Source organism: Schistocerca americana, chromosome 3 (assembly GCF_021461395.2).
Source record: "Schistocerca americana isolate TAMUIC-IGC-003095 chromosome 3, iqSchAmer2.1, whole genome shotgun sequence".
NCBI lineage: Eukaryota > Metazoa > Arthropoda > Insecta > Orthoptera > Acrididae > Schistocerca > Schistocerca americana.
In genome coordinates, this window is record NC_060121.1 from 312,065,121 (window position 1) to 312,137,209 (window position 72,089).

Below are 72,089 nucleotides of genomic sequence, written 5' to 3' on the forward strand. Positions count from 1 at the left end.
TTCGAAAATCGTCAGGAAACTTAATATTCCGAGATCCACAATGTCAAGAGCGTGCCAAGATCTTAGGCATTACCTCTCACCACGGACAACGCAATTGCCGACGGACTTCACTTAGTCCGCAGCTCGTGGTCGTGCGGTAGCGTTCTCGCTTCCCGCGCCCGGGTTCCCGGGTTCGATTCCCGGCGGGGCCAGAGATTTTCTCTGCCTCGTGATGACTGGGTGTTGTGTGATGTCCTTAGGTTAGTTAGGTTTAACTAGTTCTAAGTTCTAGGGGACTGATGACCATAGATGTTAAGTCCCATAGTGCTCACAAGGGAATCTCCCCATCGCACCCCCCTCAGATTTAGTTATAAGCTGGCACAGTGGATAGGCCTTGAAAAACTGAACACAGATCAATCGAGAAAACAGGAAGAAGTTGCGTGGAACTATGAAAAAACTTAGTAAAATGTGCAAACTGAGTAGTCCATGCTAAGATATGCAACATCAAGGACAATGAGAGTCAAGTAGCGCCGTGGTCCCGTGGTTAGCGAGAGCAGCTACGGAACGAGAGGTCAAGTCTTCCCTCGAGTGAAAAGTTTAATTTTTTATTTTCAGTTTATGTGACAAACTCTTATGTTTTCATTACTTTTTTGGGAGTGATTATCACATCCACAAGAAAACCTAAATCGGGCAAGGTAGAAGAATCTTTTTACCCATTCGCTAAGTGTACAAGTTAGGTGGGCCGACAACATATTCCTGTCATGTGACGCACATGCCGTCACCAGTGTCGTATAGAATGTATCAGACGTGTTTTCGTGTGGAGGAATCGGTTGACCTATGACCTTGTCATCAAATGTTTTCGGTTCCCATTGGAGAGGCACGTCCTTTCGTCTACTAATCACACGGTTTTGCGGTGCGGTCGCAAAACACAGACACTAAACTTATTACAGTGAACAGAAACGTCAATGAACGAACGGACAGATCATAACTTTGCGAAAATAAAGAAAGTAAAATTTTAAGTCGAGTGAAGACTTGAACCAAGGACCTCTCGTTCCACAGCTACTCACGCTAACCACGGGATCACGGCGTTCCTGTGCTCACATGCTCCTTGATATTGCCTATGTTGCACATGGACTACTTAGTTTGTATATTTTACTAATTTTTTCATAGTTCCACACAACTTCTCCCTGTTTTCTCGATTGATATGTGTTCAGTTTTTCAAGGTCTATCCACTGTGCCAACTTATAACTAAATCTGAGGGGGGTGCGATGGGGAGGTTCCCTTGTCAGAGCCATTTTGGATTTCACCTAACGACTGAGAGCAGCGGCATTTGCGTAGGGTTGCCAGTCTTCACAGACAAGAAACGCTGCTTGAAACAACTGCAGAAATCAATGTGGGACGTACGACGAACGTTGCTCGTTAGGAGCGTGCGGTGAAATTAGAACTTAACGGGCGATAGCAGCAGATAAACGATGCGAGTGCCTTTGCTAGCAACACGACGTCGCCTGCAGCGCCTCTTCTGGGCTCGTGACCACATCAGTTGGACACTAACCGACTGGAAAACCCTGGCCTGGTCAGATGAGTCCCGATTTCAGTTGATAACAGCTGATGATTGGGTTCGAGTGTGGTGCAGATTCCACGAAGCCATGAACCCATGTTGTCAACAAGGCGTTGTGAAAGTTGTTGATGACTCCATAATCGTGTAGACATTTACACGGAATGGACTGGCTCATCTGGATGTTCGACTACTTGGAGACGATTTGCAGCCATTCATGGACGTCATGTTCCCAAAAAACGATGGGATTTTTATGGATGACAATCCCCCTTGTCATCGGCCACAACTATTCGCAACTGATTTGAAAAACATTCTGGACCGTTCGAGCGAATGGTTTGTCCGCCCAGACCGCCGAAAATGAGTCCCATCGAACATTTATAAGAGATAATCGAAAGTCAGTTCGTCCACAAAATTCTGCACGGGCAACACTTCCGCTATTACGGACGGCTGTAGAGGCAGCATGGCTCAGAAAATCTGCAGGTGACTTCCAACGACTTTTTGAGTCCATACCACTTCAAGTTGCTGCACTATGCCGGATGAAAGGAAGTCCGGCACGATATTAGGAGGTATTCCATGATTTTTGTCACCTCAGTACCTTTGGGCTACACGACTGGAAGGTCTTGTTAATTTCTACATCTACATCTACATCTGCATCCATACTCCGCAAGCCATCCGACGGTGTGTGGCGGAGGGTAGTTTGAGTACCTCTATCTGTTCTCCCTTCTGTTCCAGTCCCGTATTGTTCGTGGAAAGAAAGATTGTCAGTACGCCTCTGTGTGGGCTCAAATCACTCTGATTTTCTCCTCATGGTCTCTTCGCGAGATACACGAAGGAGGGAGCAATATACTGCTTGACTCCTCAGTGAAGGTATGTTCGCCGGCCGGTGTGGCCGAGCGGTTCTAGGCGCTACAGTCTGGAACCGCGCGACCGCTACGGTCGCAGGTTCGAATCCTGCCACGGGCATGGATGTGTATGATGTCCTTAGGTTAGTTAGGTTTAAGTATTTCTAAGTTCTAAGGGACTGATGGCCTCAGGACTTAAGTCCCATAGTGCTCACAGCCATTTGAACCAGTTTTTTTGAAGGTACGTTCTCGAAACTTCAACAAAAGCCCGTACCGAGTTACTGAGCGTCTCTCCTGCAGAGTCTTCCACTGAAGTTTATCTATCATCTCCGTAACGCTTTCGCGATTACTAAATGATCCTGGAACGAAGCGCGCTGCTCTCCGTTGGATCTTTTCTATCTCCTCTATCAACCTTATCTGGTACGGATCGCACACTGGTGAGCAGTATTCAAGCAGTGGGCGAACAAGTGTACTGTAACCTACTTCCTTAGTTTTCGGATTGCATTTCCTTAGGATTCTTCCAACCAATCTCAGTCTGGCATCTGCTTTGCCGACGATCAACTTTATATGATCACTCCATTTTAAGTCACTCCTAATGCCTACTCCCAAATAATTTATGGAATTAACTGCTTTCAGTTGCTGACCTGCTATATTGTAGCTAAATGATAAACGATCTTTCTTTCTATGTATTTCCAGCACATTAGACTTGTCTACATTGAGATTCAATTGCCATTCCCTGCACCATGCAGATCCTCCTGCATTTCAGTACAATTTTCCATTGTTACAACCTCTCGATACACCACAGCATCATCTGCAAAAAGCCTCAGTGAACTTCCGATGTCATCCACAAGGTCATTTATGTATATTGTGAATAGCAACGGTCCTACGACACTCCCCTGCGCCACACCTGAAATACCTCATACTTCGGAAGACTTCTCTCCATTGAGAATGACATGCTGCGTTCAGATATCTAGGAACTCTTCAATCCAATGATAGTCCACATGCTCTTACTTTGTTCATTAAACGTCTGTGGGGAACTGTATCGAACGCCTTGCGGAAGTCAAGAAACACGGCATCTACCTGTGAACTCGTGTCTATGGCCCTCTGAGTCTCGTGGACGAATGGCGCAAGCTGGGTTTCACGCGATCGTCTTTTTCGAAACCCATGCTGATTCCTACGGAGTAGATTTCTAGTCTCCAGAAAATTTATTATACTCGAACATAATACGTGTTCCAAAATTCTACAACTGATCGGCGTTAGAGATATAGGTCTATAGTTCTGCACATCTGTTCGACGACTCTTCTTGAAAACGGGGATGACCTGTGCTCTTTTCCAATCCTTTGGAACTCTACGCTCTTCTAGAGACCTACGATAGACAGCTGCAAGAAGGGAAGCAAGTTGCTTCGCGTACTCTGTGTAAAATCGAACTGGTATCCCATCAGGTCCAGCGGCCTTTCCTCTTTTGAGCGATTGTAATTGTTTCTTTATCCCTGTGTTGTCTATTTCTATATCTACCATTTTGTTATCTGTGCGACAATCTAGAGAAGGAACTACAGTGCAGTCTTCCTCTGTGCAACAGCTTTGGAAAAAGCGTTGTGAAAACTGTTGATGACTTCATAATGGTGTGGACTGTATTTTTCCTCAGGAGAAAGATGCTAGTCTAGTTTCGTATCTCATTTGCATTTAGCACTGATGTATTTCGACTCTAAGATCATGTCCATAATTGTTTCAATGATTAAAAAAAGCGATGCTGCACAACCTATTGTTCACAGCCATTATTGTGCCAAACCCCTATGGGTCCTATTCTTGTGGATCGTTAAGCATTGCAGAAAGCCCAGTTTAAATGGTGACGCAACTTATCACGTCATAAGAAGACGTAGGTGTCCGCTACTTCTGGGAAATTCCACACTTTTCGGGACGAGAATAACGTTCGCTCAGCAGCACGCGGAGGTCAGAAATAGCGCGCAGCTAGCGTGTCTGCAGTTGTTGGCCGTTGGAGAAAGTGCGGCGGCCAAGGCGTGGGCGGGAGGCAGCGCGCGACGCAGACGGAGACACGCCAGACGGCGGCCGCCCCGCAAGTGCCGGCTCCAGCCCAAGGGCGCGGCAGCCCGCCGGCCGAGAACCCTGCGGAAAACTTCAGACACTGCTGCACAACTACTGTCACCTCTGCTTATGGGAGCGGTGGCAACGAGCAGAACCTAACTACACCGGCACGCAATTGTTTAGGAAGCTACGCTACAAACTGTAATACTAGCATCACTACGAAGGATCTTCCTCCCCCCCCCCCCCTTGCCCTACAACTAACACCTCATCTTTACCACAAACCACTCACCTAGCCCACCGGGATATATGAGACATTCACAATTCAATAACAATGTAATATCGCGACACCAAAGAAGGCAGATGCTGATATGCGTATTACTGAGAGATCAGTTTACCAACTGATGGTTGAAAAATACACTGTATCACGAAAAACTCTAGCAGACAGAAGGGGAGGAGGAAATCAAATGATACTTCACGGGTTGAAATCGGATGTGATGCTATTTAAGAGATTACAAAGTCGAGTCCTATTCACCACTTGGCAGTATGAAAGACTTACCGGTATGGCCGGCCGCTGTGGCCGAACGCTTCTAGACGCTTCAGTCTGGAACCGCGCGACCCCTACTGTCGCAGGTTCGAATCCTGAATCGAGCGTGGATGTGTGTGATGTCTTTAGGTTAGATATGTTCTAGGCGACTGATGACCTCAGATGTTAAGTCCCATAGTGCTCAGAGCCATTTGAACCATTTTGAACTTACCGGGACGGCCGGTGTGCCCGAGCGATTCTAGGCCCTTCAGTCTGCAACCGCAAGGCAGCTACGGTCGCAGGTTCGAATCCTGCCTCGGGCATGGATCTGTGTGATGTCCTTAGGTTAGTTAGGTTTAAGTACTTCTAAGTTCTAGGGCACTGATGACCTCAGATGTAAAGTCCCATAGTGCTCAGAGCCATTTGAATTTTGAACTTAACGGTATGACGCTGCACATAATCTTATCGGGATGAATCCAATGATTGTGTTGGGAAAGGAGTCACAAAGTCATTCCATACTTTCCTGGGGCAAGTTGACCTACAACTCTTGTAGCTGGTCCATCATATTCTGAACGCTTGACACTGTCACAGTGTTAACATCTGAGCTGGCCGCACGCATGTTGTATGAGGAACAGATCTGCAGATCTTGGTCCGCAGCTCGTGGTCGTGCGGGAGCGTTCTCGCATCCCACGCCCGGGTTCGATTCTCGGCGGGGTCAGGGATTTTCTCTGCCTCGTGGTGACTGGGTGTTGTGTGCTGTCCTTAGGTTAGTTAGGTTTAAGTAGTTCTAAGTTCTAGGGGACTGATGACCATAGATGTTAAGTCCCATAGTGCTCAGAGCCATTTGACCCATTTGCAGATCTTGCTGGCCATGTCTGTACCTGGACATCGTACAGAAAGCTCATAGAAACACGTGCGATGTAGGAACATGAGCATTGTTCCTGTTGAAACTGCCTTCAGAGTATCCTCAATTACTACCACGCGTAACCTGAAGTTATACCTCATGGCTCTCCACATCATGATGCCAGGCAAAGACTGTCGTGCCTCTCCAAAACATTGGAGGAATGGGACCTCCCCCCATTTCGCCCCCACATTCGCCGACGATGGTCATACGGGATAGTGCAGAATCGCTATTTTGGAAATTTGTGGTAAGGTCTTATGGTACCAAACTGCTGAGGTCATCGGTCCCTAAGCTTACACACTATTTAATCTAACTTAAACTAACTTACGGTAAGGACGACACACACACACACCCATGCCCGAGGGAGGACTCGAGCCTCCGACGGGGGAATCGCTATTTATCACTAGACATAGTGCGACGCTATTCATCAGCAGTCCACTATTCCTGGTCACTGTACGACTCCAAACGCAGCCATTGTTGTTGTGATGTTAACTGCAGCCTATGCTTGGAACAATAATTCACTAGTCCTGTTGTTGCTAGTCTCCAATCTACGGTACTGGATGGCACAGTAACAGGGAGTTCATTTCTTGTTCTCGGATCGTAGTACCGGAACTGAAGGGACTACGATGTGCTTCGTGTACAGTGCGGTGGTGATCCCTAATCGTTGTCAGACGTGGTCGGTTGGAAGCTTGACGACGAGTATGCCTGCCGTCCCTTTCCTGTGGGGTTCATCATCGGGCCACTGTCAGATCAGAATGTCATACAAATCAGGATATTACATGATCCGATCAGCCAGACAAATGGATTCAACTAATGAGACCCCTTTCAAACTCTGTCGGGTGCTGAAATTGTTGTCTCACATGAGTACGCGACATCTCCGTGTCAGTCACAGTGATCACTCAACATCTGATGCTGCTCACGGTCCTTGTACAACTCTCCAGGCCTTGTAAAAGCACTAAACGCGACAACGCTAATGCGTTCTGGTAGCCGTCACTACTTGTCACATGGATATGCTACTGTGATCCCCTACAAACCCGCCTATTGAGTGTTTCACTTTTTTTGTCAGGCAATGTACTAGCACGGAATGTCTTCAGAACGATGGAATGACTGGTATAGTATAAGCCCGATTTGGGGAATGATCGATTTAGATTCTAAAGAAATTTATCAGCACCTGAAGTGCAGGGTGTTTCAAAAAGGACTTTACAACTTTGAAAATTCATATAAATTGATTCATAGCACCTACAGAGGTGATTGTAGCGTCAATTTGTAGGGAAATACATCAAGTTTTGTTTCGCATAGTTCGCTAGTGCCGAATCACACCGTAAGCAGCGCTAGCAGCAGTTGCTTTCACTGGATCGGAGCATGATAGATGTGTGTTTTGGCTTCAAGAATCGAAGCCGGCGATAAAAGATCAGCCTAATTTCCATACCAATTACGTTAAATATCCTCCTAGTAGGCCTACAATTTATGAGAGGCATAAATGTTTTGTAGGAACAGGGTGCTCGGTATGTTGTTGTTGTTGTGGTCTTCAGTCCTGAGACTGGTTTGATGCAGCTCTCCATGCTACTCTATCCTGTGCAAGCTTCTTCATCTCCCAGTACTCATTGCAACCTACATCCTTCTGAATCTGCTAAGCGTATTCATCTCTTGGTCTACCTCTACGATTTTTACCCTCCACGCTGCCCTCCAATGCTAAATTTGTGATCCCTTGATGCCTCAGAACATGTCCTACCAACCGTTCCCTTCTTCTGGTCAAGTTGTGCCACAAACTTCTCTTCTCCCCAATTCTATTCAATACCTCCTCATTAGTTACGTGATCTACCCAGCTAATCTTCAGCATTCTTCTGTAGCACCACATTTCAAAAGCTTCTATTCTCTTCTTGTCCAAACTATTTATCGTCCACGTTTCATTTCCATACATGGCTACACTTCATACAAATACTTTCAGAAACGACTTCCTGACACTTAAATCTATACTCGAAGTTAACAAATTTCTCTTCTTCAGAAACGCTTTCCTTGTCATTGCCAGTCTACATTTTATATCCTCTCTACTTCGACTATCATCAGTTATTTTGCTCCCCAAATAGCAAAACTCCTTTACTACTTTAAGAGTCTCGTTTCCTATTATAATTCCCTCAGCATCACCCCACTTAATTCGACTACATTCCATTATCCTCGTTTTGCTTTTGTTGATGTTCATCGTATTCCATCCTTTCAAGACACTGTCCATTCCATTCACCTGCTCTTCCAAGTCCTTTGCTGTTTCTGACAGAATTTCAATGTCATCGGCGAACCTCAAAGTTTTTATTTCTTCTCCATGGATTTTAATACCTACTCCGAACTATTCTTTTGTTTCCTTTACTGCTAGCTCAATATACAGATTGAATAGCATCGGTGATAAGCTACAACCCTGTCTCACTCCCTTCCCAACCACTGCTTCCCTTTCATGTCCCTCGACTCTTATAATTGCCATCTGCTTTCTGTACAACTTGTAAACAGCCTTTCGCTCCCTGTATTTTACCCCTGCCACCTTCAGAATTTGAAAGAGAGTATTCCAGTCAACATTGTCAAAAGCTTTCTCTAAGTCTACAAATGCTAGAAACGTAGGTTTGCCTTTCCTTAATCTTTCTTCTAAGATAAGTCGTAAGGTCAGTATTGCCTCACGTATTCCAGCATTTCTACGGAATCCTAACTGATCTTCCCCGAGGTTGGCTTCTACCAGTTTTTCCATTCGTCTGTTAGTATTTTGCACCTGTGACTTATTAAACTAATAGTTCGGTAATTTTCACATCTGTCAACACCTGCTTTCTTTGGGATTGGAATTACTATATTGTTCTTGAAGTCTGATGGAATTTCGCCTGTCTCATACATCTTGCTCACCAGATGGTAGAGTTTTGACAGGACTGGCTCTCCCACGGCTGTCAGTAGCTCTAATGGAATGTTGTCTACTCCCGGCCTTGTTTCGACTTAGGTCTTTCAGTGCTCTGTCAAACACTACACGCAGTATCATATCTCCCATTTCATCTTCATCTACATACTCTTCCATTTCCATAATATTGTCCTCAAGAACATCACCCTTGTATAGACCCCCTATATACTGCTTCCACCTTTCTGCTTCCCCTTCTTTGCTTAGAACTGGGATTCCATCTTAGCTCTTGATATTCATGCAAGTGGTTCTCTTTTCTCCAAAGGTCTCTTTCATTTTCGTGTAGGCAGTATCTATCTAACCCCTCGTGAGATAAGCCTCTACATCCTTAAATTTGTCCTCTAGCCATCCCTGCTTAGCCGTTTTGCACTTCCTCTCGATCTCATTTTTGAGACCATTGTATTCCTTTTTGCCTGCTTCACTTACTGCATTTTTGTATTTTCTTCTTTCATCAATTAAATTCAGTATCTCTTCTGTTACCCTAGGATTTCTACCAGCCCTCGTCTTTTTACCTACTTGATCCTCTGCTGCCTTCACTATTTCATTCCTCAAAGCTACCCATTCTTCTTATACTGTATTTCTTTCCCCCACTCCTGTCAATTGTTCCCTTAGTCTCTCCCTGGAACTCTGTACAACCTCTGTTTCTTTCAGTTTATCCAAGTCCCATCTCCTTAAATTCCCACCTTCTTGCAGTTTCTTCAGTTTTAATCTAATGTTCATAACCAATAGATTGTGGCAGAGTCCACATCTGCCCCTGGAATTTAAAACCTGGTTCCTTAATCTCTGTCTTACCATTATATAATTTATCTGAAACTTTCTAGTATCTCCAGGGTTCTTCCATGTATACAACCTTCTTTCATGATTCTTGAACCAAGTGTTAGCTATTATTAAGTTATGGTCTGTGCAAAATTCTACCACGCGGCTCCCTCTTTCATTTCTTAGCTCCAATCCATATTCACCTACTATGTTTCCTTCCTTTTCCTACTCTCGAATTCCAGTCACCCATGACTATTAAATTTTCGTCTCCCTTCACTACCTGAATAATTTCTTTTATCTCATCATACATTTCTTCAATTTCTTCGTCATCTGCAGAGCTAGTTGGCACATAAACTTGTACTACTGTAGAAGGCGTGGGCTTCGTGTCTATCTTGGCCACAATAATGCGTTCACTATGCTGTTTGTAGTAGCTTACCCGCACTCCTATTTTTTCCTTTTTAAATTTTCTAACCTACCTGCCCGATTAAGGGATCTGACTTTCCACACTCCGATCCGTAGAACGCCAGTTTTCTTTCTCCTGATAACGACGTCCTCCTGAGTAGTCCCCTCCCGGAGATCCGAATGGGGGACTATTTTACCTCCGGAATATTTTACTCAAGAGGACGCCATCATCATTTAATCATACCGTAAAGCTGCATGTCCTCAGGAAAAAGTACGGCTGTAGTTTCCCCTTACTTTCAGCCGTTCGCAGTACCACAACAGCAAGGCCGTTTTGGTTAGTGTTACAGGGCCGGATCAGTCAATCATCCAGACTGTTGCCCCTGCAACTACTGAAAAGGCTGCTGCCCCTCTTCAGGAACCACATGTTTATCTTGCCTCTCAACAGATACCCGTCCGTTGTGGTTAAGACGAGGGAAATTATCAGGTCGTCCAAGAACCTCTCACCACGTGGTTGGGCGAGTGACACAACGGTTTGTCAGCAGCCCTATGATATCGACCCTGAGTGCATCTCGCGAATTGCAAATCGCACATACGACTGTTTGGTGTGTGTTGAGAAACCGTTTGCATTTGAAACCGTACAGACTGATGATCGTGCAAGCAATAAAAGGCACTGATAAAATCGCTAACAAGATCTTCTGTGCGGATATGTTAAATCGATTATATGAGGATGATAATTTATTGGACAAAATCATATTTTCTGGCGAGTTGACTTTTCACTTAAGTGGCAAGCTTAAAACACATAACTGTAGGATTTGTGGCAGTGAAAATCCACATCAAACATTGCAGCATCCTCGTTATAGTCCTAAACTGAACGCATTTCGTGCATTGAGCAAGAACAAAGTGTACGGCCCCTTTTCTGTGAGAAAACTATCAGCGGGATAGAGTACCTGGATGCGTTACAAATATTTTTGATACCAGAGATCTATGAGGGTGACCAAGAACGAAAAGTTTACTTCATGCAAAATGATGCACCACCCCACTACGAGGCTGACATCTGGGATTTTCTCAGTGACAATTTACCAGGTCAATGGATTGGCCGTGACGCGCCATTTGCATGGCCCCCCACTTTCACAGACCTGACACCACTCGATTTTTTTATGGGGATTCATCAAGAACATCGTGTTTGTACCTCCTGTGCCGGCTTCTCTACCTGAACTTAGAGCAAGAGTTTACGCCGCCACTGAGCAAGCTACACCTGCAGTGCTACAGCGAGTTTAGGAAGAAATTGACTTCCGATGGGATGTGTGCAGGATAACCAACGGAATCCACATACAACATCTTTAGTTTAAGGTAAAAAATCCTGATGGGCTTACCTACAAAATAACACTAAACTTAGCTCTATATCTTCGTTCAATAAATTTATATGAGTTTTTAAAGTTGTAAATTTCTCTTCAAAACACCCTGTATATTACCTACCTCCAAATTGGGGAAAAAATTATAGCATTCATAGATTGTAATATATATTTTTGACAGTGCCTGTGGCTCGTTCACTTAGCTATTGTGGGCACAACAGCTGGTGTCCAGAAGGGGCTTCCTCCAATCTGCAGATTACGGATCAGCATATCAGTTATCGTTCTAAACAGGTTGTTTTCATGTGATAACTGTGCTGAGTCAAGGGTTATCTAGTGACTTACTCGTGACGGCAGTGTTTTCCAGCACCTGTCAAATGTGAACATTTAATGAGCAGTTTACGCTATAGTGTTATTAGTGATAGGAGAGAATGGTCACTGAAAATGCTGGAATTCCACCGCTAACATTAAACTGAGTACAGGCGCTCACATAGAGCAGCTGGAAGACTGTGCCGAGACGAGTCGGCTGGCAGGCCTCGTGGATGTGAAAAGTGAGTTGTGCGTCGTGATGGGCAGTGGCGTTGTGCCTTAAGAGTGTCGAAAGTGCGTGATTACCAGTGATCGATTAAGTTATTCTGCTGGTGCGACAAGCGTAATAAAATGTGCATTTTTGAGCCGATGTTCTGGTGTAGAATGCTGCTTAGTCATCTCCAACTTTTTTATGTGCGCGTTATGTGCTGCTGCTGCCGCTGTGTGTGTGTGTGGGGGGGGGGGGGGGGGGGGTCTGTGTGTATGTGATCGGTTGGGAACGGTTTCCACCAGGTACTGGAGCGTTTAGTTAGCTGAACGTATTATTGAATAAAGGAGATAGTCTTGACAAGGTCTAATTGAAGCCAGTGAAGTACATTTGTTTCTACGGAACTTCTATAGAATCTTGAAGTGTGGTGTTTTTGTGTGTCTTCTGACCTAATGACATCGACCTTTATAAGTATTTTGCTTTTTGGAGGAGATTATCAGCGGGAATAAATACAAACTAGCTCGAGACACTGTGGTGACTGCTTGTGACGTATGTTGTGCGGTCTAGAGGACATATGTGGGAGTTATTCTACAAGTGGCTGGATCACTACAAGGCATTTATTAATGGAATATGTGTAGTGACAATTTTAACCCTATCTCACGAGTCAAAGCGAAGATGGCGATCTTTATTAAACTGATTTAACAGTGTAGAAGTGCTGAGAATTTATCCGCGCCTACCACTAAAAGTTTCTGAGTAATTTTGTGTAGCATATTGCAAAGACTACAGTGATTTTGGCCGCAGCCGTGAGTGGGACTTTGTACGACACAATGGAATTCCGACTAAGAGACGTAAGGAATGTCCGAGTATTTAGGAACAGCGTTCGACACCATTAACTGGAATAAACTCTTTAGAGTTCTGAAGCTGTCAGGAATAAATAACTGGATGTGAGAAATGATCTACAACATATATAGAAAGCAGACCGTGTAGTAGTAAAGCAGATTCATTTCCTGGAGGCTAAGTCTTCCCATCAGTTGAAGTCACATTGCAACCATTGACGTCGGCGAGGGTTACTGGGATTACTGGCAATTACTTTCATATTTCCACATTGTCTTCCCAACGCGAGAAAAATTTCTGGACAGAAAATGACAATCAAACTAGAGCTAAAATTATACAAAGCAGTGACTATGACATGTTTCGATGTATCAGAGGGATGATTCTTATGTGCCATTTAAATTCATCTAGTCTGAGCCAAATTGATGAGTCACATCCCAAGCCCTACCACTGTTAGATTTCAAATTGGAGTAGGCCTACCTGACTCTTTAACTCTCACTTTCTCCACTAAATATCTGCTGGGAAAAGGCCTTTTTAGCAGATCGTCTACAGAATTCGCCTTGTTGCTTGCACAATATTCTACACGAACTTCCGAAGAAAAATACTAACCCGTTGGTGTAATAAATGTAGCACCCATAGTGCGAGCAGGGATGGCGTCACGCAAGAGTATGCACAGTCGAAAACAGGTAGCTGCGTCCCTTCTCTAATTGTAATGTAGCTACCTATCATTTTAGTTCACTACGCTGAGTTCTAGTTACCCGAAAGAGAGTACTACAAAACACCTTTTCACACATTTATTTGCATATCTGTACGCATTCGATAGGAAATGGAATAATTTTAGTCCGATCTGCGGCTTAAATTGGAAGAGAAATGTCATAATTTAAAAGAAATATATACAATGCACTGTAGCACATTAGCATATGAGCACCAGCCACCATTGGTAAACTCTTCTGATATCCATTTTCTGTTGCTACTTCTCTACTGACAACACAGCCTGTTCTTATATTGGCAGGTCAACCTCTCGTGACGTCTAGCAGTAAACCCTGCATTAAATACGGGTCCTGAATATTATTGATCAGATAGTGTAATGACATTGATTAACAATATTTTATGTCAGAGTAGTGAGCACTTAGTGTCAGGGGCACAACCGAAACGAATGCCGTATATTTAAAATAGGGTATGGTTGGTACTGCAAATTATTCTGCTGGAATATCGTATTACGAGACGCCTGGAGCAAGGATTAAAGAAAAACCATGAATGTAACAGTTGCTGTCCATATTGGAAAGCAATACAACAGCGATTCTGAATGGCATGGATTAGTTTTCAGATGTATGTGGAGTAACATGTCTATGCTCCGGATTGAGACCAGGTGAATTTCGTGGCCAAGATAGCGTGAGTCCACCATCACCCTTCTCAAACCATTGTAGAACAATTCTGGTATTGTTGAATGTCCTCCACAGAATAATACTGCCCCCACGGTCTGATGTCCACGGCACAGTGCATATTTTGGACAGCCTTTCGACTGGATGATGGAGCATCTGGAGACGACTCTCGATCTGGTGTAATAAGAGACGTGATTCATCCGACCAAATGACGCATTTCCATCTATCCAAGTTCCAGTACAGATGACACCGTGACTACAGAAATAATCATAATTGACAATATTGTAGGATCGACATGCAGATGACGCATTTCCATCTATCCAAGTTCCAGTACAGATGACACCGTGACCACAGCAATAATCATAATTGATGATATTGTAGGAACAATATGGGCACACGTAGGAGTCGTCTGCTGAGATGTTTAACAGTGAGTGCTGAACGGTGTGCGCCGAAACACTTATGCTGGCACCAGCGCTGTGCTCTTCATCAGGTATGCCACAAAACGTAGCTTATCCTGCTTTACTGGGAGAGGAAGGCTCCGACCTTCATGTTCTATGATGAGGCGTGGACGTCAAGACTCCATCCCCTATTCGTGTTTTTACTGTCCTTCAACCACTTTTCGTAAATCGTCACGACAATGGCACGCAAACAGCCCACCAGCTACGCCGTTCTCAAGATGTTCGTTCCCAGACGGCGGGCAACAACACTGCTCTTTTTGCAAATGGCTTATGTCAGTGGATCTCCTTATTTGCGGCCTGTATTGTCTCTACAGTTATTCCCAGTTTGTCTCCTTTCCGTCTATATATTTTTCTTTCTTTTCATCTGCCCACAATGCAACCAGGCGCCTTTTAAAGTGGTCGACAGTGATCAGTTTTGGGCATATGAGAAAGGAAGGTCACTTTCAGATACAATAAAATTGCTACCTATTAGACCATATAAATAAATGGTCCACAGTTCGAACAAATTCACAAAAACGGAATGGAATTTCAGCAACAGATGACTGAATATACTACATCGGTGCTTAACCAGATCCTTGAGGGGCTCATAAATGGTGAATACTCTAACAGAACCTACACTGCCGTCTGGAGAGAGGCACCCAAGATCATGTTACCTTTATAATTTTGCCGCAAAGTATTAATGGATGGAGAGGGGAGATGAAATAAGAGCCTTTCATGACGGTGAGACAATAATTTGAATGGACATTCTACATCTACATTTATGTGATTGCTCTGCTATTCATAATGAAGTGCCTAGCAGAGGGTTCAATGAACCACCTTTGAGCTGTCTCTCTACCGTTCCACTCTCGAACGGCACGCGGGAAGAACGAGCACTTAAATTTTTTTGTGCGAGCCCTGGGTTCTCTTATTTTATCGTGATGATCATTTCTCCCTATATAGGTGAGTGCCGACAGAATGTTTTCGCAATCGGAGGAGAAAACTGGTGATAGAAATTTCATGAGAAGATCCCGTCGCAACGAAAAACGCCTTTGTTTTAATGATTAGTGACGGAGTGAGACTTTTCTACTTTCCGTTGATGTTTGCCGATTTCATTGATGGGTGGCAACAACAGGCAGCAAACAGTACACGACTGACTGTGTACTGTCAAGTAGTCGACCTGGAGATCGAAGACGGAAGAGCTGCGAAAATAAGGTGGGACAGAGTGCATATGAGAGCTCGGAAATGTTTTAAATTACGTATATGGAGTAATGTTCTTCATATTTATCAAGGTTAAACAGCAGTATACATCGATAAGCTGTGACTACTCGTATTACTTCATAGTGCCATTGAATCAGCCTCCCACCTTTTGTGTTATAATTATAATAAAACGAAAGCGTAGTGTTGACTGACTTAACGGAAAATAAGTCTACTTTTTCAGACCTCTATTTCCTGAATATTGCTGATGAGAAGGAGTGTAGTAATCAATTATTTCGAGGCGATTTCAGCATCTTTTTGTAAGTACTAAATCAAATTATTATTTCATCAGCCTTCCAAGGAAGAATATACGACGGTGTACAATGCAACACATTTGTTTTCTGAAAGCAGGTTTGTTTCATTCAGAATTCTAACATACCATATTTTCCCTCACTCTCTTGGCTAAAAATTCCTCTTTTTGTATATAATCTCTGTTCAATGCGACGCCCTTACGCCGCTTTACTGGGAGCGCCCGAATGCCCGCATGGTACCACTCTATGGGTCAACGTCGAAGCCAACGTCTTGGTGTATCAATAACCTGATCATCATCCACGTACTGCTTCCCGTTGAGTGGATCCTTCATTGGGCCAAACAGCTGGAATTAGGAACTTGAGAGATCCGTGCTGTTCCAACATTGCATGAATCACAACTGTGTGCGGATGCCGGTACGGGGGAGATGGGACAGGTTTCCGCGACCTTCCGCTGATGGCAGATGCCTCGTCCAACCACTCTTCGTGCTTTTGATCACTAAAAGGTCACCGTAGGCTTTCCGAAAGCATCTATGAATATCTGCGACGGTCTGGTTCTCCGCCATAGGAAACTCAATGACAATTCTCTGCTCGGAATGCATCTTCGTTGTAGACGCCACTTTCAAGCCTACGTACAGCACTGCCACCTGTCGGAACTTAGTGAAACTATAGAGGCTCAAGCGATAATATTCCACGATGTCCCGCAACGAATACCTCATTTTTTTCAACCGAAATTGGGTGGGAAAAAATGTGTTACACTACTTATTGGACGCCCATCGCAATAAAAAAAAAAAGTGCTTACGAACTCAGTGATTTGCTTCCAGTCGATGATGTATATCGCGTAACGAAGCTTTCTAATGTTGTACAGTGACGTAGCTAAATATTTTTCGGGGAGTTTAGTACATAGTTTTGATTATATTAAATACGCTGCCGTATTTCATTATCTGTTTACTGTTGAATCGTGTAACATTTTTGTTCTTTTTTTTGCCATGCTAATTTTTGTGCTTGACCGCTTTTCGTAATGTATGAAGAATATTGTGACAAACGGAATTTTCGTATGAGGTTGCGTCGTTATCAGTTGGCAAAACCGGTATTGGCTAACTTCGAAGCGACGTAATTTTTTTTTCTGTTTGGTGTATCATGCAAGTCCATTGAACCCTGTTATCGGAATCACGTGATCGCCAAGGATTCCATAACGCAGTATTTATTTTATATGATAATTTATTTTGACAAAATTTCAAGTGCTGTGCAAGAAGTTTGTCTGAAACACGTTACGATAAAAATACTCTGCTTTCGCCTAAAGCCAAGGAAAGATTCCTGGAAAATAAAATTAATTGTATGCCAGTCGTATATCTGAAGCAGATCATCTAACTTTATATATCTGATTGTAGATGCTACAATTGTGATAGCTACTCCGCTGTTATACGGTAAAAAAGCGTTGTTACATGTCTGAATGTGATTGAAATTGAAGTATAAACTAAATCTAACACTTGCTAATAAAGTATTTGTCGTTTCGCTTCAGCGAACTGGCGGCGGCTGTTTGCTGGTTGTCATTAGATGTTGTGTGCTCCTAATCGGGTCACTGTCTTTGGATGATGTACCGTGTGATCAAAAAGTCAGTATAAATTTGAAAACTTTATAAACCACGGAATAATGTAGACAGAGAGTTAAAAATTGACACACATGCTTGGAATGACAGAGGGTTTTATTAGAACCACCCCATATTGCTAGACGCGTGAAAGATCTCTTGCGCGCGTCGTTTGGTGATGATTGTGTGCTCAGCCGCCACTTTCGTCATGCTTGGCCTCCCAGGTCCCCAGACCTCAGTCCGTGCGATTATTGGTTTTGGGGTTGCCTGAAGTCGCAAGTGTATCGTGATCAACCGACATCTCCAGGGAAGTTGAAAGACAACATCCGACGCCAATGGCTCACCATAACTCCGGACATGCTTTACAGTGCTGTTCAAGAAATTATTCCTCGACTACAGCTATTGTTGAGGAATGATGGTGGACATATTGAGCGTTTCCTGTAAAGAACATCATCTTTGCTTTGACTTACTTTGTTATGCTAATTATTGCTGTTTTGATCAGATGAAGCGCCATCTCTAAATGGTTCAAATGGCTCTGAGCACTATGGGACTCAATATCTTAGGTCATAAGTCCCCTAGAACTTAGAACTACTTAAACCTAACTAACCTAAGGACATCACGCACACCCACGCCCGAGGCAGGATTCCAACCTGCGACCATAGCAGTCCCGCCGTTCCGGACTGCAGCGACTTTTACTTTCACGTATTATATATATAACCAAAGAAGCTGTTTCTTGTAATGGTTATTCGGAATCTAATGATTGTCCTTCGCTAAAATATCTGCCGGAATGTTTTGGGGCACTGAACTAAAAGAACGGCGTTGATAAGATTTCAGTTAACAGAGCTATTCTTGAGCGAGTGCTTGTTAACAGTCGGTCCACTTTTTATGCTACTACTGCCAGCATCTTTGTATCTGATATTTAAAACACAGAAAATTTAAAACATTGCTATTTCCCTCAAATTCAAAACACAGTGGCTCTTCTTGAGGTTCAGTCTGTAAAATATGCGTACACGCAGAAATAATGTACACTTTTGTTGAGAGACCGTTCAACTGTAGTTTCAATAATCTTATATCTTTTAGCAATCAAAAGGCAAAACATTGACGAAGTATCCATTTAAAAATCAAGGAAGTAACTAAACTTGAATATAGATCTGATAATACTTCTTTAACAACTAAAGAACAATGTGCAACGATATTGCAGCCGACTAAAGACGATCTTATTGCGACTGCAGACTCACCCAGCACTTTCGTCTGACGCCCAGTTCCTTATATCGTCTGTGATCTGCATCGCATGGGCTTCGATCGGTCGCGTCGTTTGGTGAATCATGAAACACAGAAAAATACAAAACGACAAGTCCACTCTTTTAAATTTATCCGCCTATGTCAAAACTGTGACACTGAAGCGGTAGAAAAGCGAGTGCCGGATTTTATTTACTTTTGTAGCACTAGAGCCAATGGATGTTGCCACTTCGCCGTAGTTACTGGCGGTGCTGCTGTTCTTGTTGTTGTTACTGCTGGTGGAGTTGTGACAGTCAGTGGCAGGATCTGCTGCTGTGCTTTCAGCAGTGTAGAAACCAAGTAACAGTTCAATACATGTCGTAAAAGAGCAACAAGACACGCGGCTCTTTTGCAGCCTCGTCACCGATTAACTCTGTTGTATCATTAGTCGCGATACCGAGAATAACACAAGGTTAGCTCCACTTCTTTCTTTACCCACTGGCCGTGAGGCAGATAAAGCATCAGGCGCGGGCCGCTACTAGGCAGACGGCTCGATATCGCTCTGGCGTGGGCTGCCTCGTGTATAATCATCCTCTCATCAACGAGTTGATTTTGTGATTCATGTAAGATGTGTCTCGAGCAATGATTTAGCTATCGCTGGAGAGTACAAATACAGACTGTTTACTGGGCTGTGTGTTAGCATTACTGACGACTGCTGATTTTTGAGGCCACCGCGTCCTCCAATCCTAGTAAAGTGTGAGCACCTTCGCGGTTGTATGGGTGCTGTTCTGTGTTGCCAAAACCCGGATATGATGCATTACGAATTAAATCTTGTCTAGAATGATTACACATTCGTTAATGCCTCACAGTAGCAGTTTATATCAGTTATTCACCATTCCGATATTTTCAGGTTGTATTTACTGTTTGCACTGCAACAGGTACTAGCCCAAAGTGCTAACAACACCGGTAGTATTAAATGGCGTACCACAAACTCAGAAATACAATTCTATTCAGTCTCTGAATCGAACATGCAGTGAAGGAAACCAAAGAAAAAAATTTGGAAAGAGATTTAACTTTCAGGAAGAAAAAATATAGGCTTTTTGGTTTGTTAGTTACAATGCAATACTATTAAAGACGGAAATGGACCTGAAAAAACAGTTGAACATACTGAGTAGTTCTGGAAAAGAGATTATCACATTAACATTAACAAAGGTGAGGCCGGCCGAAGTGGCCGTGCGGTTAAAGGCGCTGCAGTCTGGAACCGCAAGACCGCTACGGTCGCAGGTTCGAATCCTGCCTCGGGCATGGATGTTTGTGATGTCCTTAGGTTAGTTAGGTTTAACTAGTTCTAAGTTCTAGGGGACTAATGACCTCAGCAGTTGAGTCCCATAGTGCTCAGAGCCATTTGAGCCAACAAAGGTGAAACAAGGAGAATCTAAGGGAAATAGATGAGGAAATAAGATACTAAAAGTGGTAGGTGAGTATCTCAATTTGGGCGGCAAAATAACATACGATGTTTGAAGTAGAGAGGATATAAGATGCAGACTTATAACAGTAAAAAGATTTGTTCTAAAAAAAAAAAAAAAACAGAAATGTGCCAACAGCCAGGTGCTACGGATATTCTTCCGAAATTATTTGTCTGGAGCGTAGCCTTCTACGGGAAAGAGGACCATAAACAGTTCAGATAGGAAAAGAAGAGAAGCTCATGAAATGTGGTGTTACAGAGTAACGTTGAAGATTAGACTGGAAGATCGGATTACTAATGTGGAAGTATTGGTTCTGATTGGTGGATTACGAAGTTTATGGCACAACTTAATTAAAATAAGGCATAGCTAACCTAACGTATAACTGCTAGTTTACTGCATTATTAAATAATTGTACACACATCAAAAAAAGTTTTGCATCACCTCGGTTCCGAGAGTTCCGGAACCTATACAGAAAATTGGAATAGAGATCAACACAAACATCATTTCCGCCATTTTTATTGCTCATGAAAACCACACATTGCATGTTGCACCACCATACAGCGAGATCTTCGGAGTTGGTGGTCCAGACTGCTGTACACACCGGTACCTCTGACACCCAATAGCACGTCCTCTTGCATTGATGCATGCCGGTATTCGTCGTGGCATACTATCCACAAGTTCATCAATGCACTGTTGGTCCAGATTGTCCCACTCCTCAACGGGGATTCGGCGTAGATACCTCAGAGTAGTTGATGGGTCACGTCGTCCATAAACAGCCCTTTTTAATCTATCTCAGGCATGTTCGATAGGGTTCATGCCTAGAGAACATGCTCGCCACTCTAGTTATACTGAAGGAAGTCATTCACAAGATGTGCTCGATGGGGACGCGAATTGTCGCCCATGAAGAAGAACGAGCCGTCAATACGCTGCCGATAAGATTATACTATCGGTCGGAGGGTGGCATTCACGTATCGTACAGCCGTTACGGCGCCTTCCATGACCACCAAGGCGTACGTCGGCCACACATAATGCCACCCAAAACAGCAGGGAACCTCGACCTTGGTTCAAATGGCTCTGAGCAATATGCGACTTAACTTCTGAGGTCATCAGTCGACTAGAACTTAGAACTAATTAAACCTAACTAACCTAAGGACGTCACACTCATCCATGCCCGAGGCAGGATTCGAACCTGCGACCGTAGCGGTCATGCGGTTCCAGACTGAAGCGCCTAGAACCGCACGGCCACTCCGGCCGGCGCCTCGACCTTGCTGCACTCGCTGGACAGTGTGTCTAAGACGTTCAGCCTGACCGGGTTGCCTCCAAACATGCTCTGACGATTGTCTGGTTGAAGGCGTATGCGACACTCATCGGTGAAGAGAACCTGATTCCAATCATGAGCAGTCCATTCGGCATGTTGTTGGGCCTATCTGTACCGTGCTGCATGGTGTCGTGGTTGAAAAGATGGACCTACGCCATGGACGTTGGGAGTGAAGTTTCACATCATTCATTGTATTGCGCACAGTTTGAGTCGTAACGCTACGTCCTGTGGCTGCACGAAAAGCATAATACAACACGGTGGCGGTGCTGTCAGGGTTCCTCCGAGCCATAATCCGTAGGTAGCGGTCATCCACTGCAGTAGCAGCCCTTGGGTGGCCTGAGCGAGGCATGTCATCGACAGTTCCTGTCTCTCTGTATCCCCTCCGTGTCCGAAAAACATCGCTTTGGTTCACTCAGAGACGCCTGGACACTTCCCTTGTTGAGAGCCCTTCCTGGAACAGCGGTATTCGCCGTCTAGGCATGGTTGAACCGCAGAGAACACGAGCCGTGTAGCTCCTTCCTGGTGGAATGACTAGAACTGATCGGGTGATGCACCCTCTCCGTCTAACAGGAGCTGCTCATGCATGGTTGTTTACATCTTTGGGAGGGTTTAGTGACATCTCTGAAGAGTCATAGGGACTGTGTCTATAATACAATATCCACAATCAACGTTTATCTTCTGGGAACCGGGGTGATGCAAAACTTTTTTTTGATCTGCGTATTTCAGCATGTTATAAAAACAAGCCTTACTTACCTCATCTAGGAGATGATTTTGGATCATTAAATCTTGGTGCATGAGCATATTTGCAAATAAAAACATTTATGCTTCATTTCCTTGATTAAGTGACCAAGAACGTCTTGAGCGCGAGGTCGCAAAGATCCAATGATGTTTGTCTACTATGCAATCACAATATTGGTTGCTAATGGCAACAGTGGGCTGGACTGAAGGTATCCAATGATGAGTTCAGCATGAGGCTAGGAGTGTAGTTGTACTGTTTAGTCGGCGCGTAACCCACAACAGTGCTACAGTGCTAGTGGTGTTGATACAAAGGAGAGCAATGGCAACGATAAAAAAGCAAACATTGCACGATATCTAAGCAAAAGTTACCGAAGTTGACATTTCGTCGGAAAGGAACCCAAGGAATTTCGGAGAGTGATAAGGAAGTGACATGTGAAATAATAGCGTTTCTGCACGATGGATCAGTGGAGTGTGTGGTGTCGTATACGGTAGACAGTGCGGGCAATGAACATGAGGGATTCGATGATGACGAGACGTGTTTAACAAGTGAAAGTGCTATTGAAACACGTGTCCAGCCATGCTGTTCGTCATCCTTGTCGGACAGGGTGCTACAAGCCCCGTCTCCAGTGGAATGTAGAAAGGAAAATCGTTTTCCAAGGAGTGGGTACTAAACATAATTACTTACATGTAAGAGCATCAGCTGCATAGTAAAAAAAGCGATTGTGAATAATATTTCGAATAAGTGCGTAGCAATGTGACCATGCAGTGAACAAGAAAAACCACGTATATTCAACGGAGGACAAGGCGAACTCCTGTCAAACCTAGTGTTTGTGCGTTTCTAAGATCCTCGATAGCCGGCCTGCTGTGACCGAGCGGTTCTAGGCGCTTCAGTCCGGAACCGTGCTGCTGCTGCGGTCGTAGGTTCGAATCCTGTCTCGGGCATGGATGTGTGTGATGTCCTTAGGTTAGTCACGTTTAAGTAGTTCTAAATTCTAGGAGACTGATGACCACAGATGTTAAGTCCCGTAGTGCTCAGAGCCCTTTGAACCATTGATCCTCGATACAGTTTACAGGATGCGCATAATACTGTCCAACGACGTTATGTACATCAAATTGCGCGCTGCATGGATTACAGTTGATTTCAAGAGAAGCAGTGGATGGTTGCATAGCTTCAGACTGTGCTACACAACTGGAAGACGTAAGATAATGAAATTTCGACCAAAGCCATCAGCCTGACGATTCAGAGCAAATTGCAGAACCGACCCGAAAATTTGTTCATGAGATAGACTTATCCCATTGTTCAGTAAGGAATTTGTTCTCAACTCCGACCAATCGAAATTCATATGAAAGGAACCTTGGAAATTAGAAGTCCCAGGAGAGATGTCAAGATCAGCAAACATCAATGCCTTGACGCATTCTTATACAATTATGCCGACTGTCAATTTGGATCGTAAATTTGCCGGTAAGTTATGTACTGTGCTGCGAGAAGTTGGAGGTGCTGTCCTACTGCGATTCTTTCTCATGTGCGTGATCTTGCAAGAGCAGTAGGGAATATTTACGTCACAGTAAGCAACAGTGGGGGAATGGGCATAAGAGAACTGCAACGTATGAGGACTGACTTCGGCTAATAGCTGGTCAAAATGACTTGCTTTCGCTTGATTCCCCGTCTGCGTATGAAAATCCTACACCTGTAGATCGAAGTATCCCTTCTGAAAAAAGTGTAACACTACAATTCATACCACTTGAAATCAGTGGACAAATTCAGCCTCTGTATGTTTGTTTTTTCCGTGCCTATGAAACGTATTATCGCACTACCTGCAACTACACCTCACAGAACAGCCAGGTTCATGATAAGCTCCACCACAGACCGTTTCGTATTCGGTTGCATGCCATCACATTATATCAGTTTTCATTACCCCGTTACACCAGCATGAACCTAAATGCATTGTTTAAGTGTGATCACTTAGCTGAACGTCTTGCATGGTATATAGCTCCCAAGGATTTCGCCTTGGACCTTGATGATGCGACCCGTTGTATTCACTGTGGCGCGCCATTTTTCATTCGGTGTTCATGCGCAAGTTAATGGTTTGTTTTGAACATTTCTTGAATGTCGACGATGTCCATTTTGTGAATTGTAATACATCCCATACATTCCCATACATTCCATTTTCTGCTGCCCTCCTGACACACATAGTGAGTCATTAGCAGCAAATACTTTTCCTATCATGAATGTTAACAAAACACTTTCAAATTAGCATTACTCAAGATTAATCTTCGACCTCGCACTCAAGGGATTCCTTGTGAGAATGTGACATTGTCGTCCATGACGCAAACTAAGACAGTAGCAAGGTAGAGAATTACCATCGATGCAGAAAGTAAGCCTAAGAGAAAACCAAGCAGAGCCTCAGGCAACGATAATAATGAATTACACGGTCGTATACAGTTACACGAACAATGTAACAACGCAGAGTCTCCTGCTGTTACATAGACCAAAATGTTCTCGGACTTCCGGCCACGTCAAGCGGTTATAATGTCACGAGCTTTCGATTAAGCGCTACTTCACCATTGTCAAGTGTAACGGCTATCGATGGGCTGTTAGTACGCCCTTGCATACTCTAGCTGCCGGCTGTGAAGTCACTGATGTTCACAGTATCCCCAGATATCGACATACACTGATTCCGCGTTAGATGCGCCCGCATCTACCTCGCGATCGTCGTACCCCACATTGTACTGAGCTGCAGGTAGCCGTCTCTATTAAGGTAATTGGTGAGATTTACTGCGATGATGAGCAAAGAAAGACCATTCACTGCCTCTCTTCGATGACCTCGTCCACCGCAAACAAAACGGATATCTTGGCCACATCGTCCACGCCTTCATCCGTCGTCACCCGACCCAGAAGTGCAAGAACGTTATCAGACGTCGATAACCTACCCCAAGAGCTCAGCCACTTACACAAGGTCTTCAGGAACAACGGCTACGACGTTCACCAAATAAATGAGGAGATCTCGAGCAAGAATTACAGTAAGACCACCGACCAAGAGCAGGAAAAGAAACATCCTTTTTTGCCTTTCTGTGCTCTCGTGTCGGAAAGATAAGCCGCTGCTGAAAAGAGACAAAACGAAATCGATCTTCAGGCCCCCGATAAAAATTCAACAATTAATGAGACAAGTTGAAGATGCGGCAGGTCTTAGAACACCTGGTGTCTACAACATACCTTATGAGTACGGCCAATCTTACGTTGAACAAACAGTGCGCACGGCAGTACAGCGAAGAAAGGAACATGGGAGATTTTATCGCCTATTCCACCCAGAAAAATCTACTTTGCTGAGTACTCTCTAGGAAACGGTAACAGACTAAAGACGGAACCTCTGCTGTGGCTCACACTAATGGCTTCGGGAATGAATAATCAAAAAAGCTACCGAAATAAAAATCCCCGATAATATCCTTAACAGAGACGGCAGGCTGCAGTTCAGCGCGACGTGGGATTTACTGACAGCGAGAATGAGGTGGGCGTATCAAACAGAGAGCCATATATGGCGAGACGGTGAGCACCAGTGACGTCACAGCCGGCAGTTACAGTACGTGAGGGCAAACTAGCAGCCCATCAGCAGTCAATCCACTTGACCATGGCCAAGGCATTTTAACCACTTGACGCAGCTAGGAGTCCGAGAACATTTTATTCAATTCCATAAACCATTTTTCGGCAGGTAATATTTGACAAATGAGTCCACAACGTTTGTTAAATTAATCGATAATAAATTCTTTTGCACAGTACGTTTTTCTAGTGTAGATATTTAAGATTTTACTGATGTATTACTATTTATTTATTATGAAATTTCTTAATTATTTTACAATTCGATGAATACCTACATATATTCAGCAATTATTAATTACAGTTGTTCATTTTAACTCTGCTTTAGATTAATTAACATACTTTTATGTGACAAAAAGAGGCTTCACATGCTGTAAAATAATGAAGCACCTGTCACGTCCATGTTGTTATTATCAATTGTACATTATGCATGAACTGAATTTTAAGTCAGGACCATACAAAATACTTAAATTATTAAGTAAAATTGTTAATTGTCTATACAAAATCGTAAACTGTTGGAACAGCTCTGAAATGAGAAGCTATAGGCTCAACATTTGCCGGTGTATCGGGTTCTGCACTAAGCGTCTCGGTCCAAAGAAGAACTAAAAATCTAAGAAAATTACATTACACTTGTGCTGAAGTGAAATGTGGACGATAAACTATTCAGGAAAGCTTCTGAAATGTCATTGCTGAGTGGAATGTTTCACTGAGTGGGTTCAGCCGCCTGTCGAAATGAGTGTTTTATCTCCGGTTTCACTGAGTGGGTTCAGCCGCCTGTCGAAATGAGTGTTTTATCTCCGCACACATTGGCCCCTTTCACAGTGAATATGTAAAAGTTGTATCGTATGTGTATTTGTAGAGCGTAGGTGAGTGTGTTGGACTGTTATAGTGTGGCGTTATGTTCATGTTGTATGAAGATGTTGAGAGAGTGGAGGAGGCGAAATCTGGTGTCGGCACATAGTCTACTCCGCCCCAGTAGTACCAAGGGGGCCACCATGCTTAATGTCCACACTCGACGGACAAATCAACATCAACAGTGAAACACGTCCTCACCTCACGAGACATTGCAGAGAGATTTGGAATTTAATAGAGGACATTAGAGCAAAGACTGGTAATCAGGAACTTTACCACCTCCTCTCCTCCCTTTGCCAGCCAAATACTGGCAGTGAAAATTTCATCCACCAGAGATCGAACCCGCGTACCTCGAAGTCGAGTGCCACTGCACAGTGGTGCGTCGGCGACTTTATCTGCGGGGAAGGGGTTTTGAGATGTATTAGAGAAGAATGCTGAAGATTAGATTTCTAGATCGCCTTACTGATGAGAAAGTAATGAGTAGGAAATGGTGAGGGAAGAAATTAATGACAGAAGTCAAGTACTCATCCACAGACGTCAAGGAATCGTCAATTTCGTAAAGGAAAAGAGTGTTCCCTCAGCATCGCCCACCGACTACATTACGTTACCTCTGTTGTACTTTTGTTCATCTTTTAAGTTCTTTTCAAACCTCTACCCATTTCGTTCAACTGATCTTCCACAACCATTGTCATCTCCGACAGAATTACAATACAATCGGCGAATGTCAAAATTGTTGTTTCTTATCCGCGAACTTTAACCCCCTTTCCAAATTTTACCTTGGTTTTCTTTATTGCCTGTTCAAAGTATAGATGAAGGTGTAACAGAAGTAAATGGGGAACGTAAATGGGAAAATATGTAAGAAAAACGTTGTAGTTGTTGCAAAATCCTACTAGGTAACCTGTATTGGAAGAAAACTGTTCCAGCAATATGCACTCACCATCATGTACGTCGCGGAGAGAACATGCGAATAAGATAAGAGACATTATTAGCGTGGGTACAGAGCCATGTAGACTATCATTTATCCCTCTTTCAATACGCGAATCGAACAGGAAAGAAAGTCGATTACGCTCGTAAGAAGTATGGTCCTCCATGCACTGTTCTGTGGCTTGTGAAGTACTTGTACAGGTACATAAGATATTAAAATTAATAATTAATACATTCGTATACCAACTTTCAGCTTTTTTCACTTGTTCTGCCTGTTTTTGCACTCCGTATTCAGACCACAAGTCGCCCATAGGGACCATCCGACCGCCGTGTCATCCTCAGTGGAGAATGCGGATAGGAGGGGAGTGTGGTCAGCACACCGCTCTCCCGGTCGTTATGATGGTTTCTTTGACCGGAGCCGCTACTATTCGGTCGAGTAGCTCCTCAAGTGGCATCACTAGCCTGAGTACACCCCGAAAAATGGCAACAGCGCATGGCAGCCTTGATGGTCACCCATCCTAGTTCCAGCTACGCTCGACAGCGCTTAACTTCGGTGATCTCACGGAAACCGGTGTATCCACTGCGGAAAGGCCGTTGCCACGCTTGTTTTTGGGCGATTCTTAATTATCTACATCTACAGATTGGTCCTCAAGCCACCTTAATGTGCGTAGCGGATGGTGCTCCCTACCACTACTAGTGCCCTTTCCTGTTCCATTCGCAGGTAGAGCGAGGGGAAGCGACTGTCTACATGCCCCGTATGAGCCCTGATTTCTCGTTTTTTATCTTCGTGGTCGTTACGCGAAAAGTATGTTGGCGGCAGTAGGATGTGTCTGCAATCAACTTCAAATGCCGGTTATCTTTTTTTAATATCTTTCATCGAAGAGAATTTCGCCTTTCCTCCAGGTACTCCCATTTGAGTTCCCAAAGCATCTCCGTAATTCTTGCGAGTTGTACTGACACACCGGTAACAAACCAAGCCGCCCGCCTCTTCATTGCCTGGATGTCTTGCTGTAATCCGACCCGCTGCGGATCCCAAACACTCGGGCAGTACTCAAGAATAGGTCGCACTAGCGTCCTATATGCGGTCTGCTTGACAAATGAACCACTTTTTCCTAAAATTCTCCCAATAAACCGAACTCGATCACTCGCCTTCCCTAAACAATCCTCACATGCTCGTTCCATTTCATATGTAGCTTTGCAACGTTATGTCCAGATATTTAAAAGACGTGACTGTGTCTAACAGGACTCTACTAACGCTGTATCCGAGCAATACGGGTTTGGTTTTCCTACTCATCCACATTAACTTACAGTTTTCTACATTCGGATTCAGGTGCCATTCATCAAACCAACAAGAAATTTTGTCTAATTCGTTTTGTATCATCATCCAGCTGTCGCCCACGTTCGAGACCTTCCCGTACGCCACAGCATCACCAGGAAACAATAGCAGATTGCTGCCCACCCTGTCCGCCAGATCATTTAAGCACATAAGCGTGATACAGGCAACCCATCCGGATAGTCAAGCACGTCAAAGTGCCCCTTCCGAGATTCGGGATGGAGTGCCGGGTCCTTATCTAATCCGTCCGGCGGATCAAGGTGCAGAACCGCCGTGACGACCAGAGACTTTGAGATGGTTTCCCACATCTGACTAGGCGAATTTCGGGCTGCTAGCTACGGTCCGCCTCCGTTCAACAGTGCGCAGACGTTTAGGAAACGACTCTACACTTTCATGTAGGATAACACTAGACGCAGACTGTTGGGTTACGCCAACTCCGTTCCGGGAGGGAAACGGATGGCGTCAGGAAGGGCACCCAGCCACCCTCTACCACTAACATTGCCAAATCCCGTGAAGATACAGAATGAGGGGCAGGAAAAAGAAGCAGCAGCATGATATAGGCACTCTTCGTGAGTGTGAGATCCCATCCACAAGGATGAATAGTGATTCATCTTGCGGGACCCGGAGCTATAACCGGATCTTTGTATCGAAGCCGCTGGGGTTTAGCACTCAGGATAGGAAAATGCGAGTAATATTTTGCCGTTGCAGGAACTAGCTGCAGTTTCATGGCGATGTATTCTTTGTATTCAAATCTGCTTGTTCTGTACGTTTTCGGCAAAGAGAGTGGCCCTCTCTTTTAGGAGGCTGCCGTACTTTCAAGAAACAAGACGCGGTCTGACGTGCAGTCGTCGCTCGAGCAATGCATTCAGCCTCGTTGACGAGGTCGCTCCCAAGGCCTCTCTGCAAAAGACTTTCATTTGAAACGGCAGTATTGCGTATCTTAAACTGTACGATTTGTAGAGATTTTCCCCCTCGTTGAAATAATGAAGTTGTCTGGCCTGTGTACATTTATAATACAATGGACGGTTGTGGTGACTTTCACTCCACTCCCACATCTTCCGCAATCACCTGCAGTATGTGACGAGGCGTCAAGATTGCACAGCACCCGTTAGTGCGACCTTCACTTCGCTACTCCTCGATATCCTCTCGATATAACGGGATCCGCGAAGCCGGACAACTTTTCTGTTATGCAGCTGCCGATGAACGAGGTATGCGCGCCGTCGTGTGAGTGTTATGAACACCTGTTGGCGCCCAAGGTAATAGGCGCTTGTTAATCTCACAACAGTTAGACGAGCGGAAAATGACTCAATCAGATGCTGGTAGGTTTCTATGGTTATGTTGTCAGCAGTGCTTACCACAGCTGTCGAAGAGTACGTGCTGTTCTAGAGTCGCTGAGCAAGGTAGTCTCGGATATGTTCACGTGGTACCACAAATTCGTGACCGAGAGAAGTGTTCTGAACCCTGGAAGTCGTTGATACAGTGATTTACGCATTCTTTTAATTGTATGTCGACGAGTATCATTATGCCACAGAGCGAGCTGGCGCACTGGTTACCACAATGGATTGGTTCAAATGGTTCAAATGGCTCTGAGCACTATGGGACTCAACTGCTGTGGTCATCAGTCCCCTAGAACTTAGAACTACTTAAACCTAACTAACCTAAGGACATCACACACATCCATGCCCGAAGCAGGATTCGAACCTGCGACCGTAGCAGTCACACGGTTCCGGACTGCGCGCCTAGAACCGCGAGACCACCGCGGCCGGCACACAATGGATTCGCATTTGGGAGGACTAAGGTTTAAATATCTCGGAACAATTGTAAATGAGGAGATTGAAAGCTCAGAAGAAATTAAATCGAGAATAGGACAGGCCAGAAGTATCTTTAATAAGATGAAAAATGCATTCTGTTCGAGAGACATTTGTTTAAACACAAAAATGAGGTTGCTAAGATGCTATGTATTCTCAAAATTATTATACGGAATGGAAGCGTGGACATTGAAAAAGAAGGACATGAACAGTTTAGAAGCTTTTGAAATGTGGGCATATAGAAGAATACTTAGAATTAGTTGGGTGTCGAGGATTACTAATCAAGATGTCCTAAGAAGAATGGGAAAGGAAAAAGAATTAATTAAAACTATTAAAGTAAGGAAGCTACAATATTTAGGCCATGTTATTAGGGGAGTAAATTACAAAATATTGCAAATAATACTAGAAGGGAAAATTTGTGGGAAGAGAACGAGGGGTAGAAGACGGACATCCTGGATTGACAATTTAAAAAATTGGTACAACTGTTCAACGTCAGAACTCCTTAGATCAGCCAAATCAAGATCAGAAATTGCCATGATGACAGCCAACCTTCTTAGAGGAGACGGCACATGAAGAAGAAGAAGGTTTAAATCCACTCCTGACCACTCATACTCGTATTTAGGTTTTCAGTGACTTCCCTCAATTACTCCAGCCAGTGCCCTGATGGCTCGTTTTCTTCCCCATCTTTAAAAAATTCCGAGCTTGTGCTCCGCCTCTAATGAACTCGATGTTGATGAGTTCTATGGCGTCGCCGGAGGTCCCTCTCCCGGCTACGGCCAGAGTCCATGCACTCTCGGCAAAGGGCTGCGAGCGCAACAAATTACTCGACTGCTGCTCCGCATCTTTAGTTGGAAACATTCTCTGCTGGACGTGGATTTATTGTCAGGAAATTCTACACTCTTAAAACCAGTTTAAATAAGGCTCGCCAGCCTCGCTTTTATCCCAGAGACAATATTAAAGTGGTTGGTATTCCTGATAGTATGAGAGGACTGGTCCGCCCGGTTAGTCGAGCGCTCTAACACACGGCTTTCCGGATCGAGAAGGAGCGCCTGGTCCCTGGCACGAATCCGCCTGGTCGACTTGTGTCGAGGTCCGGTGAGCCGACCAGTCTGTGGATGGTTTTTAGGCGATTTCCCATTTGCCTCGGCGAATGCGGGCTGATTCCCCTTATTCCACCTCAGCTACACTATGTCGGCGATTGCTGCGCAAACAAGTTCTCCACGTACGCGTACACCACCATCAAAAAATGGTTCAAATGGCTCTGAGCACTATGGGACTCAACTGCTGTGGTCATAAGTCCCCTAGAACTTAGAACTACTTAAACCTAACTAACCTAAGGACAGCACACAACACCCAGCCATCACGAGGCAGAGAAAATCCCTGACCCCGCCGGGAATCGAACCCGGGAACCCGGGCACACCACCATCATTCTACCACACAAACATAGGGGTTATAGTCGTATGGTGTGAGACGTTCCCTGGGGGGGGGGGGGGGGTCCACCGGGGGCTGAACTGCGCAATAACCCTGGGTTCGATTTGGGGCGGCGGAGGGGTGAAGTGGACTGCGGTAGTCGTCGTGGGGTTGTGGGCCACTGCGGCTGCGGCGGGGACGGAGCCTCTCCGTCGTTAATAGGTTCCTGGTTAACATACAACATACAACATGAGGGGACTTCCAGAAATAAGTTGGCCATGATTACGACAGGCGAGTAGCTTCTACTGAATGCTTCACACCGCACTTTAAGTGACACACATACATGACGTTATTTTCCGTAAACAACTATCGAAACTTTCTGCCAGCTGTTCAGTTCCTCGACCCTAGAAATCCGTTCCTTGGTCACGGGGCCCTTTGAGAGCCTCTGTGTGAGGGTCTTCATCGTCGGAAGATCACTCTCCCCCCTCCCCCCTCCCCCCGTCGTCGTCCCTTCCTCTCCAGCCCCTCCCAGAGGTTCTTTCTGCTTTCCGGAAACATGGAAATCACATGGTGCAAGTTTTGGACTTCCTGATCAGCATCATCTATGTCTGTGCGCTCTTGATAAAATTGTTGACATCATTTTACTACGGCTGGACACGATATTTGGACCGTGTATCGCCTGAATTTTACCGCGGATATGTGAGTATCTTAGACGTTTTGCCCACAAGAATCGTACTGTCCCGAGTACTTCAACTATGGATTAAGTTTCACTCGTTCACTGTTCTCCTACAGCAACAGGTCTCTACACGAACCTCATAACGACTCTGGCAATTCGCCGCTCTTGTTTTGGTAAGGTTTTAAAATGAGACAATATATGTAACTTACTTTTAAACACTCCATGCACTCATAAATGCCCTGTAGCAATCCAATGCCTTTCTAAGTACACTTTGATTTGACCACTGCATTGGAAAACAAATGTCTCAAACACTCGCTACATGTCTTCGAATTATATCTAATAATGTCTGCCGATAATATCCACAAAAAAGTACTACAGTTCAAAGTGAATACTCGCTGCCTGGGGTCCAATCAGACTGCGAAGTTTCGTCAGTGCCGCTCCGATTTTTATGACTCAGTTACACTCACGTCGTCCGCTAAGTCCTTTGATAAGTACCGCCGCTCTGGCCACAAATGGGCTAATCGGATCCGATGGACTGCCTGTCAGACATCAGCCAATGGTATCAGGTGAGTGCGGTATGGAATGGTGGAGGAGAGAGAGAGAGAGAGGGGGGGGGGCGGTGTTCAGCACACTGAAATCCCGGCTATTGGCGAGTTAACAGACGTGGTGTTGCCACCGCTCGGCTACGCAGCTCCTCAAGCCTTGGGACCACGAACCGTTCCAGTGTCCCACCAAGGAAAAAATCCCTACCAGTAGCAGGAATCGAATCGAGTTCCTCCTCATGGCAGCCAGCCGCGCTGCCCACTAAGCCACGGAGGAAGTCACCAGTTGTTTTTCACAGCCAGTATTGATATTCCATGAAATGCACGTTCCGCACCTCTGCTGGATATGATGGCTGGCGCTACTCAATAAACCGAGTACCGGTCTCCAAGTCCCGTTTAAACTGAAACCTCCTTCCCGATTTATTAGGTTTTTCTCACATGTTTATTTTCTTAGGCTCGTTTAGTATGCTGCCCAGAAACACGTACCACGACACTTAGCGTATTTCATTCCATGTTTAAACTGTCGGCAGTACTCGGAGACAGGCGATCATCATGCTTGTTTTAGTCGGACCTGTCTCTGATGTTCTTTGCACATGTCAACTGTTCTAAGAACGTGCGCCACATAAGACGAGAGGCAACGGCTTTTCCTTTATGTGGGAAATCTTCAACTTTTCATGGATTAATGAAGGTACTCCATCATTCGTAATTCTTACCAAGTAGACATGACAACAGACATGGAGTGAATTCAGAGATGCGCTGGTAGGACCGTAACGGACCGGTATAGTCCGTACGAAAGTGTAACAGATATGCTCGGGGGACTTCACGGCGATGCTTTAGAAGAAAGTTGACGTTGTTCTTGTAAAACGATATAGCGTATATTTAGAAAACTAGTATTAGAGGAAGAGTGTGTGTCGGTTCTGCTGTTACCCTCATATACAGGGTAGACCATTTTAATCCTGGGGAATAACTCGGGATGGAGTTGAGATACAGCAAATTATTTAGATGAAAGTTGTAGGTGGCAAAGACGATCACGCACTGTTAATTGCCATGATCTTGAACGTGATTTTCAAGGTTATTTGAAGATTAAACTGTTTTTTTACACTGAAGAGCCAAAGAAGCTGGCACGCCTGCCTAATATTGCGTAGAGCCCCCGCGAGCACGCAGAAGTGCCGCAACAGACTTGTCGTGGACTCGAGTAATGTCTGAAGTAGTGCCAGAGGGAACTGACACCATGAATCCTGCAGGGCTGTCCATAAATCCGTAGGAGTGCGAGGGGGTGAAGATCTCTACTTGCAAGGCATCCCAGATATGTTCAATAATGTTCAGGTCTGGGGAGATTGGTGGCCAGTAGGAGTGATTAAACGCAGGAGAGTGTTCCTGGAGCCACTCTGTAGCAATTCTTGACGTGTGGGGTGTCGCATTGTCCTGCTGGAATTGCCGAAGTCCGTCGGAAGGAGCAATGGACATGAATGGATACGGGTGATCAGAAAGGATGCTTACTTGCGTGCCACTTCTCAGAGTGGTGTCTAGACGTATCAGAGGTCCCATATCACTCAAACTGCACACGCTCCACACCATTACAGACCCTCCGCCAGCTTGAACAGTCCCAAGCTGACATGCAGGGTCCATGGATTCTTGAGGTTTACTCTATACCTGTATACGTCCGTCCGCTCGATATAATTTAAAACGAGACTCGACCGATCAGGCAACATGTTTCCAGTCATCAACAGTCAAATTTCAGTGATGATGGGCCAAGCAAGGAGTAAAGCTTCGTATAGTGCAGTCATCAAGGGTACACGAGTGGGCTTGCGGCTCCGAAATCCCATATCGATGATGTTTCGTTGAATGGTTCGCACGCTGACTCTTGATGGCCCAGCACTGAAACATGCAGCAATTTGTGGAAGGGTTGCACTTCTGTCATGCTGAACTATCCTCTTCAGCCGTCGTTAGTCTCGTTGTTGCAGGATCTTTTATCGGTCGTAGTGATGTCGGACATTTGATGTTTTATCGGATTCCTGGTATACAATCGTGAAATGTTCGTACGGGAAAATCCCCACTTCATCGCTACCTCGGAGATGCTTTCTCATATCGCTCGTGCGCCGACTATAACACCACGTTCAAACACACTTAAATCTTCATAAACTGTCGTTGTAGCAGCAGTAACCGATCTAACAACTGCGCCAGATATAGGCGTTACCGACAGCAACGGAGTATTCTGCCTGTTTACGTATCTCTGTATTTGAATACTCATGCCTATACCACTTTCTTTGATGCTTCAGTATAAAATTGAAACCCTAGTATTTGTTTCAAGATTTGAAAATATCGGCAAATTTTACGTACAAAATGATACAGTATTCAAGCTCATGGCTAGTTAGATCATGGTCAAATAAGCAATTATGTTTCTAGTTCTAGTAGGAATTAAATTCGAATAGAGGAGAAATACAGTGAAATATAATGTTAGAGGCTAATTGGAGGGGGCATCCCGAGGAATGAGAAGCGAGGGGACTTATTCAGCGAATTATAAATCAATTATCTACATTTTATTTATGTTTATTCTGTCTTGCAAATGCCATAACAACAGTTTTACGCTTTGATGTATTTATTTTTGCCAATAAACACATAAATTAAAACTTAAAGATCATATATATGTTTGCTATTTCCAAATTAAACTTCAGAAACAAAACTCAAACTTCGAATGACCTTTGATAATTACCTTTAAAATTATGGTTACTGGTAGCGATGTGTGGCCCCTTACGTACCTTCCAATCTGCGTCTATCATTGTACTTTGCTGCATCCCTCCTCTATTCCCAGTTAATGGTTACTAGAACCAAAAATATATTTGCTTAATTTGCCTTGATAGAACGTTGCCTTGACCATGAACAATGTATCATTCTATACGTAAAATTTGCCGCTCTTTTTTAATCTTAAATCAAACATTAGAGTCCCCATTAAAAAAATCATTTTAACCCCTAGATCACCTTGGAAAATCACTTTAATGGTTACGGCCATTAGTAGCAATGCGTGACACTGTTTGCCACCTACAACTTTTATCTAAGACATTTTACTGCATGTCATCTCTTTCCTGATTTATTCTTCATCATGGATTAAAATGGTCCACCCTGTATGTGACATGAGAATTTGGAAGCACACAGAGGAATGTAGACAATAGTTTTCTCCCTGGCTCAGTAGGTGAATGGAATGCAAACAGAATATCGCTAATACCCTTCACCACGTCTTACACAGCTACTTGCTGAGTGGATATGTAGATGAGAATTTAGATATTGTCGAGAAATTCAAGTCCAATTGCAAACTTTTTGACTTTGATGGTGATCCGTAATATAAGAGGAGGAGAAGCATTCTCACTTCCATAAGCTAGACGATTTTCAAGGTCCGAGGAAAACAGCATGACGTCACGTTGTCACCAGAGCTCTGGAGACCATTGACATAGAGTGCTAGTAATTATGAGATCCCATAATGTACCTGCAACAGAAATCTTGGCTGTAGTGGTTCTAACTGCGTGTTGTGTGTGTTTAGCTGGCCGGAGTGGCCGAGCGGTTCTAGGCGCTACAGTCCGGAACCGCGCGACCGCTACGGTCGCAGGTTCGAATCCTGCCTCGGGCATGGGTGTGTGTGATGTTCTTAGGTTAGTTAGGTTTAAGTAGTTCTAAGTTCTAGGGGACAGATGACCACAGCAGTAAAGTCCCATAGTGCTCAGAGCCATTTGAACATTTTTTAGTGTGTTTATCACGTACCGGTAATAGTGGAGTCACTGGTGCAATCATTGGCAGATTATGTAGTTAGTACGCCGTTTGCGTTAAATAAGAGCTGAATGTCAACCATATCATCATTTCACGGTTGTGGAGGAGATTAGAGAAAGGAAAAAACATTCAGCGGCAGGACATACGAGGACTACCGAGGACTACGACCCATCGCGAGGATCATTATCTTGCTATAAGTGCCTAAAAATGTCCAACTGGCTCCTACTGACCTCACGACCGCCTCTGGGCATACTTCATTATGTGTTTGCTCTTCTTTCTCGGTGATTCACCAAACAAATTCCAACATCACAACGACACCGTCTGTTTCAGTTATTAGTGTATCTCCCACAGTGAATGTACATAGAAACAGTAGAATACTGTCCTGTTTGCCAATGCATCGTTATTAAGTCTGAAGAGTGATTCTGATTCTCAGCGTCCTTTCATCCAGCCACTGGTACACATTTTAGCGCTGCCAACGCTGTGGTTCAAATGGTTCAAATGGCTATGAGCACTATGGGACCTAACTTCTGTGGTCATCAGTCCCATAGAACTTAGAACTACTTAAACCTAACTAACCTAAGGACATCACACACATCCATGCCCGAGGCAGGATTCGAACCTGCGACCGTAGCAGTCCCGCGGTTCCGGACTGCGCGCCTAGAACCACTAGACCACCGTGGCCGGCGCCAACGCTGTGGAAATGGGCTGACGTACCTGCATCAGTGTTCTTGTCCCATATGACAAAATGCTGGCTGCACATCCGCTCGATATGCTTCCTCGGGGTACTGTGATAAACGTGATCTATTATGCATTACTTCCTGTTTTAGGCTTCAAAGATCACAATGCCCGCCCCCCATTGTGCTGGCCTAGCCTTACGAGTAACTGCAGCGTGAGCACGTGTATAGTGTGGCCGGCTCGTTAACCGGACTGAAATCCATTTGAACATATAGAAGCCGGTCTGAGCTGAAGGGCTGCAGCCGTAACACAGCCACCGTACACTGCAAACCTCTGTGAAGTGCATAGCAAAGGGTATTTCCCAGTCTACCATGTGTTGGAATTTCTTTCGAATAAGGAGATTAAATGCCTCTGTCCAAGCTGTAATTAGTTTAATCTAGTCTTTGCGGTCCGTAAGGGAGCGATACGTAGGGGACTATAGCATATTCCTAAATTCCTAATTTAGAGTTTTCTCCTGGGGCTTTGTAAGCAGGCTTTCACGGGAATACATCCAGCTTGGTAGTTTAGCTGTAACGTGCTACATCTACATCTACATTTATTCTCCGCAAGCCACCCAACGGTGTGTGGCGGAGGGCACTTTACGTGCCACTGTCATTACCTCCCTTTCCTGTTCCAGTCGCGTATGGTTCGCAGGAAGAACGACTGTCTGAAAGCCTCCACGCGCGCTCTAATCTCTCTAATTTTACATTCGTGATCTCCTCGGGAGGTATAAGTAGGGGGAAGCAATATATTCGATACCTCATCCAGAAACGCACCCTCTCGAAAACTGGCGAGCAAGCTACACCGCGATGCAGAGCGCCTCTCTTGCAGAGTCTGCCAATTGAGTTTGTTAAACATCTCCGTAACGCTATCACGGTTACCAAATAACCCTGTGACGAAACGCGCCGCTCTTCTTTGGATCTTCTCTATCTCCTCCGTCAACCCGATCTGGTACGGATCCCACACTGATGAGCAATACTCAAGTATAGGTCGAACGAGTGTTTTGTAAGCCACCTCCTTTGTTGATGGACTACATTTTCTAAGGACTGCAGCGCCTAGAACCGCACGGCCACCGCGGCCGGCGAGCTGCAAGGTCTGGAGACCGTGGTGGGTACTCAACAGATCCTCTTCGACCTTTCCATCGTATAGGTAGATTTTCATCCAAGTAAGCTCTGACATCTCTGCGCTAGTGAGGTGGGGCGCCATCTTGTTGAACGTAAGATCTTTCATTTCCACACACCTCTCGGATAGCAGGTAAAACAGATGTTTACAGCATGTGAAGGTACACCTCACCAGTTACAGTATCTTCAAAGAAGAAAAGGCCAATCAAACCGCGCGATGACAGACCACAGCACAAACCAACACCCGGTAGACGTTTGTCCACGTGAACGTGAGGATTTCCAGGAGTCCAGTACACGCACTACCGTTTAGTTTGAATTGCGCCTCGTGAGACGAAATCATCCCTGAAGACCGTTCATCCTCGCGAAGAATGCCCTTCAAACCACTCGCAATACTCCGTCCTTCGAACCAGGTCGCCCTCGTTCACAACGTGCAGCGATCTTGGAATGTACACTTTCCACTGTGCAACCTTTAGAATTCGTCATACGCTTGATCGGCTTACTCCGCTTTCACGTGCACCTTGCTTCACAGATTTCTGAGGTGACCCGGTAAAACGTTACAACACAGCAGCGCTGGAAGCTGGACTTTTTGATGTTTTGGTCGGCCAGACCTTTCCTTACGCAAATCCTGAACAGTACCGTCGGCTTCAAATTTACACCGAATACGATAAATTGTTGTATGTGTTGGTGGTTGAGTTTTGTACACATTATCCCATTGCCATTGTACCCCCGTCATGTTTTCGTACTTCCAGTACCACTTCAACACGGTCTTGCGTTGCTCATACGACGATCTTCATTCATTCATTACTGCACTGTCATCTGCTGGGAAATGCGCGTCAAGATCTGTTGAGAAAACGATGGAGTACGCTACCGCGCAAAATTGCAACGATTTTGCTCCAAAGGTATGAAGTATCAAAAAGTGTCTACATATTTCTGGACCCCTTCGTATACATTCAATATCCCCTGTAAGTTCTGGGTCCCACTCCGTTCAACAATAATCTGGGATCAGTCGTGGAATATTCTGTAACCAATCTAAATTTTGCACAATTTTTGAATCTATACAAGATCTGACTCGACATTCGTCCAGCTTTTTCCACGTAGAACAACATTATAGAAAACTGTGTCATCAACAAAAAATCTGATGTTTCTATAGATCATTGTTGACCTCCAGAATGCTCTTTTCAGAAATTGGAAGGGATGGAGGAGGGGGACACTAAAATCCGATCTTAGCGGCGAGATTCTCAGCGTGGGGAGGCGTGTGCATCTTGTACTGCCATGCAAAAGGCTTGCCATCAGCAAGCTACCACCAGCTGTATTCCTCTTCACAACCCGTAAGCACTTGCTCGTACAACGGTGTGTATCCCTGTGAGGTAGGCTTCAGGCAGAGCACGTTGAGCCGGAGCAAAAGAACTGACTCGGTGACAGCTCCGTACAAGTGCTCAACTCTAATGAAAGGCAAGTTCTGAAAACTGATTACGTGGATGACACCCAGTCATCTCGGGCAGGTGAAAACCCCTGACCCCGCTGGGAATCGAACCCGGGACCCTGTGCTCGGTAAGCAAGAACGTAACCGCGAGACCACGAGCTGCGGACATGTTTGTGTATGGAAAGATAAAACCTTACCGCTAATATAAAAGCGTAGAGAAATTGCTTCTTGTATACTGACTTACTTCTAAAAAATTCCACACAGTTCTATTAGCTTCTAAAGGTTTCCAGGAGGTTCTGAAGTGTTCCGTTCATTGTATTCGCTAAACATTGGTTTCAGTGTAATCGAGACCGTTATGAATCAACCTAGCGTTTGCAAACACTATGAATACGACACTGATATTGATTATGTTCGTCAGTTTTTCTCCGTCCTTATCTCTGACCTTTATTTCGTCAATTTTTCTCAACCCTCACCTCCACCCCTTATTTCCTTCCTCATCGTTAGGGAACGACTTACGCCCTCAGTTTTATTTTTATGTAGCGGCTCATGCATGTCCTAAGTTTTATTCGAAGTGCTCAAGGAATTAACCTTAGTTTTACATGTTACTTCTTCCTCCTGCCATTCCTGCCGGCCGAAGTGGCCGTGCGGTTAAAGGCGCTGCAGTCTGGAACCCCAAGACCGCTACGGTCGCAGGTTCGAATCCTGCCTCGGGCATGGATGTTTGTGATGTCCTTAGGTTAGTTAGGTTTAACTAGTTCTAAGTTCTAGGGGACTAATGACCTCAGCAGTTGAGTCCCATAGTGCTCAGAGCCATTTGAACCATTTGAACCTGCCATTCCTAATTCTAGGTGTATTGTAAACCATGAGTCACAACATTATGACCACTGTCCACCTTAAGATTGAATGACGCGTGGTGGAGTTTCGGGCACGTGACGTAGTATGGAAAGTATCGAGGCCCACGAGAAAGACAGGCCATGGCGTGTACATCAAAGCAACTGGTACTGCAGACCTTACGAGTGCAAGCAGCAGCCTCAGGCGGGCAGCCAGTAACTATTTCAGACGAATTTAATAATTCCTGACTACGTGTTCAAATGCATGCAAGTTTTCGATAGCACACGACAAAACTGAGACCTTTAGTGGATACCTTTTCAATTACGAACTGATTTCTCGTGGGCTCTGCACGGAGCAGAGCGTTCGCGAAATGTGGCGGACAAAGCGACCAGTGTGACGTCACAAATTGGTTGCAGCGCCAGAGACGAATAGGGAGTAATTCTAACGACGATGCGGACATACACTGACGTCAGCGAGATGACAAATGGCTGAGTGTTTTGTCGCCGCTCGTCGGTAAGTGTGTCTTATAAACGGCGAATCTGGTCTGCTTATAAAACTACAGTCCGCTATTGCAATACCATAACCTTAAAGTTGGAGGCAGATCGTAAAATGGAACTGTGGTGTGACCGCCAGACACCACACTTGCTAGGTGGTAGCCTTTAAATCGGCCGCGGTCCGGTAGTATACGTCGGACCCACGTGTCGCCACTATCAGTGATTGCAGACCGAGCGCCGCCACAGGGCAGGTCTAGAGAGACTTTCTAGCACTCGCCCCAGTTGTATAGCCGACTTTGCTAGCGATGGTTCACTGACAAATTACGCTCTCATTTGCCGAGACGATAGTTAGCATAGCGTTCAGCTACGTCATTTGCTACGACCTAGCAAGGCGCCATTATCATTTGCTATTTATATTGTGATACAAGTACCGTCAGACCGATGTTCACCAATTATGAATTAAAGTTAAGTATTCCAGCAGTTACTTACGTTCTTTGCTACTATAAATTCCCTTACCTGTTCCAGACCTCACGCCAGCCTGCGTGAACTTAAACGCGTGCCTTTCGGCTTCCTCTCATAGTGACTTGGCTGTCTTGCCAAGTCACAACAATTTGGCGACGAGGATGGGATACGAACCCACGCGTGCATAGCACTGCATTTGCTTGCTGGCGCGGCACACGTGGCGTCTTCGCCCGTCGGGTGCCCCGACCCGATGGAGGACAACCCTTCGGCCCCTCCTGTCTCTGTACGGGCGCATACACCGCATGTGGGCGTGCACCCTGGACTAGGTTTTCAGGCGTTTTCTAGCTCCCCTCGGACCGAATGGCAGGGTGCGGGTGGCACAGCCTCGCCTGTTGTTAGGCTCCCCACCTCGTCGCATACGTCAACATGGGGTCCTCCCCACGGTGGGCGGAAGCCTTATAACACAACCGTTCGCCGATTTGCGGGGGAGGAATGTGGTGTGACCGCCAGACACCACACTTGCTAGGTGATAGCCTTTAAATCGGCCGCGGTCCGGTAGTATACGTCGGACCCGCGTGTCGCCACTATCAGTGATTGCAGACCGAGCGCCGCCACACGGCAGGTCTAGAGAGACTTCCTAGAACTCGCCCCAGTTGTATAGCCGACTTTGCTAGCGATGGTTCACTGACAAATTACGCTCTCATTTGCCGAGACGATAGTTAGCATAGCATTCAGCTACGTCATTTGCTACGACCTAGCAAGGCGCAATTATCATTTGCTATTTATCTTGTGATGCATGTACCGTCAGACCGATGTTCACCAATTATGGATTAAAGTTAAGTATTCCAGCAGCTACGTACTTTTTTTACTAGACTCAACTCCTTTAACTGTTCCAGACCTCACGCCAGCCTGCGTGAACTTACACGCATGCCTTTCGGCTTCTTCTCATAGTGAATTGGCTGTCTTGCCAAGTCACAACAGGAACTATTTTTATTAAAGCATTTGCAGTATAAAGAAGCAGAACAGTATTACCCCCTGAAAGAAATTTCGTTGTGTTGACTGTGATATACCTGACGGAGGTGGCTTATCGGAAGTGAAAGTCAGAATTACGTAAATATTTAAACAGTAACAAACAATAATTTACCTATGCACAGTGTCCAAATGATAATAAAAACGGTCGCCAGCCTAATTAGGCATAAGAATGAGTAACATTCTTGTTCAAGAAGCTGAAAATAAGTAACTTCAATGGGCAAGCACAGCCTATACTTTGCCACACGAGAGTGCAATGAACTCTGTCACTAGGAGATTTTACCGTTAAAGAAAGTGAAAGTGTAAACAGTTATGGAAGAACAAGGTTCAAATGGTTCAAATGGCTCTGAGCAGTATGGGACTTAACATCTGTGGTCATCAGTCCCCTAGAACTTAGAACTACTTAAACCTAACTAACCTAAGGACATCACACACATCCATGCCCGAGGCAGGATTCGAATCTGCGACCGTAGCGGTCACGCGGTTCCAGACTGAAGCGCCTAGAACCGCACGGCCACACCGGCCGGCTGAAGAACAAGGCTATTAGCGTAAGTACAACAGATAATGACATCCACTTTTTGCTTTCAAGGCTTGGTCAAACTGAGTGGTTTCAGTAATATTACTATTACAGTGCACTTTAGAATCATAAATTGGACATAGGTTCAATATTACTTTTTCAAACATATTCCTATCTGACATGAAATATGGATATGGTTCACAGCAAAATTAATTATTATGCATACATTAGGTCTCTCACTACTAAACATCTTTCTACTTAGAATGAAAATTAAATGGAGTTCACTGACAAATTACTTCTCACTGTCTTTTTCAATAAAGAAATTACTGTTTTCATAGATAGTGGTCTTCCTATTAATCATTATCTAGCATGAGCACAATAGACAAACTGTGGATCCTGTTAGACCATTAATATGCACTTTTAATACACAAGGGGAACCCAATATTGCACAGAATTTGACTTGAATAGCAATAGTAATTGAAACTTTCTATAATTAAGTAACTTCGTGCATTTGTACTGCAGCAGAGGACACATGGCAGCCCCTAGTGGCTTGCACCTCTGTTGCATTTTAATTTAATTCTGGCTATCTGACGCTGTCATGTATGACGGCAGCTTTCGTATTTTTTGGTACGTTATGCTGTAACATATAGTTTTAATTTTGTCCGAAGAAGGTGTCCCTTGTGACACCGAAACCTAGGTTACAAATTAATTGTGTTCCCGAATGAGGGCTGTGTTTTTCAAAATATTGTAACTAAGAACCCTAAGTAAAGGTCAGCAATTTACATAACAGCAAACAATCAATTAAAATAAAACAGAACATTTGCATATATTGGTAGTTCTACACAAAATTATTTAAATAAAATTATTTAATTTTAAAGATAACCAAAGAGATTATATGACAAAGACAAAACATATAATTTGCTCATATTGTACATATTACAGAGATTACACTTCCTACACTCTAAAAGACATCAAAGTTTTTAACAGAGAAAAGAATAAACACTCTCATGGTATTGATTCAATCCAACAAATTTTACAGAAACGTAACGTTGTAACATTAAACAAAACAAAAGGCAAAATAAATCAGTACAGCATTAGAGCTATGGTGTTACAGGCTGTTGCCTTACTACTGTCTGAGCGTTTATGGAAAATGACTGCAAAGCAGTGACACAACAAGTGGAAGACAAGGTGTTGGACTTCCACGCCCCATCACAGAGCGTAAATGTCGCAGGCTTTCCCACCTGTAGTATAGGACAGACAGCGATTTGGTTCAAAAATGGTTCAAATGGCTCTGAGCACTATGGGACTCAACTGCTGAGGTCATTAGTCCCCTAGAACTTAGAACTAGTTAAACCTAACTAACCTAAGGACATCACAAATATCCAGGCCCGAGGCAGGATTCGAATCTGCGACCGTAGCGGTCTTGCGGTTCCAGACTGCAGCGCCTTTAACCGCACGGCCACTTCGGCCGGCGACAGCGATTTGTGGCTGATCTGACTGCGGAGTATATGTTGGTGCAGACACAAGTGTTCCGGAACACATCAGTCAGCGCACATTGTTGCGCTTCTGAAGCACACGTCCACTACGTGCCATGTTGACGTCGATGATCTTCAAGGTTGGACCGCTGATCAATAGAAGAGAGTATCTGTTCGAATGAATTACGTTTCTATTTATATCAGGCTGATGATCGTGTCCGGCCACGCCGTCATCCAGGCCAACGGTTTCTCGAAACACTCAGCACGCTACGTACACAGGCCAGTGGAGGCAGGGTTGGGGTTGGGTTGTTTTGGGGAAGGAGACCAGACAGCGAGGTCATCAGTCTCATCGGATTAAGGAAGGGCGGGGAAGGAAGTCGGCCGTGCCCTTTGAAAGGAACCATCCCGGTAGTTGCCTGGAGCGATTTAGGGAAATCACGGAAAACCTAAATCAGGACGGCCGGACGCGGGATTGAACCGTCGTCCTCCCGAATCCAGTGGAGGCAGTATCGGTCTATCAATGACATGGGCTTTCATATACAGTGTGGTGGTACCTGAAGGCAACATGACAGCTATGGATTAAGTGAACGTTATTGTGGACCTCCTTCGACCCTTCATGCTTGATGGCTTGCCTGAGGGCGACGGCATCTTCCAGCATGTTAACTGTATACGTCACAAGGCCAGAACCGTGCTATGTAGTTTGAGGATAGTAACAGTGAACTCAGGTCGATGTCTTGGCCACCAAGTTCGCCTGGTCTGAACCCTATGGAAACCTTCGGGGATGCCCAAAATCTGTACCTGCAAAACCAAAGGCCAGAAATTTACAGGAATTGCATGTCCTGTTCGTAGATATCGCATACCACCTACTATGAGAAATATATCAACCCTTGTCGATTCCTTACCATCCAGAATCGCTTCTCTATTGCGTTTCAAAGATGGACTATCACATTACTAAGCAGGTGGTCTTAATGGTTTAGCTCATCACCTTCCGCGTCCCACTACCGCGTTTTCTTAAAGTAGTAAGACTTTTTGGTATTAAGTTTGTTTGAAAAAGGTCCACGAGTTTCACATCCATGTTTATTGTTATATGTAACACCTTTTCCCACTCCTAACGGTCAAAACGTTGTTAACAGACAGTATTCTTTTAATATCTTATACAGAGTGTTACAGTAGTATATACAGCTAATTCACTAGTCATATCATAAAGTTAATCCTAAAAGAATTTCAGGTTAGATGTTAAAGAGGGCCTGGATGCCCTAATCTCGCCAGTTAAATTAACTGCACAAATAAACAAATGATTTACGCACTTGAAATCTTGCACTCTTAACGACGTCACTCGACTGTTTGCACCAAGGTGACAAAACTGATGGGACACCCCCTAATATCGTGTCGGATCTCCTTTTGCCCGGCGCAGCGGAGCGACGGGACGTGGCATGGACTCATCAAGTTGTTCCGAAGTCTCCTGCGGAAATATTGAGCTGTGCCAGCTCTATAACCATCGATAATTGCGAAAGTGTAGCCGGTGCAGGATTTTGTGAACGAACTGACCTCTCGATTACGTCTCATAAACGTTCGATGGGCGATCTGAATGGCCAAACTATTTTCTCGAACTGTCGACAATGTTCTTCAAACCAATCGCGAACAGCTGTGACCGGGTGACTCGGCGCGTTGTCATCCACAAAAACTGCAACATTGTTTGGGAACAAGAAGTCGATGAATGGATACAAACGATCTCCAAGTAGATGATGATGATGATGTCTGGTTTTGTTGGGCGCTCAGTCGCGCGGTCACCAGCGCCAGTAAAAAGTGCCAGTTTTTCACACAGTCCAATTTCTTTACTCACTCAAATGGTTCAAATGGCTCTGAGCACTATGGGACTTAACATCTATGGTCATCAGTCCCCTAGAACTTGGAACTACTTAAACCTAACTAACCTAAGGACGTCACACAACACCCAGTCATCACGAGGCAGAGAAAATCCCTGACCCCGCCGGGAATCGAACCCGGGAACCCGGGCGTGGGAAGCGAGAACGCTACCGCATGACCACGAGATGCGGGCTTTACTCAGTCCAGTTTAGCTATTGTCACGAATGATGATGATGATGAAATGATGAGGACAGCACAAACACCCACTCCTTGAGTAGAGAAAATCCCCAACAGGGCCGGGAATCGAACCCGTGACCCCGGGGCCCAGAGGCGGTAACGCTAGCCCCTAGACCACGAGCTGCGCACAATCTCCAAGTAGTCGAACCTACAGAGGAACCAGCCAGTTCCATGTAACACAGTCCACACCACCACCACCGGCTTGCACAGTGCCCTGTTGACAACCGCAGTCCATGGCTTCGTGGGGTCCGCGCCACACTCGAACCCTACTATCAGCTCTTACTAACTGAAATCGGGACTCATCTGACCAGACCACGGTTTTCCACTTGCCTACGGACCGACAGATACGCCGATGAACCCAGGAGAGGCGCTGCAAGCGATGTCGTGCTGTAAGCAAAAGCACTCGTATCTACTGTGTAAGTGGGCTGCTTGTGTGTTGGCAGCGCTGTGTAGCGCTTTGCATTGGATCTCTGACTGCGCTTTCTTTGTAAGAGACTCTGTGGCTGGTTGGACTTGTTGGAAGTTAATCGCCAGTATTTTTGGGCAGTTTGAAGTTAGTCTCTAGCAGTGATGGAAGTACTGTAGGGCAGTTGGAGGTGAACAGCCAGCAGTGATGGATGTTAAATGTGAGAAGTTAGCATTGATGGAGGGTCGAGGTCTGAAGTGTTAGCGTAGGCTAACGATCTGGAAGTATCCGACTTGGAGATTGAAAATTATTCATGATTATGTATCTTTGTACTGGATATTGTGGCTCAGTTTTGACATGATAAGAAAAAGTAAAGAGGAGGTGGGCTCAGTACGTTCAGTTTTACTCAGCTGTTTCAGTATCAGATGACGTAGAAGTTTCATCTTCTCAGTCAGTCTGCAATTTAAGTACAGACACACTCATTTAAATAAAGCAGTTTCAACTGCAATAGCCCGTTAACGACAAACTTTCCCCACACTGTCCTAACTGATACGCTCGTCGTACATCCCACGTTGATTTCTACTTTATTTCACCTAGTATTGCTTGTCTGTTAGCACTGACAACTGTGCGCCGACGCCGCTGCTCTCGGTCGTTAAGTGAAGGCCGTCGGCTACTGCGTTGTCCATGGTGAGAGGTAATGCCTGAAATTTGATTTTCTCGGCACACTCGGAACTGTGTATCTCGAAATACTGAATTCCGTAACGTATTTCCGAAATGGGATGTCCCATGCTGTAAGTAGGCTGTTTAGATTTTTATATTGGTAACGCCACGTAGCGCTCTATATGAAAATCACTGACTGTGCTGTGTGAAGGCTGTGGCTGGTTGGCATTTTTGGAACATTCGCTATTGTAGTGTTGGGCAGTTGGCTGCTAACTGCACGTAGCGTTGTGCAGTTGGAGGTGAGCCGCCAGCAGTGGTGGATGTGGGGAGAGATATGGCGGAATTTTGAGAGCGGATGATCTGGACGTGTGTCCATCAGAGACAGTAAATTTGTAAGACTGGATGTCATGAACTGATATATATATTATGACTTTTGAACACTATTAAGGTAAATACATTGTTTGTTCTTTATCAGAATCTTTCATTGGTGCATGTGGGGAGAGATATGGCGGAATTTTGAGAGCGGATGATCTGGACGTGTGTCCATCAGAGACAGTAAATTTGTAAGACTGGATGTCATGAACTGATATATATATTATGACTTTTGAACACTATTAAGGTAAATACATTGTTTGTTATTTATCAGAATCTTTCATTTGCTAACTATGCCTATAGTAGTTAGTGACTTCAGTAGTTAGATTCTATTATTTAGCTGGCAGTAGTGACGCTCGCTGCATTGCAGTAGTTCGAGTAAAGAAGATTTTTGTGAGGTAAGTGATTCATGAAAGGTATACATTATTGTTAGTCAGGGCAATTCTTTTGTAGGGATTTTTGAAAGTCAGACTGCGTTGCACTAAAAATACTGTGTGTCAGTTTATTGATGATCAGAATAAGTAAAGAGAAAAATGTCTGAGTACGTTCAGTTTTACTCAGCTGTTTGAAAATCAAATAACGTAAGGGGTTTATCAGCACAGTAATTCACTAATTTTTCTAAGGGGACGTTTCAATGGCTCTCGCTGCAACACTCCAACAACCATTTCGCTTTCAAAGTATGTTAATTCCCGTCGTGAGGCAATAATCAAGTCGGAAACCTTTTCACGTGTATCACCCGAGTGCAAATGACAACTCCGCCAATGCATTGCCCTTTTATACCTCGTGTACGCGATATTACCACCACCTGCATGTGAACTTTCGGTATCTCGTAACTTCTGTCTCAGTTCAGACAAGTCAGTCTTCATTGTGGATACAGTCCGGCCCCGGTAGCTGAGTGGTCAGCGTGACGGAATGTCAAGCCTAAGGCCCCGGGTTCGATTCCCGGCTGGGTCGGAGATTTTCTCCGCTCAGGGACTGGGTGTTGTGTTGTCCTAATCATCATCATTTCATCCCCATCGACGCGCAGGTCGCCGAAGTGGCGTCAAATCGAAAGACCTGCACCAGGCGAACGGTCTACCCGACGGGGGGCCTTAGCCACACGACATTTCATTTCATTGTGAATGCAGGCGTCTGCCTGACTGCAGTTTGGATTCCAGACAGCGAGCAGCACGGGCGAGTAACTCTGCGCTGCACCACGCCAGAGCGCGTTGTCACGCGCCGCCGGCTCACGTGTCACGTGTGGCCCTCGCTGCGAGCAAGGCCGCAGCGCACTGCGTTCTGGCAGGCGCCACGTGTGTCAGCGTGCAAGCACGTGGGGCGTGTCTCGCTAGCTGGGGACCCGTATCTGCGACACACTCACCTGAGAGATCGCCTTTCTTCTACGCAGTACCAACTCGGAAGACTCGTATGTGAGAGGATTGTTGTTCAAATTGCCATCCTGCTATCCAGATTAAGTGTCTACATCTACATCCATACTCCGCAAGCCACCTGACGGTGTGAGGCGGAGGGTACTTTGAGTACCTCTATCGGTTCTCCCTTCTATTCCAGTCTCGCATTGATCGTGGAAAGAAAGATTGTCGGTATGCCTCTGTGTGGGCTCTAATCTCTCTGATTTTATCCTCATGGTCTCTTCGCGAGATATACTTAGGAGGAAGCAATATACTGCTTGACTCCTCGGTGAAAGTATGTTCTCGAAACTTCAACAAAAGTCCGTACCGAGCTACTGAGCGTCTCTCCTGCAGAGTCTTCCACTGGAGTTTATCTATCATCTCCGTAACGCTCTCGCGATTACTAAATGATCCTGTAACGAAGTGCGCTGCTCTCCGTTGGACCTTCTCTATCTCTCCTATCAACCGTGTCTGGTACGGATCCCACACTGCTGAGCAGTATTCAAGCAGTGGGCGAACAAGCGTACTGTAACTTACTTCCTTTGTTTTCGGATTGCATTTCTTTAGGATTCTTCCAATGAATCTCAGTCTGGCATCTGCTTTACCGAAGATCAACTTTTCAACTTTATATGATCATCCCATTTTAAATCACTCCTAATGCGTGCTCCCAGATAATTTATGGAATTAACTGCTTCCAGTTGCTGACCTGCTATATTGTAGCTAAATGATAAGGGATCTTTCTTTCTATGTATTCGCAGCACATTACACTTGTCTACACTGAGCTTCAATTGCCATTCCCTGCACCATGCGTCAATTCGTTGCAGATCCTGCATTTCAGTACAATTTTCCACTGTTACAACCTTTCGATACACCACAGGATCATCCGCAAAAAGCCTCATGAACTTCCGATGTTATCCACAAGGTCATTAATGTATATTGTGAATAGCAACGGTCCTATGACAATCCCCTGCGGCACACCTGATTTCCCCAAGTTCCGTGACGTAAATGGATGGATGACTCCTTTCAAATGAGCGAGGTGTATTTTATCACCATTCGATCCGGTGTTCCGTCTCTAATGACATCGTCGTCAACAGGACTTGAAACCCTACTCTTCATTACTGACTTCGTTCTTCACACCCACACGCTCTATGGTGTTGCATCCCACCTCGAACGCATTTCAGATGCAAGGTTATGCGGGATGTACTTGGAGTAGAGGTATATATATTTGCCCTGTTAGGCTGACATAATTAATAACAACCCTCCAAAACAACTAATAACGTAGTCGTTATTTACGAAATTAAACAAGAATCACAAATCATTCAGTTTATTATCTTGAAAGCGCATGGCGAAACATCAAACAAAGATTGACAAATCAAAGCTAAGATCTTGGCAAGGCTGGTTAAAGAACCTGGTATTTGATTCTAATAAACACGTATCAGAACAAACAATTACAATCGCGGAGGTGTACAGCGACTGCCTAAATGTTGGAATTAAAATGAAGATAACAGCAATTGGCGCGTTAAGTCGTCGAAATACCGAGATGGTTGGAAGCCCCTGCCCACAATGCTCCTAATGTTCTCAATTGGGTAGAGATCCGGCGACCTTGTTGGCCAAGGTATGGTTTGGCAAGAACGAAGACAAGCAGTGGCAACTCTCGCCGTGTGCAGGCGGGCATTATCTTGCTGAAATGTAAGTCCAGAACAGCCTGCCATAAAGGGCAACCAAACGGGGTCCTGCTATGAAAAGAAACGGCAGCCCAGACCATCACACCTGGTTATCGCGCCACATGGCGGGTAACAGTCAGGCACGTATCCCACCGATGTCCACGACATCTCCAGACACTTCATCGGCCTGAAATCTCATTGTCTTCACTGATGACTCCTACTTCGAAATGAGCCCAACGACATCTGAAGAGCGAAACTTCCTGGCAGATTAAAACTGTTCGCCGGACCGAGACTCGAACTCGGGACCTTTACCTTTCGCGGGCAAGTGCTCTACCACCGAGCTACCCAAGCACGACTCACGCCCCGTCCTCACAGCTTTACTTCTGCCAGTACCTCGTCTCCTACCTTCCAAACTTTACAGAAGCTCCTGCGAACCTATCAGAACTAACACTCCTGAAAGAAAGGATATTGCGGAGACATGGCTTAGCCACAGCCTGGGGGATGTTCCCAGAATGATATTTTCACTCTGCATCTATGAGGACGGGGCGTGAGTCGTGCTTGGGTAGCTCGGTGGTAGAGCACTTGCCCGCGAAAGGTAAAGGTCCCGAGTTCGAGTCTCGGTCCGGCACACAGTTTTAATCTGCCAGGAAGTTTCATATCAGCGCACACTCCGCTGCAGAGTGAAAATCTCATTCTGGATCTGAAGAGGTGTCTGGAGAGGCCCGCTGGACCGCGGTGGGATACCAGCCTGACTGTTACCCGCCATATGATGGGATAACCGGGTGTCTGGGATGTAATTTCTCTTCGTAGCACGATCCCTTTCGTTGTCAGCTGCGGCATCTTTGCTGCACACCGGTACATCGACGATTTTCTACATCTACACGGATACCTTGCAAATCACATTCATTAAATGAAACAACAAGTTTACTGTTACCACTCACCGTTTTATTTTTTCCACGACGCGTTTCGAAGGTTTAAACCTCCATCATCGGGTGGATTTACATTAGTTAGTATTACATATGTGTGTGTGTTGTGTTACGATTGTTTGGAGGAACTTGAGGCACTGCCTCCAGTGGTCACAGGTTCCTTTTTCTGTCGTAACACTTCACATGTATACTGCCACATTTGTAAACAAATAAAACGGTGACTGGTAACAGTAAACTTGTTGTTTCATTTAATGTCAGTAACAGTCACGGTAAAGCCTAACCTAAAAATGTTCGCATTTAAAATCACATTCAACTGCCTGCCAGAGGGTTCATCGAACCACCTTCACAGTTCTGTATTATTCCAATCTCGTATAGGGCGCGGAAAGAATGAACACCTATATCTTATAGTAAGAACTCTGGTTTCCGTTATTTTATCGTGGTGATCTTTCGCCCTATGTAGGTCGGTGTCAACAAAATATTTTCTCATTCGGAGGAGAAATTTTGGTGATCGGAATTTCGTGAGAACATTCCGTCGCAACGAAAAGCGCCTTTCTTTTAATGATTTCCAGCCCAAATCCTGTATCATTTCTGTGACACCCTCTCCCATATTTCGCGATAATACAAAACGTGCTGCCTCTCTTTGAATTTTTTCGATGGTCTGGTAAGGATCCCACACCATGCAGCAGTATTCTAAAAGAGGACGGACAAGCGTAGTATAGGCCGTCTGCTTAGTAGGTCTGTTACATTTTCTAAGTGTCCTGCCAATAAAACTCAGTCTTTGGTTAGACTTCCCCACAACATTTTCTATATGTTCCTTCCAATTTAGGTTATTCGTAATTGTAATACCTAGGTATTTAGTTGATTTTACGGCTTCTAGATTAGACTCATTTATCGTGTAGCCGAAGTTTAACGAGTTCCTTTTAGCACTCACGTGGATGACCTCACACTTTTCGTTATTTAGGGTCAATTGCCACTTTTCGCACCATTCAGATAACTTTTAAAAATCGTTTTGCAGTTTGTTTTGATCTTCTGATGACTTTATTAGCCGATAAACGAAAGCGGCATCTGCAAACAACCGAAGACGGCTGCTCAGATTGTCTCCAAAAACGTTTATATAGAAAGGAACAGGAAAGGGCCTATAACTCTACCTTGGGGAACGCCAGACATCACTTCTGCTTTACTCGATGACTTTCCGTCAATTACTACGAACTGTGACCTGTCTGACAGGAAATCACAAATCCAGTCACATAACTGAGACGATATTCCACAAGCACGCAATTTCACTACGAGCCGCTTGTGAGGTACCGTATTAAAAGCCTTCCGAAGATCCAGGAATACGGAATCGATCTGAAATCTCTTGTCAATAGCACTCAGCACTTCATGTGAGTAAAGAGCTAGTTGTGTTTCACAGGAACGATGTTTTCTAAACCCATGTTGACTGTGTGTCAATAGACCGTTTTCTTTGAGGTAATTCATAATGTCAGAACACAATATATGTTGTAAAATCCTGCTGCATTTCCACGTAAACGATATGGGCCCGTAATTTAGTGGATTACTCCTACTACCTTTCTTGAATATTGGGGTGACCTGTGCAACTTTCCAGTCTTTGTGTGCGGATCTTTCGTCGCTTTGTTTGCCCTTTGTGGCAATCCATCCTGAGCTTACATTTCAGCAAGATAATACTCGCGCCCAAAGGGCGAGAGTTTCTGCTGCTTGTCTTCGTGCATCTCAGACTCTACCTTGGCAAGCAAGGTTGCTAGATCGCTGCCTAGTTGAGAACGTATGGAGCATTATGGGAAGGGCCTTCCAAGCAGCTCTGAATTTTGACAATTTAATGCGACAATCTTTTTTTTTTTTAGAATGTAGTTGTACAATTGGACTACATTACTTTACAGTTGTTTTACCCATCGTTGTAGTCTTCAGCTCGGAGCATTTCGTACCCTCAAGGAATACAGTATAACGCCTACAAATGGTTCAAATGGCTCTGAGCACTATGGGACTTAACATCTGAGGTCATCAGTTCCCGAGACTTAGAACTACTTAAACCTAACTAAGCTAAGGACATCACACACATCCATGCCCGAGGCAGGATTCGAACCTGCGACCGTATCAGCAGCGCGGTTCCGCACATAAGCGCCTAGAACCGCTCGGACACGCCTACAGATTTTCGTGTTTTCAATTGCTCGCAGTACCAACGTAACGAGCCAATGTTGGCTAATGTTGCAAGGTGTGATGAGTCAATCATCCATACTGTTACGCCTGCTGCCTCGTCTCAGGAACCATACGATCCTGTGGCCTCTCTACAGATGGCCCTCGTGTGTGGTTACACTTGCGGTATGGCTACCTGTATGGTTAAGGCAGGCAAATGACAGCACTGCGGCAAAGTCCGTGGTTCAAGGGGGGATGCCCGTCTTATAAACTCTTTTTACGACACTGTCACCCGGTCAGACGACCTTTCAAGTTCTTTATCGTCTGTGGCGCAATTGCTATACCAACGACAAACAAATGTCTTGATTTTCATAACCAAGCGAATAGTGGGAAATGGCATCAAATTGACTAGCGTGAGGTCTATTTTTGTAAAAAAATTAATTGCTTGGCGGTAACCACTATAACAGAGAAAAATTTAATTACTTGTTTGAGGGAAAACTGGAATATTTCCCAAATAGCTGCGGCTGTAAATGGAGTGTCAAGAATTTCATCTCTTCAAGGCCTAGCTATTTTGTGCATTAAAATGAGTTTTGTGCGATGTTTAACTGTCAATAAAAAACTGAATTAAACAAAAACTTTGAAAAAATCCAGTCAAGTATTTTGTGAACTGATTTTTCTAAAAATAAGAAATAAAAAATGATTCTTGAGTTTCTCCCGGCGTATTTGATAATCAAAATATCCACGGGTATGCTGCCGGTCTATAGTGTCTATAGTGCCCGTTGGACACTATAGACCGGCAGCATACCCGTGGATATTTTGATTAAGAAATAAAATAAATTAGGCAAACTTTTGAGGCAGCTTTGATCTGCGGTCAAAATCATTTACAGCAAATGAAAAGGTTTACGTAAGCCTCTGGACAAGTGTCCTCTAGTAGTCTTTAAGATTCTCAGCTTTTAGGATAAACACTGAACTGTAAACTCTCAGTCGGCACTGCAGTCATGGACTGTGCAGCTGGTCCCAGCGGAGGTTCGAGTCCTCCCTCAGGCAAAGGTGTGTGTGTTTGTCCTTAGGATAATTTAGGTTAAGTAGTGTGTAAGCTTAGGGACTGATGACCTTAGCAGTTATGTCCCATAAGATTACACACACATTTTAACATTTTTTTCAATCAGCACCTCGTTGAGTGTACGTGATTTCAAGTATTGTTCAAAGAAGCGTTAAATGTTTCTCTAATTTATTTTATTTCTTGTTTTTAGACAACTCATTTCAAAAAAGTTTTGACAGGACTTTTTTAAAACTTTTTATTGATTCAGTTTTTTTGTTGACAGTTAAATATCGCACCAAAGCTGCTTTAAAGTTGAGAGGTGGCATGAGTCCCCTCTCATATTTCTATCTTACTCTAAGTAATTCGATTTTCCTCTCCAATTGCCGGCCGCGGTGGCCGTGCGGTTCTAGGCGCTTTAGTCCGGAACCGCGAGATTGCTATGGTCGCAGGTTCGAATCCTGCCTCGGTCATGGATGTGTGTGATGTCGTTAGGTTAGTTAGGTTTAAGTAGTTCTAAGTTGTAGGGGACTGATGACCTCAGCTGTTAAGTCCCATAGTGCTCAGAGCCATTTGAACCATTTGAACCTCTCCAATTGCATGCGGTGAAAAGTTAGTATTCCTTCACATGCGGACTTCCCAAGCAGCGTCTCTCGTCACCCGGGTGGTCCGGTGACAGGCGAGTTCTGCTGAGCTTGAAAGGGTTAAGCCGACGGGTGTGAGGGAGGTCGAGTGGATGCTTTCCAGACCCCGACATTGTCATAAGGGCGGGAGCGACACGCCTGGAGGGCATTCGAGGGTTGGATTCCCTCTCTTCTTCATCGAAGAGTTTCACTGCCTGGGCTACTCTCAGGGTGCGCCTTCGACGTGGAAGATCCCTGCCGTGTCGTCTGCTTGCCGTCCATACTGCCCGCCGGTGCTCGCCGCCGCCGCCGCCGCCGCCGCCGCTTGGTCGCCGCCTTCCGGTCCTCGCAGCCGCCGCCGCCGTCGCCGCCTGCCGGGGCTCGCCGCCCCCGCCTGGTCGCCGCCTGCCGGTACTCACCGCCACCGCCACCGCCGCCGCCGACGCCGCCGCCTGCTGATCGCCGCCGACGCCGCCGCCTGCCGGGGCTCGCCGCCGCCGCCGGTGCCCGCCGCCGCCGCCGCCGCCGCCGCCATCCGGTGCCGCCTGGTCGCCACCATCGCCGCCGTCCTGACCCTGGTCTACGGCCGTCTTCGTCTTCATCCGTCTTCGTCTTTGTCTGTCCCCAGTTTCTGTCCTCTCCTCTTCGTTCTGTTCGTTCTTGTTTCTCTCTCCCGTCATGTCCGCCCCCACCACCACTGTCACTACTACCACCACCGCCATTGTCTATACCTCCCCTTCCGCCACCTCCACCACTATAACTTGGTGTGCCCAGTCCCACCCCCCTCCTTCCATTCCACCTCTCCTCACTCTCCCTTCACCCTCTATCTTTGTCGCCCCCTCTCCCGCTTCTTCCTCCCGCTCCTCTCGTTCTGATCCCTTCCCCCCACTCCCTCAGCCTGTCACTGCAGCTCCGGCTCGGGTGATGGCCCGTCGGGCCACTGCCCACGCCCAGCTCTCCCCGTCACCTTCGCCATCACCGCCGCCACTGCCACCGTCATCGTCATCGTCGCCGTCGGCTTCACCGTCACCGTCACCATCTCCGGCGCCGACTCCGGCCCCGGGACCTGCACCTCCCCGCCACATTCCCGTTGTTCCCATCCCCCACACCTCCTCCACCGCCGTCAAGCGCCCCGGTGGCACCCCTGCTTCCTCTGCTTCCAAAAAGGCTGCGCCTCATCCTCCTTCCCCCACCCATGATGCCATGGAAGTCTCCCCGCCTGTCCCTGCCCCCTCATCCTCCTCCTCTCCCCCTTCCTCCTACCACTACCTCCTCTCCCGTCCTGATCCCTCTCTCCTTGAAGCCCGGAACCTCACCCTCTTCCTTCGCCAGCATTGTCCTGGTGCCCCCATCTCCCTCCTCACTCCTCGCCGAGATTCGGTCCTCATCTCCTCCCCCAGCCCAACCCTCCATACTGACATCCTCTCCCGTCTCCCCATCACCCGTTTTGGTCCCAACGCCTCCCTTACCCCTGCTCCTTCTCCATCTCCTACCCGCCAACCCCAACCCCCGCGTCGCCCGCCGACCCTCACCGCCGTGATCACGCGGCTCAGTCCGTCGATCACGGAGGAGGAGGTGTTGGCGGAGCTCCAGGCCCATCCCATGCTGGAGGTGCGGGCGGTCCGCCGTATTTTCAACTCGGCCGGCCACCTACTCCCAAAAGTGTAAAGCCCGACCCCCTCCAACCACTCCTGAACTCACCGTACCTGTCCGTCCTCTGGACGCCCCCACCCCTCCTGGCAATTCCCTTCGTCCCCCACCCACCGCTGAGGACATCATCAGGTTCCTCACCATCGTCCTCCAGAATGTTCATCCCTTTCAGCGCCCTCACACCCTCCAGCAGATCTCCCTTGCTGCCCGTTCCATCTTCCAACTCAAGATGTACGCCACCTACTCCAACAACCAGGCCCATTTCACCTTCTCCCGTCTTGACACCCTCGTTTAAATCCCAGTCATGGCGCGACAGCAACGTATCCTTTTCAACAACATACGCTCCCTTCCCACCAACAAAAACCTGTTCCTGCACACCCTTGCCACCCACCGCGTGGATGCCTTCCTCCTCAATGAAACCTTCCTGCAACCCCACCACACAGTCCACACTTCGCCCTACCTCCTCCACCGCTCCAATAATCCCCTCCCGATTGCGCGTGGCGGAGTTGCCATTGGGCACCACCGCCAGATCCCCGTTCGGCTCCAACCTCTCCTTCCCGACCCCACCGAACACCTGATCCTTAGTGTCTTCTTCCCCGGCCTTACCATTACCTGCGCCACCATCTATGTTCGCCCCAACGCTCCTCTTCCCTTCGACTTCCTCTCCCACATTGACCGTACCTTCTCCTCCTACGTGATCGCCGCCGACCTCAACATCCATAGTCGTTCCACCGCCCAGTTACGGCGGTGGCATTGGTTCCTCTCCTCCCTTCAAGGCGACCTCATTCCCATCCCCCAGCACACCCGTCCCGAATCCAACTCCACTCCTGATGTTGTCCTATCCTCCCCCAACCTCCTTGGCCGCATAACGGTGGATGTCCTGGAGCCTATTGGTAGCGACCATCTCCCTGTCCTCCTCACCATTTCAGACGGTCGTCGCCCTCGCCCCGACCCTTGTACTGCTCCTCCCCCTAAGTATGTCCACGACTATTCCCGAGCCGACTGGAATGCCTACCGGGATACCCTTTCCACCCAGGTCAATAGCCACCCTCTCACCTACAACCACCCTGACGATGTCACCCATGCTGCCTCCTTTCTCCAGCAGACCTTGTCTGAGGCCGTGGAGGCCCACGTTCCTACTGACGCCATCCACCCCCACCATCCTACCTTACCCCCACAGGCCGTTCTCCTCCTCCGTGAATCCCGTCGTCTCTACCGTGCCTTCCTCTGCACGTGTGACCCGGACACACTACGACGCCACCGGCAACTCCAGCGACACGTTCGAAATTTGCTCGCGGCTAAGAAACGCCGGGACTGGCGACAGACATGCACCCGTTTAAATGCAACCCTACCAATCAACTCGTCCAAGTTCTGGTCAGCCTTCCGTCGCCTTACCGGAACTAAACCCTCCCCCTACTATCCTCTTCTCCACGATGATCACCCCTTCCCTGACACCCTTAGTAAGGCCAATCACTTTGCCTCCTACCTCTCTGATGTTTTCTCCATCCCCGACGATCCCCAGTTCGATTACTCCCTCTTCCTGGATATCCGTGATCGAACTGACACCTCTGTCCCTCCCCTCGCTCCTGGTTTCCAGTACTTGGACAACATTACACACACGGAACTCAATACCCCTATCACTACACAGGATCTCATTGATACACTCCGCACCAAACGCAACACCGCTCCTGGTCACGATCGTGCCACCTACCGTCACCTTCGTGAAGCTCCTGTCTCTTTCCTCTCCACCCTGGCCAGGCTCTACAATGTAGTCCTGTCCACCGGTTACTACCCCGACCTGTGGAAAACCTCCCGTATCCTCATGTTCCTTAAATCTGGCAAACCGCCGTCCGCCGTCTCCTCCTACCGTCCCATCAGCCTTACCTCGGTCTTCAGCAAGGTCCTGGAATCTATCCTCACCCGCCGCATCCACCAGCATCTCCGCCAGCACCGCCTCCTTCCCGTCACCCAGTGTGGCTTTCGGCCATCCTTCTCTTCCGACGATCTTCTCCTTCACCTCACTCATCTCCTTTCCGAACAGCTTAATTCCCGTCGCTCCGCCATCTTCCTCTCCCTTGACCTCGAACGCGCTTATGACCGCGTCTGGCATTCCGGTCTCCTCTTCAAGCTCCAAACCTTCGCCCTTCCCATTAACTACGTCCGTCTGATCGGTTCCTTTCTCTCCCGCCGTCCTTCCTATGTCACCATCCATAACACCGATTCCTACACCTTTTTCCCCTCCGCCGGTGTGCCCCAAGGCTCCGTCCTCTCCCCCTTCTGTACCTTTTGTACACGGCGGACATGCCGCCGCCGTCGCCCCCCGTCCACCTCCTCCAGTTTGCCGATGACACCGCCTTCCTCGCCCTTGCCCCCACCCTGCAACGCTCCCAACGCCTTCTCCAATCCCATCTTGACCGGTTCACCGCTTGGTGCAACCAGTGGTTGCTCAAGGTCAATCCCTCCAAAACCCAGGCGATCATTGTAGGCAAAACCACCCCTTCCTTCCGCCTCCTTGATTTCTATCTCACCGTCTATGGCCGTCCTATCGCCCTCACTCCCACCCTTAAGTACCTTGGCGTCACCCTCGACCGTCGCCTCTCCTGGACTCCCCATCTCCAGACGATCCAAGCCAAGGCACGTTCCCGACTCCGTCTCCTCAAGCTCCTTTCCGGCCGCACGTGGGGTCTGGACCCCTCCACAATCCTCCACACCTATAAATCCCTCATCCGCCCTATCCTTTGTTACGCCCATCCAGCGTGGATCTCCGCCCCCCCTACCTTCTATAAATCCCTCCAAATCCTTGAACGCCATGCTCTCCGCCTTGCCTATCGCATCCGTCTCCCCTCCCCCACGCGGATCCTGTATGATCTCATCCCCTTCCCCCACCTCCTCCTTTTCCTTGAAAGGATAGGTATCCTGTACACCTCACGTAAACTTGATCCTCCTCACCCGCTCGTTTCCCCGATCCTCTCCCACCCCCACCCGCTGCCGCGCCTGTATTCCCACGTCCCACCCGGTCTCCATCTCTCCACCCTCCTTACCCTCTCCCAAGGTGCCTTCCGCCAGCTCCCCCTCCCTGATGATGTCCTCGTCCCCTCCGTCTACCCCTCTTATCAACTTTGATCCTCCCCCCACCTCCTATGTCCTCTCCTTTAGGCACCCTCCCTCCCTCCCTTCCCTTCCCTCCTCTTTCCTTTCCCCCCTCCCTCCTCCCCTCTCCACCGGGCTTCCCTCCCCCTTCCTCCCTCCCCCTCTCTCCTTTGCCCATGGCATCTCTGCTCCCCCCTCTCCCATTCCCCTTCCCATTCCTCCTCCTCCACCTCCTCTCTTGGCAGGTCCCCGGACTCGTACACGCTCAGTGAACATTCGCGCGCCGGGGATCATCGCCGTCAGTGTTTCGTGTGTGTGCCTTCGTTTGTGTGTAGTGTTGTTCGCCGTCACGCCCCCACCGTTCACGTGCCGTCGCCATCATCCATGTTCTGTGCATCGTGTCGCCCAGTGTTAGTGATGTTTCTCGTCTAGCGTGCACGGCTACATATTTTATCGATTTTTAGTGTCTACATTTTTTGCCCACCGTTTTTACTGTCTACTCTGTGCCACCCTTATGTACTACTTGTTGTAACACTCAAGGCTGAAGAGCGGCGTATTGTGCTGCTGCCAGCCCGCCTTTGTATAAGGTGTTAAAATCACAATAAAGAAAAAAAAAAAAAAAAACGCCTGGAGGGGCCAGAGGGGGCTGTTGGGCTAGAGATTCCGTTACTTCGCAGAAACTTAGTGAAAACACTTTCTGATGGGCTACCAGCAAGGCGTGGGAATGACTTGTGTTCCCAGGCAGTCTTGGCGGGCAAATTCCCGTGTTTTCTGCAAAATCATAACTGATTGGCTTGCTCAGGGTATAGCTCCGTGACGTAGCAAACTCGGCGCAGAAATTGGCGCCAAGTGTCTCAATTGGTGGAATAGTACTGCGGCGGCAATAGAGGGGAAATTTCCTCCAGTTTTCGAGTTGCTGATCGGAACTTTTAACCACGACCACTGTCGTGGGGGCGGGAATGTTCTGTGTTCGGCTTGTACGGGAGCTTTTGAGAGAGTAGGCTCTCGCCTTTCGGTCGGAGTTGGTTACAAGACTGAGATCTCGCTGCTATGGACAGCCTGCCTTCCGTTGGCTGTCTAATATACTTTCATTTAATTGTAACTGTTTGACAAAGGTGCTGAAGTTTCGACTTCAACGTAATTTTCCGAGTACAGTTGGCAATTGAGCGTTCTGCATACAAGCGGCCTATGTTGTCCGTCTTGAGCAGTTTTGGCTAAAGTTGACTGTATCGGAGTTACTGTGTGACTTCGCTTGTTAAAATCAATCACTGTACCGTCAGTGATTGTGTGGCGAGCTTCTTCATCTCCCTCAGAGGCGCATTTGTATTGATAGGAAGTCTTTAGTCTGGAACAACCAGACCAGGATAATTTGTTTCGGGGTATACTTGCGACATTATCATTACCACGACGGGACGTCGAAGCAACGAGCCATCGCTTCCGGTACGCCAGATCGTGTCCTTGCAGTTAAGAAGACAGCTTGGTAATGTATGTCTGCAGCACCGGCAGATTAGGGACTTTTGCTCTGTGATAATCAGAGCTCAGCAGAGTGCGCCTTTTCCCGTCTTTTCTTACGTGGTTCTGTCTTGGATGTTCATTGTCTGAGTTCTCACTACTGTAGCAGCAATTAATGTTGGGTTGGCTGGGTGTCTCTCTTAAGATTTGAGTTGCAAGGAATTGGCTCCACATACCACTTGGTCATAAATGTCACAATCTAGTTTATGGACAACTTCACCTTCACAGCATTTATTTGAGTATCCAATTTGATGTATTGTAAATGTTTCATGTGTTTTGTTTATTATTTTGAGTTTAGTCATAATAAATGGTTATTATGGAACAGAACTTTCATTCTGTTAATCGGTAGAGCAACCCTTTCATTTCTCACTACGTTAATGAAACTTTCCTTTATTTAATTATTTTCCATTAAATTAAATTATTACAGGTGCCAAACCCTTTTCTACTCCACTTGCAGGGTCGATTACAGTCAGTTCGCGTTTCTTCTTAATCCTTGTGCAACAGCAAAAGTCGGAGTTAGAAAAGGGGGGGCTTAGAGCACCATTTCCATATGAAGATTCTAGAAAAATTTAGTGTTAAATACACTGCTAGCCCCGGCACCTCGCAAAGTGCAAAATGGCTACGCCTCGAAGAGATGAACTTACTGCAATGAATTTGCAGTAGCAATGTTCAAGGAATTCTCCTATTCTTCCTCGGATCACTAATTTTTTGTTTCTCAATTATCCTGTTTACTTTCAAGCAATTGAATATTTTTTCGCAAAAAGAGATTTCACACTGGTAGATCTGATACCCCATTTGTCCAATTTCCGCTCGCCGTTTGGCTGTCCAAATTAAGACAAAAATGCGTTGTGAAATTTCTAGGGAGTCTTGCTCAAAAACATGACCCAGATTCTTCTAGGTATAGTACTAAATTGCCGCCCTTGACTGGTCCGCTGTGAGCAGCAGGGCCCTACCGGGTGTCGCGGCCGCTGCGGCCTTGGCGGCGCCGCGGCTGCAGGCCGTGCACTTCCTGCGCCACATTCCGCCGCTATCTGCCGGCCGGCTTAACTGCGCTCCGTTCAGCGCAACCCACGTGCAGGCCTCGCTTGCGCTCTGCGTAATCCGAGACGCAGCTCGGCCGACCGACCTCGGTATTCGCCGGGGCGCAGTTGCACTGGAAATCGAGTCGTCAACTTATTCCCGGAAAGCTGCGCAGCCATCAACCTTGACTGGCCGAGCAGCAACGGTCGACTCTGAAACTATGCACTGACGCGCATAAACAATTGCAACAGTCAAAGTAGGGCAATCGTTAAGCAGTAGGCACACGGACCGTGGTGTAGAACGTCAACGTTGAGCGTGCAGAGCTCAAGACATAGCTTTTACTGAACCCTAACTTTTGGTGAGGTAAGATGTCGACGTCAGGCAGTTTGTGTGCGGTACTAACACTATTTTCTGAAACTAAATGGCGTTTTAAGGTTTACGAGGTAGCTTAAAGAATTTCTATATTTGAGAAAATATTTGCGTACTAGCTGAGTTTAAAACATAACGATGTAGAATAGTAGAATGGTTCGCAGAAGAGCTTCTGTAAAGTTTGGAAGGTAGGAAACGTAGTACTGGCAGAAGAAAAGCTGTGGGGACGGGGCGTGAGTCGTGCTTGGGTAGCTCAGTTGGTAGAGCACTTGCCCGCGAAAGGTAAAACTCCCGAGTTCGAGTCTCGGTCCGGCACACAGTTTTAATCTGCCAGGAAGTTTCATATCAGCGCACACTCCGCTGCAGAGTGAAAATCTCATTCTGATGTAGAATAATGTTATGAGAAGAACATCAATTTACTTATATGAAGGTTAAAAGCAGACTGTAGTTTTTGTAGGAACACTAAAATAAATAAAGGCACTCGTTATCGCTGGCCGCTGTGGCCGAGAGGTTCTAGGCGCTTCAGTCCGGAACCACGCTCCTGCTGCGGTTGCAGGTTCGTATCCCTCCTTGGGCATGGATGTGCGTGATGTCCTTAGGTTAGTTAGGTTTAAGTAGTTCTAGGTTCAATTTGGTTCAAATGGCACTATGGGACTTAACTGCTGAGGTCATCAGTCCCCTAGAACCTAGAATTACTTAAACCTAACTAACCTAAGGACATCACACACATCCATGCCCCAGGCAGGATTCGAACCTGCGACTGTAGCGGTCCCGCAGTTTCAGACTGTAGCGCCTAGAGCCGCTCGGCCATTCCGGCCGGGTAAGTAGCTCTAGGTCTAGGGGACTCATGACCTCAGATGTTAAGTCCCATAGTCCTTAGAGCCATCTGAACCATGTTGAGCCCTTGTTATCAACAACAAACAGCACGTTCTGCTTGCAGGATCACTTTCTTAACGATCATACTATTCAAAGAAAAGCCGAAGACGATCAAAATTGGTTAAAAGCACATCGTTAAGCTGTGTCTTTGAATACTAGATTACTAAACCCGCTAAAACAGACATAAACTATTTATATACAATCGGTATTTCGGATAAGACAAACTGCAATGTTATTATTTACACTTTAATACAGTACAAAAGCAAAACTACTTAAGATGTTTCTAGTTACGCTTGCATTGAGACTTGTTCCTTTCCTTTCACAGTCAAACACGACGCATGTATTGACCATTATGTCAAAACTCTAAAGGTATCGGAGTTGTATCAGTTTATTCCCATTTCTTACGAGTGTCTTATCGGCAAATAAACAGCTGTTCACACAAGTCCCTTGCGCTCGCCGGCATATTGCAGCTCTAAACTACTGCCCCCAGTAACGTCAGTGATACTGTATACGATAGTGCCAGTCTAGTAATGTATGTCTGTGACTGTACGCTCAGGAACTATGGGACTTGTGCATACGGCACGTGTTCTCAACGTGGTACACGTGATCGCTACGCGCTCTGGCGCCAGTTGTCGCCCGTATCTCGCTAGCACATCACGACGTTTACGAAATGGACGGGCGTAAAATTTCTGTTAGCTCTATTAAAGCGCATTTGCTCCTTTGTCCGTGGGCTAGCAATGTTGTTCTGTTTAGTATATTTCATATCCATGGACATGTTATGCGGCAAAATGAAAAGTACCATGTCCAGACAATACGGACATCGGCTTATGAAAGTTCGATTACAAATAATGCAACACAAATTCTTGCTTGATCACTGTTCTTATTCAGCAGCAAAATCTTTACAGCATGTGAAATAAGAAACTTAAAACAAGAAAGTGCAAAATATCTTACTGCAAGTAGCACAGGCTATTATATAGATTAAGTCAATAGAAAAATCTCACTTTTCAGAATGACCGCACTTACATTTACATAACGTCGAATGTTATAGAATATCATTTTATTAAACTAATGAGAAGGTATCATAACTTATTAGAAACCGCGAAGTCTAGTTGTAAAAATATTTAGATATAGTGTGCCACGAACCAGAAACCGGTAAATTGGTATCAAATCTACCACTAATTGTTACCGCCATTTGAATTCTACGAAAAAAAGAACTATCCCTTTTTCAAGCGTTGCCCAAGACTATTCCCAAAAATTCTTCCAAGCCATAGGTTCTACGAGTCTATAATTTGTTTTCTTTTTTAATTTTTATTAATTTATTTTATGTAATTACATGATTATAATTAGTAAATGTGTTCGAATCAAAATATTATCAGACGAAATGTTACAATAAAAATGTAAACTAGCTTTGTATAATGTTTGCGCTACTTCAGCGAAAAGAATCTTTCTTCAGGAAATGGCGCAACTAGAGTTTCTTGTCCACTGCCATCTGCATTTTCTATGTCCATCAGTAGCGTAGAAAGTATTTACAACATAACATACTCATTGCGCGTTGCTATTGCCACAATGATTGCAGCGTTCCTGATATCAACTAATGTACTCATTACATTATACCGACAATGAATGTTGCATGACCATATTTTACATCTCTCGGTGTACAAAAAGCTTTAATTGTAGATATGTTGTTAATTGACATTCAATTATAACAAATTGTATCAAGAAAATTTAATTTCTTATCAATTCTCACTGTGAATTTTTTCAAAATGGTTCAAATGGCTCTGAGCACTATGGGACTTAACATCTGAGGTCATCAGTCCCCTAGAACTTAGAACTACTTAAACCTAACTAACCTAAGGACATCACACACATCCATGCCCGAGGAAGGATTCGAACCTGCGACCGTAGCGGTGGCGCGGTTCCGGACTGAAGCGCCTAGAACCGCTCGGCCACTTCGGTTGGCTGTGAATTTGTCTTGAAACGGCATATTTTCATAAGAAGCAAGAGATACCTTTGCTTTAGAATTTCTTGCTCGCTTGGAAGTGGAGAATGATTGGCCGTGGAAGATTTTGTGGCCAGACGAAGCCCACTTCCATCTGACAGGATATGTCAATACACAGAATTATCGAATATGGGCAACGGGAAATCCACACGCAAATCAACCAGTACCACTTCATCCTGAAGAGGCCACTGTGTGGTGCGGGTTTACGGCATAATTTATCATAGGGCCATATTTTTCGAAGGGACACCTGCTTCCGGTCCTGTTACCTGTACCGTCACTGGTAAGCACTATGAGTGTCTTTTGCTCAACCACATCATTCCAGCTCTCCAACAGCTTGGATATGTGGATGAGAACATTTTTATGCAAGGCGGTGCACCTCCGCACATTGAAAATTCAGTTAAGCAGCTGCTGAAGCGCCATTTCGGAAATGCTAGAATTATCAGCCGCCATTTCCCTACAGCCTGGCCGTTCCGATCACCTGATCTTAATCCGTGTGACTTCTGGCTGTGGGGCTATCTGAAAGACGTTGTGTTCAGTGTTCCGATTGCAAACTTAGCTGCATTGAAGGCACGCATTGCGCAACACATTCTGAAGGTGACCCCGGAAACACTTCAATCAGTTGTGGATCATGCTGAAACTTCCTGGCAGATTAAAACTGTGTTCCGGACCGAGACTCGAGCTCGGGACCTTCGCCTTTCGCGGGCAAGTGCTCTACCAACTGAGCTCCCGAAGCACGACTCACGCCCCGTCGTCGCCCGCATCTCGTGGTCGTGCGGTAGCGTTCTCGCTTCCCACGCCCGGGTTCCCGGGTTCGATTCCCGGCGGGGTCAGGGATTTTCTCTGCCTCGTGATGGCTGGGTGTTGTGTGATGTCCTTAGGTTAGTTAGGTTTAAGTAGTTCTAAGTTCTAGGGGACTGATGACCATAGATGTTAAGTCCCATAGTGCTCAGAGCCATTTGAACCATTTTGAACGCCCCATCGTCACAGCTTTACTTCCGCCAGTACCTCGTCTCCTACTTTCCAAACTTCACAGAAGCTCTCCAACTAACCTTGCAGAACTAGCACTCCTGGAAGAAAGGATATTGCGGAGAAGTAAAGCTGTGAGGACGGGGTTTGAGTCGTGCTCGGGTAGCTGAGATGGTAGAGTACTTGCCCGCGAAAGGCAAAGGCCCTGAGTTCGAGTCTCGGTCCGGCACACAGTTTTGGTTCAAATGGTTCAAATGGCTCAGAGCGCGGTTCCAGACTGTAGCGCCTAGAACCGCTCGACCACTCCGGCCGGCGCACACAGTTTTAATCTGCCAGGAAGTTTCATATCAGCGCACACTCCGCTGCAGAGTGAAAATCTCATTGTGGAACATGCTGTTTCATGGTTTCAACTTGTTGTAGAAAACGGTTGACAGCGTATTAAACATATTTTACTCCGGTCACACGGAAATTAATAATCCGATTTGATTCTGATTGATGTTTTTTATGCTGTTTCTGGCCTCAGGACAATTAAAAACCGATTTCTTCCATCCGATGTGATATGTCCTGGCGGTGGTGGATGGACTTACGTAACCAACAGTATCACACCTGTACACCCATGTATACTGAACAGTACAGTTTGTTTAACGTGAAACGTACACCTTAGGCTTGTTGTATGATTCATTTGTGATTTGCAGTCGACCACTATTAAATTATGATGCTTACAGTGCCATCCACCGCTACATTTTGTAACTATTTATTTTTCTTCTGGCATACGTTTCCCCCCTTCTCCGATAGTATTCCGTTGCAATTTGACGTCATCTGACCAGTGATGTTATTTCTACATCGCTCTGAAAGCTTAACTTTAACTATAGCACCCTGCACATCGAGATAATTCGAAGAAGAGCAGCACCTATTGTATTATCGAGAAATAGGGGAGAAGTGTCACTGACGTGACACAGGATTTGAGATGGACATTATTAAAACAAAGGAGTTTTCCGTTGCGGCGAAATCTTCTCACGAAATTTCGATCACCAACTTTCTCCTCCGAATCGGAAAATATTTTTTGACACGTACGTAAATAACGATAAACGATCATCACAATAAGATAACGGAAATCAGAGCTCGCACGGAAGATACAGGTGTTCGTTTTCTCTGTGGGTTGTACGAGATTGGAATAACAGAGAACTATTGTATAGAGCATTTTTTTTTTAATTTCTAAATTTGTGGTAATATCTTGTGGGACCAAACTGCTTAAGTCGTCGGTTCCTAAGGTTACACACTACTTAAACCAACTTACGCTATGGACAAGACACACACCCATGACCGAGGGAGGACTAGAACCTACGACGGAGGGAGCCGCGCGGACGGTGAGAAGACGCCTCAGAACGCGCGAGTACCCCGCGCTTCTTCAGAGCTCTCTCAGCTCGTTAAGCTTCGTTTCGTTTCTTCCTCCCCTCCTGAGTGCTTCCCTTTTTCTGTCATGCAGTATACACTGATGAGCCAAAACATTATGACCACCTGCATAATAGCGTGTTTGTCCGTCTTTGGAACGAAATACGTCACTGATTCTGGGCATCAGAGATCCGACAGTTTCAAAAGAAGAAAGAAAAAAATGGTTCACATGGCTCTAGGCACTATGAGAGTTAACGTCTGAGGTCATCAGTCCACTAGACTTAGAACTACTTAAACCTAACTAACCTAAGGACATCACACACATCCATCCCCGAGGCAGGATTCAAACCTGCAACCAGAGCAGCAGTACAGTTCCGGACTGAAGCACCTAGAACCGCTCGGTCACAGCGGCCGGCTTCCGACAGTTTATTAGTAGGTTTGTGGAGGTATGTGGCATCAAATGTCTACCCACATGTCATGTAATTCGCGTAAATAACGAGCCATTGATCTGCGTACGCGGTGATGGCGCCCGATAGCGACCCAGATGGGTTCCGTACGATCAGGCGAATTTGCTCTCCGAGACATCAACGTGAATTCACTATAATGCTCCTCATACTACTGTAACACAGTTCTGGCTCCGAGAAGCGGACGATTATACTGCTGACAGGCGACATCACAATCGGGAAAGACATCAAGCATGAAGGGATGCAGGTGGTTCGTAGCTGTCAGCGCGTCTTCGATTACTACCACAGGTCCCATGTAAGGGCACGAGAATGTCTCCCACAGCATAATACTACTCCCACCTGCCTGCGTCTGTGGCGCGATGCACGTTTCGAGCCGCCGTTCATCTCGATGACGGCGTTTGTGGAGACGATCCGCGATCTAGTGTAGCAAAAATGTGATCCACTCGAAGAACCGACATGTTTCCATTGACCGGCGGTCGAATCCCGAAGGTTCCGTGCCCACTACAATCGTACTTGACGATGTCGTTGGGTCAGCATATGAACATGTAGTGGTGGTCTGCTGCGGAGCTCCATGTTCAGTGTTCAACAATATACGATGAACGGTGTGCTCCGAAACACCAACATTGTGCTCTTTCGGCAGAGATGCCACAGATCACCATCTTTCCTACTTTACAGTGCAGACAAGCATCCGAACCCCACGTTTTGTGAAGAGCCGTGGACGTCCAACCATTTAATGCCTAATGGTAGTTTCACTGTCCTTCTACCTCTTTCCGTAGATGCTCACGAAAGAAGCGCTTGAACATTTGACCAGCTCCGCCGTTTTCGAGATACTCGTTCATAGACTCTGCGTAATAATACTCTGTCCTATGTCAAAGTCCCCCATGTCCCCATTTGCAGTCCGTATCTTCGTTAGGGTGATCCCCCGTCCGCGTTTGCCCCGCTTGCATTCATTTGTTACCGCGTCACGTGCCCACAACGCCACGAGGCGGCATCCAACATAGCGATGGGCAGTGGTCATAATGTTTCGGCTGATCCGTGTATATGCTCTTGAGACGTACGTTGTATGCTATAAAAAGTTGGCTTTCCATATCCTGTCAACCAGTGAAACGGTACAGTAGTTTCCGCTCTATAAGCAGCAGGTTTCGCTGCTCGCTCGCATCGGGAAATAGAAACAGAGGCGGCTCCGCAGCCAATTTTATTACACGACGCGGCCGGCCGCGGGTGCAACAGAACCCATGTGGACGGGTGGAAAGAAATGTGTCAGGCTTCATAATACGTATTTATATGTGTCGTGTATTATGCATTTCTTGTACGTGAATGTGAATCTGCACATGAACTTTCCTAATCCTCCTCACACCTTTCCATAAAGCGTGGCCAAATCGTAGTTGGGAAATAGTTCTGTAGTATAGTAGTGCCAACCTTACTCCTGGCTAGGGGATCAGAGAGACAGCACAGGCAGGTAAAAGTCAAAGACTCTCCAGTGTCACAAGATTTGTGGCGGAAATGTTGGTCACGGCAAAGTGGTTCGACCACCCCTCCCCCGGGGCCCAGGAAGACCTCCGGGTGCCCGCCACATTCGAGGGGTGTTACAGAAGACGGGTAAGTGAGCAGACGTGCCCTCGGTGCGTCTGTCTCAATCTTCATGCATGGAAGAGAGGTATTTGAATATTTGTACTAATTCTTTTATTTCCAGCTTCGGATTGTCTAAGGAAATGAATGATCCCGTTAATTTAAGAAATTTGACCCCCTGTGTTAATGTATCTGGTCCCCAGTTTGCCCGTTATCCTCCTCACATAGTGGATGTCCTATGTAAAATATTGGGAGACTTTGGTGGTATACATTTGACCAACGCAATTCCGTCTTGCCCGTAGAAATGTGCGTGCAGATTAGTATATGATATACCCGAGCTATAAGTTGTAAAATTGTAATTTCTGTAGCCTGGAACAATTGCTGCAATCGCTGTAAAATCGAGTGATAATATTTACAATAAATACGTAATAAATTGTCATCAATCTTTAAATCACATAGGAGTCCAGTTAAAGAAATTCATTTAAAAATAGAAGATATAGAATGCAGGGACCCACACATCAGCGTGTGAGCCCTCCAGCCCCCTGCCTAGTATCGTACAGAAAGGGCACGCTCTCTAGGTAGCGCTCTCAAGCTCCCCTCCCCAGTTATCCGTTGCGC

General features: G+C 45.9%; 1 pseudogene; it reads right to left on the minus strand.

Moving 5' to 3' along the window:
- Positions 1-28,122: 28,122 nt before the first annotated feature.
- On the minus strand, positions 28,123-28,240 carry LOC124607714 (annotated as a pseudogene).
- Positions 28,241-72,089: the final 43,849 nt, after the last annotated feature.